This window comes from Lygodium microphyllum, chromosome 11, assembly GCF_053477565.2.
Source record: "Lygodium microphyllum isolate KBCC chromosome 11, Lygodium_microphyllum_v1.1.10, whole genome shotgun sequence".
NCBI classification, from domain to species: domain Eukaryota; kingdom Viridiplantae; phylum Streptophyta; class Polypodiopsida; order Schizaeales; family Lygodiaceae; genus Lygodium; species Lygodium microphyllum.
The window spans coordinates 152,964,184-153,036,272 of record NC_141145.1 but is presented as its reverse complement, the minus strand read 5'-3'; the positions used below and the strand labels follow the sequence as shown (position 1 = coordinate 153,036,272).

Genomic DNA, 72,089 nt, shown 5'->3' with positions numbered 1-72,089 from the left:
TAATCTTAAAAAATTCCAATGATACGTTAGTCAAAATTGCATATCAGAAGCTCTAATCATGACTCACAACCCACCAATTTTCCATACTACTTCTACTAGAAACCAATAAACCCTAAGTTCTCTCGAGATGAGGACATGTTGATTTCCCTAAGAGGGAGAAGATGATATACCCGAAAATGACTGCACATGAAAGGGGCACACAAGAAGGAATTTAACTAAGGAATTATAACCCTAGTGGAGAAGGAAAAGAAAGGATAATCTGTCAATTAGTCGACAAACCATCATCATCACGAGTGCCACCACGCTCTCAAAGTTATTGTCGACCTCTATCTTGTGATCATTGACCCACCCTCATGGCCATCACAAAGTATATTGTAGTTCAACTACCCCATATCATCTCAAAATCACGAGTTGAGAATACTTCCTCGATAAGGCCTTAGGCTATAAAGCCTTGGCTTAAGCCTAAGGTTTAAGCTAATACCTTTTTTCGGCCAATTAGAGAGAGAGAGAGAGAGAGAGAGAGAGAGAGAGAGAGAGAGAGAGAGAGAGAGAGAGAGAGAGAGAGAGAGAGAGAGAGAGAGAGGTGGAGAAGAAGAGGAGAAGAGAAGAGGTAGAGAAACATGCAAGAGAAGGAAGAAAAGAAGAGAAGAGGAGAAGAGGAAGAAAAGAAAATAAGAGGATAGGGGGAGAGGAAGAGAAAAAGGAAGAAAGGAATAGATGAAGAGAAGAGGAGGATAGAGAGGAAGAGAGTGAAGAAGGAGAGGGTGTGTGAGATGAAGAAGAGCAAGAGGAGGTCTTCATCAACTGTGAAAGAGGGTACCACTCCACGTGCTTCTAGTACCTACAAAACAAGCCCTTATCCTCTCTACAAAGTCTTTGTCTTGCAAGAAGTCCACCTAACCATTTGGCATTCTTGATCAAGGCCGCGGAGCTAGCACACACAAACTCCCTTCTTGCAATGGCCCCAAAGAGATGGTATTCTAGAGTGGGGAGCATGGGAGCTATGAATACGATCACAAACGTGGTCAATACACCATCACATGCAACATAGAATCAGGTTTCTTTGTAAATTAACATTCATTTGATACACTATTAGGAACATAAATAAAATAGTTTTAGTATTCAACGAAGAAGTTATAGTTTAACAAAAATGAGAAGTTAGAAGAGGGCCAAGTTGAAAAGATTTGCCCCTAAGTTAAGATCTTGCTCAAATTGCCTCTCTATTTGTGTAGGAATAGCATATAGGTTGATTATAATTGTAATGTGCTCCTTTGAGACATCCTTAATAGCATGATTTAGTGGTCCATCGAGATGATTTTTTAATATTGCATCACTTAGTACTCTTGCAAATAACACGAGGTTTTTTGTTAAGACTCTCTCAAGCCCATAGTTCTTGACATTAGAGCTCAATTTCACCCAAATTTCTTTAAAAAAATTTGGGCTTCTTTGAATTTCATCAATTTCTTCAAAATCAAGGCCCAATCCATGTTCTTGAACATGATGTTCGACACCAATCGGGTGATAATTTTATCCAAAATTTGGGCTTTTGCTTCAAATCACTTCCCTTAGCTTCCTGATGCTCAAATATCATATTACTTGGATGCTCATCATGTTTTTTTTCCAATATTGAAAAAACTTGTGTTATTTTGGTACATTCATTAGAAGAATTCTCCTAAATTTTATTGCTACCCATATTATCAAAGCATTTCAGCCATACTAATCTCTAATTTTAGCATATTGATGATTGTCTCCTCGTTCAAGTAGAAAACAACAATAGAAAAGTATTATTCTTCACACTGTCGTCAATAAGGCAACCAAGTTACCTATGGTTTCAAACAACTTGTGTCCCTTTTGTTGTTGTAGGAAGAACAAAGTTGTCTCAATCGTGATGCCACTATAGCAACCCAACATGCCTTTTCCATACATCATTGTGGAAAAGCCAAATCAACAATTACAAACAAGCTTTCTAGTAAAAAAGTATCAAACTTTCATGCTAGTCATCCTTTGACTTCCACTCCTTTTCATCGAAGACGTCCTTCCATGCTATTCCACATCCTCTTCCAACACCTCAAAGGGTAAAACCAACAAATCCAAGAGGTGCAATTATTGTCAAAAGATGGGGCATGACATCATTGAATGTCATAAGTGCATTGCATCGAAGAAGAAGAACAAAGAGTCTAGTCTTGCTCTCACACAAGATTGGAACTATTATCAATTTAAGGATTCCACATTTTTCATCCAGTGTTATGTAATCATTCTATTCATGACACTTGTCTTTCTAGCACTAATCTGGCTTCTACTTGGTATTTTGACAGTGGTGCATCTAAGAACATCACTTCTTACCAAGAATTCTCTCTCTCTCTCTCTCTCTCTCTCTCTCTCTCTCTCTCTCTCTCTCTCTCTCTCTCTCTCTCTCTCTCTCTCTCTCTCTCTCTCTCTCTCTCTCTCTCTCTCTCTCTCTCTCTCTCTCTCTAACAGGGGCACAATCATGTGTGCTAACAATGCCTCTTATGTAGTTAAAGACATTGGTCAAGTGCAATTTGTCTTTGTTTCGGGCACCTCCTTAACATTGCACAATGTTCTTTATGTGCCCATCATTAAGAAGAATCTTATTTCCATTTTAGCCATTGCAACTTCAAGGTCTCGTGTCATTTTTTATGGCCCTTGATGTGTGGTATATGATGATCAAGTTTCTTCTTCCATTGACTTGACATGCACCATCAATATAGGTCTATATCATCTTGATGCACATATGATCAATAATTTGCTGAAAATCCTATTGATCGTGCCTTATTAACAAGTGAATCTTTCCATGATACACATTTATGGCATCAAAGGCTTGACCTCATTAACTACAAGCATTGATGAAGCTTGAGCCAAAGGACATGGTCAGAGATCTTCCAAAAATTCACTTGCCATCAAACCACATTTGTGAAGGTTGTTTACTCAGTAAGATGCATTGAGTTTCCTTTCCTAAGAATTCTCATGTTCAATCTCCATCTATTTTGCATCTCCTTCATAGTGATATTTGTGATCATATATGGATCAAGTCCATCTTTGGATTCCAATATTTTGTCACATTTATTGATGACAAATCCCAATTCACTTTTGGGTATATGGGCTAAGGTCTAAGGTCTAAGTCTAAATTCTTCTCTTGCTTCAAGACTTTCATTGCCATGGTGGAGAACCAAAGAAACTTACACATTCAGACCGTTTGGATTGACAAGGAGGGTGAATATCTTTCCAAACAATTTTTAGAGTGTCTTGTATCTCAAGGTATTCATCAACAATGAATTGTCCCTTAATCCCCTCAAAAAAATGGAGTAGTGGAATGAAAGAATAAATCACTCATGGAGATGGCAAGATGTTCTTTTTGGGTCAGTTCTATTCTATGTGTCACTTATGTTTTGAAGAGGTGTCCCACAAGAGCTTTATGCACTCTCACTCCTTATGAGGCATTGACTAGCTCCTAGTCTTCTCTTCCTCATATGAGGACTTTTGGTTCATTGGTGTATTGTCATGAAGTGAACTAGGAGAGAGAGGGACAAGAGAGAGAAGACTGCTGAATGAGAGAGAAATAGTGCAAGAAGACAAAGAAAGTAGAGTGAAGTGTGAGAAACACTAGAAGAAGAGAGAGAAGCATAGAAAAGGAAAGAAGATGTCCGCCATGAAAGTTGTGAGGAGATAGATGAAGCTAGAAAAGGCATGTACTTATGTCAAAACTGGTTACAAAATGATTAGTATCTTCACCTTTTATACCTACCCCTATGTACCCTATTTCCCATCTCTTACATTCTATCCCCACTCAAAAGAAGTTTTTATCCTAAAAAACATTGGTGCATTGTTTACAATAGGTGAATGTAAAGGGAATTAGAGTACTACTCTATTACAAGTGGCTACAAAAATAAGAAAATCACTAGTATGTACTAAGTAATGGATGGAATCAAAAGTGGAAAATCAAATAGACCATATGGACATCCATTCAAAATAATAAAACTAAGAATTAGACCACCATAACTCCAAGAAAAGACACATTTAAACAATAGGCAGATTGTTATCTAGTACAAACCATGTTGTTGTAGTAAAACTGAGATATCTTTTGATAAGCATATCCAAATCAAGCATGCTATGAGTCAAAATCCCGTCAAAAGAAATCTCATTGGACATAATTTCAGCCCATATAGATGTTTCTCCTTTGTAATCACATCAAAATTTAAACTGAGCTAAAACAATAAGCTATCCATAAATTGTCTATCGTGGAACAAGAGATAAAATGACTATTTTTTAGCCAAATAAACCTCTAAAAGCTAAAGATTTGGACCCCAATATGGATGTTGGCCTAATGAAGGTACAAAAGCTATCCCATAACCTCTTGGATCAAAAGGTATACCATCATAATAATGATCAAAACTAAGAAAATTGACATCAAACTCATAATCTTAACCACCTAGGTCAAATGGGTAGGAAGAAAGATCCTCATAATCACAATCATAATCATATCCATCATCCATCAAATTATAGCCATCATGAATCTTGTGTACATCCTCATTTTTAGCATACCAATCATCAAAATCGTTACCCAAGCGTGAGTTGATGCATATTCTCAACTAATCCATCATACACATGATCAAGAACTTCAAATTCTTCATTTTCAGCATGCTCGTATCCTTCCACAAATGGTCCATGAGGTTGTTCACTTATTGAGTGATCTTCTTATTCATTGCCTTTTTAAAAATTAATGATCCTCTTGTTGATCATCTTGATCTTCTTCATATGGTTGGTCTTCATCTTTTTCCTCTTGCTCATTAGCCTCTTCTTATTCTTCCTCTTGCTCATCATAAAACCCATTGTCCACTTCAACATCATCATTACCTTGAAGAAACAAAGAATTCGGCACTACATTTGGTTGATTCCCATTGATGTTGTCCAAGTTTAATAGAATAAACATCTTCATCATGGCTTTGTTCAAAGTTTACTTATCTTCCATGATCAAATTTTGTATATTTAGACATATGACCAACATTATAATGCTCCAAAGAAGTGACCACATCTTGTAGTGTAGGCTCAAGCATTTTATTTTTCCATTCAATATGGTTTAGCAAAATATTTATAGCCATCTTCACACAATTGTGAATATCCTCATGGTCGATACAAAGATGAATCAAAAGGAAGGTAACATATTCCTCTATCTTGGTAGAACATTTCCCTAGAAGTTCGACCAATGAATGCATCCTAACATCTAAAATTTCCCATGCTAGCTATCCATTTAATGAAGCCCATGATCGCCTCCTAACCAATGGAGGTGTACAAACTATCATAACCCACTGATTAGTATCAATCTCAACAAAGAGAGTGGAAAGTAATACCAATACATATTCTAACTACTACTGAGATGATTGATTAAGTAATGATACAAACCAATGTAATGCATCCTACCTTGAAGAGATTGTAGAAGAGTAGTACCACTACCGCAAAAATAATTCATTGATACCCACAAATCAGCTTGAACATCTAGTACATCCATGGTTAGTAATCCCAAAAATATTATTTTAGCTTCCACATTACATATACATCATTGTAAGGCACTGTTATCATAGAGATTCATAATAGTCTACATTACACCTTGCTAAACCAACTGAGAAGTATGAGATTTTAACTGATGGATAAGTACTCGCTCAATCAAACTCACATCTATCACTTCCAATGCCATTTTAGAGTCATCATAAATCATGAAAGCATGTGCAAAAGTACCCATAATTTTTACTAAAGGAATATCCATCCTATTAGAACCAATATCTATTATAAGACTCATAATACTCTATTTCCCTGCCTGTAGAGAGTGTAGTCATGCAGTACTTGCAATTACTAAATCAGCCCCATAACTTTTAGTTGAAAGCTATGATTGACAAACTTCTCGATTCAAATCGAAACTAACACTTTCTCTTCGAATAGAACACTTAACATCAAATTTTGGATTAGGAAAGAAAAAGATATGATAGCCCAAATTTGGCTAACTTAAACTCTCCACAACCTACTCTATTTGAATGAGCTGGTAGGAGGTCTATAAATCCAACTTTGACCATATTGAACCCTATAGGCTCACTGTAGAATTGAGGGTACTTTGTAGGATACCAAGATATCAATTTATGATCAATGAAAAGCAGTCAAAGTCCTATACCGCCCATTTTAATGATTGTAATGAAGGAGTAATGTCTAGAAATCACTGTATGTATTGAATCACTTCCAAGATGAGTCAACCATTGCCAACATGGACATTTGTATTGCCAACATGAGCATCACCTTACCACCACTTCCAACATAAGAAAGACATTGCTATAGACATATCATCATAATCAATTAAGTGTTTGACTAAAGGATCCCATGCCATCACAAGCATGTCATCAACATAACCAATGTACCAAGCTCCCAAAGAGCCTTTTAAAGGATTGATAGCAACATAATCCAAATATTTCTCCAAAAAATCAAATATCTCATGAGATTTACTCTATCATCCAAGAGCAAAGAAAATAAAAGTGGCTTCCAGCTTGTTGCCATCATCAAAACCCCCAAAATGTTGCTTCTAAATTGAATCCCATAGCTCCATAGTCTTCACATCCTATCAACATTGAAGAGCCTATTATAGGTAAAATGCTATATCAGAGAAGCAAAAACCCTCTACTTTGAAGCAATTATTGGTGAAAGATCAGTGGTCCCTAATGTTTATACACTTGATCATAGAAGGTTGAAGCTCAAGAGGTGAAGTATATAGCCAAATCTTGAGTTGAATGAAGAGGATGAAGGATGTAAATGATTCTTAGAGACATTTGAAATGAAGAAGAAATTTGAATCACTAAAATTGAAGAGACATCTCACTGCTATCTAAAATCTACCATAGCTATTATACAAGATTCAAAATGGAGAGATTGCTTACCTTAGAGTAGAGCAATGGAGTGTTGAAACTATAGACATGGTTTGAGCTTACATTTAACACTAGAAATGACCTCTTAATGCTCTAAATGTTGTAGGAGAGAAGAATATTTGTTGCTATCATGTTTTATTCACCAAGAGAGACTCAATGTTGCTTCAATGAAGGAAAAAGAGTCTTCAATCTTCAATGTTTAAGTTCCAATATACTACAACTCTTGATAGAATGAATGTAGAGCTCAAGTTCATGATAAAGGCTAAATTCCTTGATAAAATCTGAAGTAAAATGTGGCTGCCCTAGTTGTTTTAGAAAATGGGAGCAATCTCTTGTTCAAAGGAATCAAATACGCCTCTAATGTTGAGTATAGAGCTTAACTTGAGCTTGGAATGAGTAATGAGACCAACTAAGATTAGATCATGTTGAATAATAGATGTTTTATATTGTTGTCCAAGCCTAATTTAGCTCTTGATAAGGTAGAGCTTAAGCTTTGCTTAATGGAAAGCATAGGAGTGGAGTAGCATAAAAGAGGAGTAGTATAGCCACTCTTAAGAGTGTGCTTGACTTGAGAACCAAACGTGCAACTAACTTAGGTGTGGATTCTAGGCCTTGAAAGTCATGCAAATAGCGCATATGTATCCAACAATCCTTCATCCTACATCAGTTGCAATGTTGGCCATAATGGTAGTCTTTGCAATCCACAAGCACTAAGCTTTCATATTATAAGGGTAAAGTTGAAGAAAGTGGTCATATCAAAGAGATCAAAGGCTCTTGCAATCATGGGAGCTTAGATAAAGCTTCAGGAAGAAGAAGAAAAGCCCTCTTACAAAAAGTAGTGAAGACTTTAGTCTCCTCCAAGACCAATAACAGCTCTTTGCCCAAGCTCCCTACTATCAAAATGACTTAAAAGTTATCCATGATGTGCTATATGTAGGTGATCTACCTCTAACTTGTCCAAGTCTCTATTAATGTGGCATGTCTTCTTGTCTTGAAACCCGACTAGTTAATGCATTGCTCCCTATAAAGATTGTACCACTTGTACTTGGCTATCACAAATGATCTGACTCAATAAATATTACATTTAGTTGAAATGTAGCCAAAGTGGGATCAAAGGCCATGCTCCAATAACACTTGTCGTGAAGTGAAATGGGAGAGATAAGGATAAGAGAGAGAAGACTACTAAATGAGAGAGAAAGACTAAAAGAAGAGAGAGAAATAGAGTGAAGTGTGAGAAACACTAAAAGAAGAGAAAAAAACACAAAAAAGAAAAGAAGATGTCAGTCATGAAATCTGTGAGGAGAGAGATGAAACAAGAAAAGACATACTTATGTATCAAATGGGTTTATAAAATTAAAGGAAAGTCAAATGGCTCTTTGATAGATATAATGCCTACTTTTTTATACAAAGCAGGGAATCAACTTTGAGGAGATGTTTGCCCCTACCTCTCATGTTACTACCATCAAGAGTATTATTAACCTTGCTGCCCATTTTCATTAGGAGGTGCATCAACTGGACATCAAGATGGCATTTCTCCATGGATATCTCACTTAAGATGTATATGTTCTTAGTCTCCAAGATTTGCAGTCAAAGGTTTTTAGAAAATATACAATGCAACTTGACAAAATTTGAGCAAGGAGTAGAGAGCACATAGTGAATATGAGAATAACAAAAATTGATTTAATTTCAAATGAACCAATACAAAGATGGCTCTATCCACCCATGTGCTTCCAGTGTGAATCTTAGATGGTGACTAGGTAAAAGATATCTTTCCTAAACCCTAAACACCCTAAATTGGTTGTGAGGAGGTCTCAAGGGGGCTATTGGCCCCCTTGAGATCCCCCCAGCCTCCAGGGGCCACTTCCATAGCACCCCCACCCCAAAATAGGGGTCGCTAATAACTTCCACACTCCGCAACTCGATGCATTTTTCCTCAAGTTACTTCCAGTATAACTACTCTATCTAATCCAAAGGCTAAATCTACAAAGGTCCCCTTTTGCCATCCGGTCAATGTACATGTCATCTAACATATAAGTTAGGAACCAACCAATGTTCGTGCTCACATGTGGCTCCTCCTCATGATAGGGGCCTTACAACTTAGAGCACCATGGATCATTAGTGGCATCTTATGAGGGTGGAGCATTGTGTATATCTAACACCCCCCTCAATGTCCACACCTACGGGTAAAAACTACATCCTTGACCCAACACCTAGTCTCTAAAGATGAACTCAAAGAAAATCCTTTGTAAGAGATTTGGTGAAGATATTTGCTCCATTCTCCTCTGTTGGATAGTAGACAAGCTCTACTATCTCATCCTCAATCAAGTCATGCACATGGTGATATTGGATCTCAATGTGTTTGGTGAATGAAAGAAAAACTAGATTTTTGGCAATAGCAATGTAACTCTGATTGTCACATCTTAGCACTATTGGATCTTCATCCTATACTCCCATATGCCATAGGATCCTCCTTAACCATACTACTCACATGTAGCAAGAAGACAAGGCCATAAATGATTACTTCTTAATGATCTAAGAGAATATGCATGAACCTAAAGAGAAACTATATCCAATAACTGATTTCTTGGAATCACTGTCACTTGCACAATCTAAGTCATAGTTTCCCATGAGAGCACTTTTGAAACTATATGTGATGCCATAGTCAAGAGTTCCCTTCATGTATCTGAGCATCTGCATCCTAGCTTTCTAGTGATTTTATCTAGTCTAGTGTTACACAAGTAGATGAGCCTACCAACCAACCTCCAATACCTCCCAATGTCTGCTAGAGCTAACATATTCTCAATTGTTAACTTCACATAACCTCCATAGGTGTAGCTATCTCCTTACACTACTATTTCATGCCAAATGCTTTTAAGATCTCCCATGCATACTTCTTTTGAGAGATGAAAATTTTGTTAGGCTCATGCTAGCAAACTTCAATCCTCAAACAATAGTGAACCAGGCCCAAGTCAATCATTTAAAACTCAGAGCTCAAAGCCTTTGGAGTCTAATGGATCACCTATAATAAGAAAGTCATCCACATACAAGACAATCACTATAGACTATTCATCATCTCTGTAAATATACAAGTTAGCATCTAAGGCACATCTTTTGAAATTCAAGCCTAAAAAGAATTTATCTATCCAATGATACCATGCTCTAAGGGCTTGTTTTAGCCCATACAATGCCTTCTTTAGCTTATAACCTTTGTTCTTAGAATGAGGGGACTCAAACCTATGTGACTGAGTCATGTATACCTTCTCCTTGAGGTAACCATTCAAGAACATTGATTTAGTATCCATTTGGTAAATTGGTCACTTCTTATGAGCAGCTACCAATTTGCATTCTACTAGTTGGAGTAAATGATTCTTGAAAATCAAATCCTTCAACTTGTGACCCACTTGTTCCCTATAATCTTCCTCTTTTCTGGTCAATCCACTAGCTCCCAAGTATCACTCTTCATTATGATATCATACTCATCTTGCATAGCTGCTCTCCATGCTAGATTTGTAAGTGCTTCTTCCAAGTATGTTGGCTCCTTTACTTCTATCATAATCTCAACCAATAAGGCCATATTGACTATGCGAGCAAAAGCCTTTCTCTTCTCCTTTGGAAAAAGTGCATAACATTCACATCCAAAAGTTCTAAAGTGTGAGACAAATGGTTGCTAACCAAAATAGGCCTCATGAGGAGTTTTTTCCTTAAAAGCCTCTTGTAAAAGTCTTCAAACTCTGAGTAGAACTCATCACCACCATTTATTCTAAACTTCTTCACACTTTGCCATATTTCATTCTCAACAAGCTTTAGCTATTATGTAAACTTGCTAAGAGCTTGAGCCTTATCATGAAGAAGTACACCCAGATCTTCCTATTGTAGTAATCAATGATTAACATAAAATAAGAAGATCCTCCAAAAACTTGTATAGGAATTTTACTACACAAGTCAACATGCACCAACTCCAGAGGAGCCTTCGATTTGTTCTTGCCTTCTTGTGGAAATACCTCTCTTTGTTGCTTACCCATCATACAAGCTTCACATGGTTTCTTCATTTTAGTTAATGTAGGTAGGTGAGAAACCATACCTTGCTTATGCATCTCTTTTAACACTTCAAAACCAATACAACCAAATCTTTCGTGCCAAAGTTTACTTGTGCTTACACCAGCAATGGATATAAGAGCACTTAGCTCATGCAGGTTGTTTCTTTTTCCTCCTTTGCTAACAAATTTACCAATACTTTCGATAATTTTTGCACATGTCTTAGTAATCATCACCTCATGACCAAGATCTGTTATAAAAGAAAAGTTTATAAAGTCATGTCATACTCTTTGATACTTAACTTACTCAATATCATGCTCATTCTTGCATATTCTTCATCTACCGATTAAGGCTTTTGCGATTTTTCTTTTGGTTATGAAATCAATGCGATCTTTGATGCATTAAATGGAATCGAAAATACCAAATCAAATATAATGCGGAAAAAATTATATGATCAAGCTGTCATAATATTATTTGTGAGGCATCTTTGTTTTTTGTTGGTTGGAAACATTGTGGCCTCTTCTTGTGTCGAATGGCGGAATTGATTTAATGAAAGACTCGATATTAACAAAATTATGTACGATCACTTATGTAATAGCTAGACAAGTACTTTTTCAAAACGCCTCAAGTCTGAATTTGTTTCTTGATATGAAGTGCTGTGGTGGGAATATTACTCGAATATTACAAGATGGATAAGGAAAATCAATAGAGACTAACATAAGCACATGAGAACCCCTCTAAGTCATCCTATGCTATCTCATTGTAACAATGACACTAACATTGATAGGTAATCCCTACAAATCAAGGTCTCAACAATCTCCACAACACCATTCTAGCCCTAGTAGATTGGGAAACCATGAGCAGATGATAGTTTCCCATGCATGAAGCTTGGATCCGACAATCCATGCAAACCTTGCAACCCATCATACCTTGGTTTTGGTCTTGAGAGAGAGCTTAGTTCTTGCTTGAGCCTTGAGATGAACGACTATTGTAAGAGTATGATTCGATCAGTTCCTTGCACATAAAAGGCTTGGTCTATTGATATCAACCCATGAAAATGGCAACCAACAACAATGGTGACCTGTTTCTTTCAATTCCTCCTATCCTTATATGCTTTAAACTAAGGTTATTAAGCCTTAGCAATTTAAACCCCATTCACATCTCTTCTTCTTGAACTAGTTCCAAATAACATGTATTCACATTATATCCTTTCGAGTTGGTTATTTTTAAATCCTTGTTCACATAATTGGAAATAAAGTGGTTGTTTTTGTAGTTGGATTTCACATTGACTATGCTTCAATTGGTCAGCCAAAAAATCATTTGTTAAAAAAGTTGACTTCACACTGTCATAAAATCAAATAAGTTATTGTAAAATACACAAAGGGTTGCTCACACTCCTCCAAAGCCAAATCCTTTTGTCCTTCTATGAAAAACTTCATCTTTTTGTAAAAGAAGCTAGACACCACCATGTGAATCATTGGTAACACCACTCTACTTCAAAAATGTCAAAAATAAAAGCAGTGGGAAAATTCAACGACAGTGGTTTTCACACTTGGAAAATGAAAGTCATGTATCATTTGATGAGGAAATATCTTTGGGAGATTCTCAAAAATCTTAAGGACCCTAATGATCCTAACGTGAAATAGGAAAAATAACAAAGTCCTCGGGATAATAGCTTGGGGTCTATCTAATGATATCCTACATCACATTTTAGGAAGTAAAAATGCAAAAGAGATATGTGATGAGCTAGATAATATATTCAACTCTCAAGGAAAACACTCTAAAATAAATTTGTTATTGGAATTTTTCAAGCTTGATCGAAACCAGTATGATTCCCTAACATCATTGATAAATCACTTTAAAAGCATGAAAGTACAACTATCCTCAATAGGCAAAGATATTGAAGAAGGCGACGCCATTGCCGTGCTACTCAATAGTGTGGATAAACCTAACAAAGATTACAAGCAAGTGGTAGCAACACTAGGAAATGTGCCCAATGAAAAAATCAATGCAATTGGAGTCACCTTATATGAGCAAGAATGTAAACTTAAGGAGAAATCCCATGACTCTAAACCGAGCTCTATAGTAACTGCACTTTACAATGAAGGCTCCTCTTCAAGCATTGTGCCAAGAAGTGGACTAGAGAGAGAGGAAAACGAGAGAGAAGAGTGCAAAAGAGAGAAGAAAAAGTGCAGAAGAGAGAGAAATAGAGTGACAAGGAGAGAGAAAGTCTAGCTTCTTACAATCCATCCCATCCCAAAGGTTTTGCCCTAAAAAACAAACGTATAAAGAGTGGAAAAGGATGGATAGAACAAAGTACTACTCTATTTTTTACAACTTTACAAATGGAAAAATGAATGAAAGATGACTGACATACATACTAGAATGAAAGAACAAAGGTAAGGCTCAGCTATATACATGATCAAGAATGCTTCAAAGGTATATGGAGCCATAAAGTCTTCAAGTGATGAACCTTTAATGAAATAGATAGCTTGTTGTGTAAACAGACCTTGCTAGACCAAAACTGCCATAACTTCTAGTAGAAGTGTCCAAATGAGGCGTGCCACATGTCAGAACATAGCTCTTGAAGAGTACTTTGACCCTATGTAAGTGGCTTAATTCTTAAATTAGGCACAATAAAAATGGTTCTAAAACAGTGTGCTATCATGTCCCTGTCTGCATCAAAACTAGCTCCATAGGCAATAGGCGTTAGCCACCAATGTGTCCCTTAGGAAAAGAAACTCATCTAATATAGAATCAGGCCTCCAAGAAGCTTTCTCAGGTGGTAAACCTCTCCATTTGATCAAATATTCAGTGATGGAACGAGATCAAAGCTTCTTCTCATGTTGACCTATGACAACCTCTAAGATGTACTGAATAAGATCTTCTTCATCAATAGGTGGCAACTCATCAATTGTATCAATAGGATTGCCATAGAAAGGCTTGAGCTGACTAACATGGAAGACATTATGAATCTTTGTGGAAGAGGGTAGCTCTAATCTGTATGCCAAGTCTCCAATGCGCTTCAGGATCCAATAGGAGTCATAAAATTTGTGAGCAAGCTTGTTACTAGATTCATCTTTCAAAGTAGAGTACCTAGACTTGGGCACCTTAAATAAAACCAATTCTCCTTCTTGGAACTCCAAAGGCCTCCTCTTCTCATCAGCATACATTTTCATTTGGTCTTGATCTTTCCTAAGATTCATCTTACACTGCTAAAGAAGGGTTTTCATTCTTTCCAACTCCTTTGAGGGTTGATTCTTTCATTAAAGATGACTGTGGATAAGGGCACCTTATAACCATACATAGTCTCAAAGGGTGAAACTCCAATATTAGCATGAGTAGAGTTATTGTAGGCAAACTCAACCAAGTGTAACCAAGAATCCCATGAATTTTGGACATCATAGTAGAAATGGTGAAGATAAGTCTCCAACCATTTATTTACCCTTTCTGTTTGTCCATCAGTCTATGGATGATAGGCCGTAGAATGAGCCAATTTAGTGCCCATGGATATGAATACTACCTGCAAAAATTTACTCATGAACTTTGAGTCTCTATCATGAACAATCACCTGCGGTAATCCATGTAGTCTAAAAATCTACTCCATGAATTGACTCGCCACTTGAGAAGCAATAAACTGGGTCTTGGTTGGAATGAAATGGGCTGCCTTGGTGAGTCTATCCACCACTATATATATACTATTCCATCCCTTTTTTGGTAGTAGGCAAACCAGTAATGAAATCCATGGTAATGTGAGTCCATTTACCTGTAGGAATGGGTAATGGCTGCAACAAACCACCTAGCTTATGGGCGATGTCCTTATTCTGTTGACAAGGCATACACTTCATGACAAAGTCCTTGGCATCTGTCCACAGCCCTTTCCAATAGAAACTTTTACCGATCCTATCATAGGTCTTGAAAAACTCCAAGGTATCCATCTAAAGGCAAAGAATGTAGTTCCTCCATAATTTTCTATGTAAAAGAATAGGTAGAATAAATGACAATCTCGCCATTTAACCAGATAAGGTCATTTTTAAGCTGATGATGCGAGTTATCTTCCATGAGACCTTGCTGTAATTTTTGAAAAATATAGCAGATCTCTTCATCCAAAGATAAGCCTCATGCAGTTCTTCAATCCAATCACTATGCAGCTTAGTCATTGCTGAAACTTTGCGAGCCCACATATGAGAAAGAGAATCAGCCACTATATTGTCTTTACCCCTCGTATGAGTGATGTCAAAATCATAATTCTGCAGGGTAGCTACCCACCTACACTGCTTAGGAGTAAGATTGGACTAAGTAAGGAAATACTTAAGAACCATGTGATCACTTTGGACTCTGAATCGGCTGCCATACAAATAATAGTGTCATTTCTTTATTGCATGCAAGATAGCCAACATCTCTTGGTCATAAACATTCATGGCCATTTCTTTATTTGTAAGCTTATGACTATCAAAGGCAATCACTCCATGTTCCTGTAACAAAATAGCCTCAATGCCACGGCCACTAGCATCACACTGTATAGTAAAATCTTTCGAGAAATCTAGGCATACTAGAATAGGAGTAGAAGTAAGGAGTTCCTTTAACTGATTGAAGCTACTATCTACAAGATCATCCCAAAAGAAAGCTTCATTCTTCAACCTATCAATCAAAGGAGCTACAATAGCCGCATAATGCTTGATGAATCGGCGGTAGAATGAAGATAGACCAAGAAATCCTTTAAGAGAAGTAGCAGTAGTAGGTGTTGGCCAATCTTTTATACATTGCAACTTCTTAGGGTCAGCCTGTATCCCTTTTTCACTGACAATATGTCCCAAGTATTCCACTTCAGTCTACATGAAAGAACATTTCTTCTCCTTAGCAAAAAGCTTGTGATGTCTCAATACATCAAAAACCTTCCTCATGTGTGATAAGTGATTCTGTAGGGTCTTACTGTAAATCAAAATGTCATCAAAGAAGACTAAGACAAACTGAAAGAGGAAAGGCTGCAAAATCTTATTCATGAGGCTCTGGAAGGTAGCTGGAGCATTTTGGAAGCCCAAATGGCATCACTAAGAAATGATAGAGCCCTCGATCAAGCAATTTTGATTTCATCACCCTCTCGCATGCAGATATGATGATACCCTAACCTCAAATCAATCTTCGTAAAGAATTGGGACCCCTTGAGCTTATCAAGAAAATCATCAATCTTGGGTATTGGATACCTATTCTTCACTGTGATCTTATTATTACCATCTAGGCTATCAGATAACCACCTAGATGCTCAAGTCATATGTGTGAGAAATGTTCCCTCCTTTTATAACTTAGGGCCAAATGGGGGCTAAGATCATGTTAATGTAAATCTTAGCCAATCCTATGATGTGAGAAGAAAGCCTCAATGGGCATAGTGTATGGGAATGGGCATTGAAGAGACTAAAAAAAAAAGTGACGGGTAAGAGTGAGATCAACTCGAGCTACCGTCAAGATATCCAAAGATGGAATACTAAAAGATGGAGGAATTTTAAATAGGTTGAAATATCCCTTCAATATTAGATTTGAGGCTTGTTAAATTAAATAGATAAATATTATCTCAACACTATTTGGAAAATTCTTTTTTCAATTGCTTTTGTGTTGCATTTAAAGGCATTCAACAAACCTCATGTAACAGGTTAATTATTGAAGTTGTTTTGATATATTCTCATAGCATGGTAGAGACTAATTAAATAATTAATAATTCCAAGCTTGAGATGTCATGTGCATTGGATGGAAAGCAACTGGACAATTGTCATGATGATGTTGTCTGATTGATGGGTAGACCCGATTACTCAAGTGCCTTTCTAACAAACATTTCTAGGAACATGTCCAAATGTTGACTACCTAGGGTTTATGTCATAGATCCTAACTAGCACTGTTTTAGGGGGACATAGTGAGGTTATGTATTATGGATAGATGGATTGAGCTCAACTTCCCTTTTTCTCTCAATCTCTTTGAACCAAGTGCAATGATAGTCTACTCTTAGCCTTAATTGATTGCAAAAGCAATCCTTTTTAGGTGAAAACTATAATGCAGATAGAGATTGACCAATCATAGGTAGACATAGCCGATGCATTATGGGCTACTCGATTTGTACGAGGCGGGGCGAGTCTGGATGGCCGGGTGATTGGGGCTCTGCTGGTGTGGGACTCCCGTGGGGGTGAGCAGGGAACATGTCGGCCGGGATATGAATGGTGTAATCCCGGCTCACTACCGTCTCCAGAATTTCTTTAAATAATTCATTAAATTCTTGTTTTTCTCGAGCTGCCCTTTCCGCCTTTGAGCGTCTGGGGCCTGAGCAGGAGCTGGGAGTGCGCACCACTAGTGTTGTGGCCTGTTGCGGGTTTCGAGTCTCAACTTTCTTGACTCGAGGGTTCTTCGCCCTTCGCCCTGGGCAATGTCGCTTAGGGCCCCGCTTCTTGGCATACCTCTTGATGGTGGGCACATAGCGCTCTAGTGGAGGGGCGCGTGCCACATGCTCTCGCCTTCTGCGAAGAGCGTCTTTGCATGCTAGATCCCCATGATTTTCCATGCGTTCTGCTGCAAAAGGAGACCTTATCTACACCATTTGTTGGTCAAGGCCTCCTATGGCGGCAATATGGGTTGCATGTCCTTCACCTGGAGGTGGGGCTGATCACCCGACTTTTAAAAGTGTGATGTGAGGAGGACCTGAGGAGCTTAGTCTGTCAAACCCGACTCTTCTCCCTGTGCTTGACTATCATTGCTTGTGTGTGTTGATATTGTTTATACATGGTGACACAAGAATCAGTGTTTATTTATATACATATCTATGAATCCATGTCACATCACGAGGATAAGAACCAAGTGTAGAACTCGGGGTTGTACCGGAGCATGGCACATGCATCTAGTATTCGTGGCAGCTGACTTAATACTGATAGATATTTTGCCACGTCGAGTAGCATGGAACCTTGACCGAGTCTACTGGCAATATGTAACTCCTCTTCGGTGAGAACCTTATCAATCAAAGGATCATGTAGCCTAGTCCTAGCTAAGTCCGTACCCCGAATGTCAGTGAGTACTCGAAGGGAAGTTGGTGCCACATAGGTTGGGTCCCTTTGGGATCGCCATTTGGCCAATCTCTCTTCTGAGACCGTCATGATCTGAGCCCCTAGTTCGGCCATTACAATGCGGCTTTCGCACCAACGCTGCTCAAATTGACTCTGGCCTGCTGATAGTCGCTTTAGTAGCCCTAGGTCCACGAGATTTGGTCGGCAGAGCACTTCATTGAACGTGACAGTTAAGCGTAGTTCATCAGCCTCCTCGTCAGGATGAGTCACATCTGTTCATGCAGGAGCCTGTCGTAGTGTCCTTTAAGATGTTCTTGTTCTTCCCATGATAGAGGAAAGGTCAAGTACTCTCCAAGCTGCTCCTTGGGGATCGTGCCCACGTCCGCAAGGGCGTAGACACGTGCGACCACTTTGAGCTTAGCCTCCAACTCAGTTAAGCATTCTGCGACATTTCTATGTTCAGCGAGGGCTTGCTCGGTTGCTATCTCATGCAAAGTTCTAAGAGTTTCCTTAGGCTTTAGCATGGCTGGGGGCTCAGGCCTAGATGAGCAAGATTGGTCAATGCTAGGATTCCTTGTGCTCTTGGGGTTCTCACGTTTCTCCTGAGGTTTTGTTGTTATTTCGTCATGGTTCTTCTCGGATGTGACTGATATAGATTTGTCACCCTGTTGTGACAGCATTGTATCCACTCTTGATTGATCAATGTGAGTTCTATTGTCAGTGGATAGAGTGTTGCAAGCAACTGTTGATGGCAATGGTTGCTTTGGTTTCTCAGAACACACGGATGTGTCTGGGGGTTCACCGCTATTAGGAGAGGCATCAGTGGGTTCATTGGTGGGTGGACTCGATGCTTTATTCATCAGCTCTCCAGTGCCCTTCGTCTCAATGTTCTTGGGGTCCACACCCACCTGCATCTGTTGTTGTTTTCTCTGCTTTCTCCTCTTTTTCTTGGTCAATGAAGGTACCTCTCTCAGCTCAGGACCCTGGGCTATATTGACCGTTGATGTGCTTGGTCGGGCTCCAGCATTTCCCTTCTCTAGTGTGTCCTTATGGGACATAGCCGTGGTTTACTGAATAGCCTTGCCCGGTTGTGAGGGCACAACTGCCGCCCTTTTCGGAGAGTCTAGCTTTTCAACCAACTCCCTTGCGTTTGACTCCTCCGTCCTAGGCTTTAGGCACTTTGAAAGTACTGGAGTTAACGAGGGATTTGGTTGTGACACCTCCTCCACAGGTGAACTTCTAAGGACACGTCCCATAAGGGGCATTGTCATGGCCAAGGGCTGTGACTGCTGTGATCCCTGATTGGAAGTAGTAGCAGCTAGTTTAGTGGGCTGGCTACCCTTGGTGGATTGCAGTGTCAAGTCCCTAGGGTGATCAGAAGTGGTTGTGCCTTTTGTTGGCCTTTGAGCACTCATTTGTGTAGATCGAACGTGAGCAGATCTAGTCGCTTTAGGTGGCTCAGGCATATCCTTGGGTCGAGAGCTACAGATGGCATCATGTCCCACTTCTTTGACGGTTGGAAGCTTAGATGGAGATAGAGATTAGAACTGAGCAGTCGCCTTTGACAACTGCTGTGGTGCTTCTTGTGTCTGGTTGGGAGAAGAGGGCGTAGGAGATCTAGGACTCCTAGGTGGACGTGGCACTAGCTGAATGATTTTCTCAAGGCTATTAGACGATTGTGCCATTTGCTTTGTTGAGCGATCAGCCTTGCCTTGAGCAATGTTGTGCCTATGATGCTTGTTCTCCCCTTGGGAAATCAAAGGCACCTTGGGCACAAACAATTTTTGTGCCTGCTCAATGGCTACGGATGACATTTGTCTATTTAGCATGCTAGGCTGGGGCTCTTTCCTTCGAACAATCATATTTGGTATCTTGCCTTGAGACCTAGAGTTTCTCTTAGATTTCCTCCTGTGCCATGCTTTTGATGCACTCTGGCCTTCAGCTGGTAGAGGCGGTTTAGCAGGGGGTTTTGGTACCCAAATCCATTGGTTGCCTGCATAATACCCTTGAGCACGAAGCAATGCCTTGGATATCCATCGTGGTGTTGTGCTGGCTCTCCATCGACGCCTCCATCTATAAGGCTTGGGCTTCTTTTGGGTTCTTCTACGATATTTGTAAGTCCAAAGCCCGTCCTTGGCATTGTCTCTTGACCTTCTTGTTTCAGGCCTGGCCTCACTCACCGGTTCTCGTTGTTCGACCTGTAATTGTATTAGTTTTTCCAACAAGTCCTTGCTCTTGTCAACAGGCTTGACTATTACGTCAGCACCTTCCTTGCCTTTCCCCTGAGGTTCGATGAGGTCACCCTTGCTAAAGGTGGTGACTATCCTCACACCCGGTAGTGTCAGGTGTATCCTCTGTGCTACATAGTCAGCCTCACACTTGGTCGCCCTTTTGAAGGGTCTTCCAAGGAGGGTTTCTTTCCCGCAGCTAGCACTATTTGGAGGAACATGAAATAGGATAGGCAAGCTTTCCGTTTCAATTGTCGCAAGGATTTTGCACTTCCCTATGAGTGCTTGAGGGTGTCCCCCATAAGGGCTAAGAGTTGCACTAGTCGGTGTCAGCTCTGGTTGGCCTAGTAGGGTCCATGATTCATAGGTCAAGATGTTAAAATCTGCTCCTTCATCAATCAGAGCATCGATAGTATGCTCTCTTTTCGCGGTGAGTTTGACCCTAAGATAAGCAGGTGGTACTATGTCTTCATCTTCCGGGTCTTGGCTTGTAAATTTAAGCCTTCTGATAGATGCCCTTGAGTTCTCGACTACACGACCAGATGTGGATTCTCCACTGCTGTCTTGGATTGTCAATGCAGTGCTATTCAAGGTACATCTCTCGTCAAGAGTGTCATGTCTAGTCATCTTGGCATTTGTCGCTTGCTGATGTTGCATTTCTCTCTGACTAGACATGGTATGAACACAATGTCTTTGTGTTCTAGTGATGTGGCCTTTTTGCGCTTGATGGCTAGATTGGCCCGTTGAGGTTCTAGGGTCTCTGTTTGTCTCTGTTCGGGTATGGGCTTTTGGCTGCTCTTTTGCACATGAGAATCCATGCTCGTGTAGAGCCATTACTTTACTAGGGTCCAATTTGGGAGGCATGTCCCGGCGCGCGTTTTCTCTCCAACCTACTCGGGGGAGGTGCGGAGGGGGCAGAGCCGTTACGGTAGACGCCATATGCAATTTGGAGGACCGTTTATAGCCAAATTTTGAACTACGTGCTCTAAATTTTAGCCCGATTATGGATCTGTGATGTGCCTTTAGCTCTACGTAGCCTTTGGGGTCAATTTCAGGGTTTAGATGTGTCAAAATTTGTGTTCTAGATACCTGTCCGATTTGATAGTTTTTTTGGTCCGATTCTAAGATGTCCGATTTTCAGGAGTCCGATTATCAGAACTGGACGTCCGATTTGGGTGGGTCCGATCGGACCAGTGGTCCGATTTTGGTCACGTCCGATTCTAGGAGTCGGATCAAAAAGTGGTCTGATTTTCAAAGTGGTCCGATTCTGGGAATCAGATCAGACAGGGTGGTCCGATTCTGAACTGTGGGCTGGGTCCGATTCTGGCTAGTCCGAGTCTGGGACTCGGACGGCCTGGTCCAATTGTGAGTGGTCCGATTATGGACTCGTCTGAGTGTCCGAGTCGGACGAATTGGTCTGAGCGGTCCGAGCCTCAAAATCGGACGGGTTGGTCCGAGTGCCACGTGGCACGTCCAATCGGCTGGTCCGATTCTGGGAATCGGACGGTCCGACTCCCGAACTTGAGTGGCCCGATTCTGGGAATCGAACCACTACGAGTTGGTCCGAGTGCGTCGGCGACGAGCGCGATTCCTGCGCGTTTGACCCCTCCTCACTGTCTGGTATACACAATCACCACAAACTTTTTAAATCTGATCAGGGCACTTGTTGGAAAACATCAGACTCACCTGGAGCAGCACGAATCACCGATGCCTAGGAATCGGGGCAGCGCTTCCTCGTCCTGTGAACCAGAAGTTCTCTCTCTCTCTCTCTCTCTCTCTCTCTCTCTCTCTCTCTCTCTCTCTCTCTCTCTCTCTCTCTCTCTCTCTCAAGGCAAACCAAGGAAATGAGGTCTGTCCTGGCCTCCCAGGCCTCTTAAGGTCCTTTTCGAGCACTACAGAACCTCACAGCTAGTTCCTTGTCCCTATCTTACCCAGAAACTTGAATCTGGTCCCCTATTTCCCTGTTTTAGCCTATTATACATCAACAGAAAACCCCACTGTTTGTCTGTTTTTTTCTTCTTTTTCCTTGTTTTTTCCTACCCTAAATGCATCCAAATCACAAAATAAATACCTACACTACTCCATTCCACAACATAAACCACAGAAAGTAAAAAACCTACTTGCCAAGGAGATCGAATACCATCTTCAACCCCCTCGCTTCCTACCTATCTACCTCAAGCACTGGTTCAGGGGAAACCCCTTACTTTGATGCTCGATTTGAAGCGCGCAAGCGCTCAAGGCTTGAATCCGTTGGTCCCGGCAACGGAACCAAAATGTGGGAGCTTTCACTCAACCGCCAAGACCCACGGACCGCTTATTGTTTCAAGCGTTCCAAGTCGAGCACTAATGGCTACCTCTCACATAGCCGACGCACCATCCATATCTACGGGTGTAGTGAGCTTACCTCCGTGCCGTTCAAGTTACCTCCTCTCCCGCGCACTCCGGTAGCTCCACGATCCAAGTGCAAGCTTCAAGCAAGCTCAATCCTCCCGCTCCAAGCTCCAAGCTCCATTGCCGCGAGCAAGACAAGAGAAGAGAAGAAAAGAAAAGAAGAGAGGAGAAGATGGAGAGCTTCTCCTCCTCGGTCCCTCACCCTCACACACTCACTCCCTCACACTCTCATACTCCCTCTCTCAAGCACAAGCTCAAGCAAGCAAGAACAAGAAGAAGAAGAAGAAGAGGAGAGCTACTTTTGGCCACACACAAGAATGAGCTTCTCATTCACTTTTCAACTTTATATACAAAACCCTAAATCCCATTTTGGGCGGTCATCCCCTTTTCCCCTTTTTACATGGCCGATCATAGCCTAGGTCCTTTTTCCCATTGTCCTTCTATCTTCCTAGCTTCCTGTCCACCGCTTGTCTACATTTACAAATTGCACGGGTGAGAGCCCGGTGCTCTTTTACAAGATTTCAGGGTGCGCCTTTTTATTTAAAAATGCGCCTTTCCCCTTTTGCATTTGCCTTGGACTTTTAAGGTTGCCCTTGTGCTTTTGGCCTTTTCTCCTTTTCTTTCTTCAGTCGGGCTACCTTTTTTCTGCCTTTGCCCTGCGTCTTTTCCACTTCCTTTTGCTTTCTTCATGTTGGGGTTAACAGTAGCCATTTAGACTTTCCTACAATCTTGAAGCCTGAGATGGAGGCAATGATCGATGCATTGATGCCCATGGATGTCAAGACATCTGATCCGCTCAGAGATGAAGCATCCATAACATTATATGATGGGTGTCGAGTATCTCACCTGAAGACATTGCTTGCACTCCTAAGTGTGCAAGCAAAATATAGGTGGAGCGATGCAAGTGTGACCGAGTTGTTTAGGTACCTTCTACATACGCTTTGTTGATTTCTATTACACACCATTATAAAAAAATTTTGTGCTTTTTCAAGGTGTTTTATGATTTCTTTTCAAGTTTCTAAAGTATCATATATTACCACTTGGAAATACCATGCTTGAGTCTCATGATGATGCACGATATGTTTTACGAAAGCTTAGCATGGACTACAACAACATCCATGCATGTGTCAATGATTGTGTGCTATTTTGGGGAGAGTACGAGACTATGGAGACATGTCCAAAGTGTGGTGCTCACAACTATCGATAAGACTTGTAAGGGCTAACCATCCCTCATAAAGTTCTTAAACACTTTTCACTTATCCCCCATATATGTCACATGTTTCGTACATCAGGCGTGGCAATCTTGACAATGTGGCATGAGTAGAATAGATCCGCAAATGGAGTTCAACAAATATCAACGGATTCACGCATACGGAGCCACATTGACTCTATCTTTCCAAGCTTTGTACGAGAGCTAAGGAATCTTCGACTTGATCTTGCTATGGATGGCATGAACCTATTAGGTCTCTCCTCAACTTCTTATATGGTGTGCCATGTAGTCCTTAGTAATTACAACATCCCACCATGGCTTTCTACGAAGAAATGATACCTAATTCTTAGCTTGCATGTTCCTAGCTACTACAAAGTCAAGAATATGGACATCTATCTCCATCCATTAGTCGATGAGCTTAAGATTTTGTGGGAGGAGGGGGTCATTGTGGAAGATATGAGAAAGTGCGATGATCAATGGTCCACCAATATACGAGCCATTCTCATATGGACCGTGCATGAATTTTCAGGATTCGGGGAGTGCTCATGTAAGTAGGCTTCCATTCTCATTGGTCATATCTATCATTGCTCATTCAAGTTTGTATTCACAGGATAAAGGTGTTGGACAAGTCTGTTACCTCAGATTTATACATATTCATTTTATGGGCCACACTTAGACTCTCTAAGGTCACGAACCATGAAGAAGATGGTATATCAAGGACACACTACTTTCTTGCTAGAGGGTCATGAACTGAGTCAAGGTTTTCTTGGATGATCTCCAATACAAATGAATGCCCAAAGCTAGTACAAGTTGAAAATGGTCCACATGGAGTCGCATCCAAATGGAATGCAATGGTTCTTAGTTTTCTACAAGTTGCCGCATTGGGCCCACTTACTGATCAACCGCTTATTAAATCCCTTGCATATTTTCAAGAATGTGGGTAGCTTACTATGGGACCACATCACAGGAAAGAGAGACATTGCAAGGGCATGAATGGATTTAAAGGAGGTAAACAAGATGGAGGCACTTTGGCCACAGTCAAGTGTGCTGATGGTCACTTGCAACTTCCTCATGCTCCTTGGGTTTTGTACACACTAAAGAAGAGCGTATTGTGAAGCAAATTATTAGGTCTATCCACACTTCGACAAGTGTATGATGCGTTCTCTTGGATCTGTGTTTTCTAAAGAAAACATGGCTAAAATCCCATGATTGGCATAAGATATGTCAGGTTTGTACTATGAATGGATTGTAAGTGGCTTGCGTATTTTACTATTTGGAGTCTAGTTGTTGTTCGTAATGCTTCTTCATTTGTGGCAGTTTGTACTATCGATCACGATCGCATGATGCCTTACTCTAGAAATACATGGGGCAATTTAGAGGTTGTCAAATTTAGTGCGATGGATCTCACAGAAGGAGATCAAGACATCATCTATTGAATCCGCAAGGCAAGGAGCAGTGGAGGTTGCTAGACTTGTCCATAAATGATGGATGTTCTTCTGGAGCATGTCATGAAAACCCTTAAAGGTTTTGTGTGATAACAAGCTCGACCAGAAGGTAGCATGGCTGAAGGTAGCATGGCTGAAGGTAGCATCGCCTCTTGTGAAGGGGTGGAGGTCTCTACTGAGGAGTGGGAATTCTCGAGGGGATGTAGTCCAAAGGTGACCACATGTTTTATAAGCTATCATATCTAGATTCTATATGTGACAACTTGACTGATTGTTTCAATGTACAGTACAAAATATACAGTTCGGCGTGGTCACATGGGAGATATTTTCGCGTGGAGCATATCGAAAAAATGTGCTCCACGATGGATTGTGGTGTCATGGCAAAGCTCAAGCAAGAGAGCCGACGGTGAGCCACGGATCCAAACACCGTTATAAATAAGATGGAGTATTTTGGGAACTTGCAAAGTATTATCACTGTGGATTACTGTAGCTTCTCAATGATCAAATTTGATGTGCAATGGTTCAAAGTGGTACTAGAAGGAGCTGGGGCAACTGTTTGACAAGGTCCATCTAGATTTCTCGAAATAGATTCCGAAAAAAGATGAATCGATTTGCGCGACATGTTTGTCTTGCCAACCCATTGTGAACAGGTGCATGAACTTTTATTTTATTTTATTATGGCATGATATATGTCACAAATGTTGAATCTCTCTCGTGTGTGGTTTTGAACATGTAATTTTCTATCCAAACCCCCGACAACCTCGATGGTGGTATGTTGTACCTTCAGCTCTCCGAAGTGCGAGAGTATATGATGAAAGCAATGTTCCTGGCATAGATAAGGACAGTATGCAGATGGAGGGTCGATATTGCAAGGGGTGGAGGTCGAAGATGGCTTGGAGCTTGTAGAGAAGGCAAAATTAGGTAACAATGATGGAAAGATAGAAGGCCAAGAATTCTTTGAGAATGAGGTGGAGTCATCCTTTTGTGGTGACCTGTCTATCGACCTTCAAGTATATGTGGAGTTATGCCACGAGATTGACATGGAACCATATGGGCTATGTCATACTTGCAACAATCGCCTACTCAATTTGTTCATAAATCGCTTATAAGGGTACTCTAGAATATGTATTTTAAGTTATATCATTTTTTTAGAGTTATATTATCGTGCTTTTCTTGAATCTTTATATTAATTATGGTAACATCAATTTTTGTCTATGCAGGTGACCTTTGGTGATATTTGGAGAGCACGATGAGTCAAGGGATGAGCAACGAGGAGCTGCAGGAGATATTCACACATATATCTCCAGATGAGATGGCTCAATTCGGAGGTATGGCGGACCAGAAACTATCTCGAACACCATTAGGCTGTTCCCTTAGATCTACTTCAGCATGCTCTGATGCTTTGGTTTCCAATAGATGAGATCGACGCTCCAGACTTGGGCCCAACGAAGGGAGTGATTCTTGGGAATGCTGTGAAGACGTGGATGCAGTGAGCCCGCGGTCAACTCGAGATACAGGTGCTACTCCTCGCTCTCGTGCAAGTTCGAGAGAGAGTGGCTCAAGTGGTTATTGTGGAGGTACCAACACAGTGTCTCCGTCTTGCCATTCTGGTGGAGTTGTGTCACCTGTAGGATTTGTCACACTTGTGGGGACGTCTACTCCATTGACTCTAACTTTTGCTCAATCAACCATTCATAGATGGCACCCCTATGGGTGCTACTCCAAGAGATACTACCCTCTTGGGTACACCAGATGTATAGGGGCCTCCTAGATATGCCGAGGAGTGTGGTTGCAGGTGGGAGAGGACACATCTTAGATATATATGGATACCTTGTAGATAATAGGACAGGAGTTGTGATCATGAATGATGAGGGAAGGAGGGTGATGGCTCATATGAGAGAGTTGTGCCAACAAGTTTTTCAGCACAACGTCTTGGACCATTAGAAGAACATACCCAAGTGGAGCAATGACTACATAGTAACATCCTTGCATGAGGAGTTTCCGGTACCCACCGCGGCAGATAGGTTTTCCACATGCTGGACAATAGAGTGCATGTGTGCGTACATGTCACACAGACGATCAGATGCATGCAAGGTACTAAAGAGTGGTGCTTCAAAGCCCGAGTAGCTAGATGCAGATGACTAGCGCAGACTCAAGAGGAGGCTACAAATTCTCCAAGACGTTGGAGATAGCAGCGCGAGGCAACAAGGGCACAACTGGAGGCAGGGGTGGTCCCCCATCATCCTAGGAGTGGTGGCCACAAGATTTATCTGGAGAACTTTGTAAGTTTTTCTTTTGTTATTCTCACTTTTTTTTTGCAATATGGCTTGTACTCACGATCGTGTTTCTAACCATTGTATTTTGTTTTCTTTACAATACTCCATTACAAACCATGATCCCACCGGCCTAAAGACTCGATATGCAGAGAGACACGGTCTCACTGCATTGATTGATAGACTGTATGCACATGACGACCTAGTAAGTCACTCATCTTTCTTGTCTGTAATTATTATTTTTATTAAAACGCATTATGTATGGTGGACTAATGTGTACTTTTTTTTTCAGAGTTCTTTCAATGCTCATTTGCATCAAGACGAGCTTTCGGATGGCGAGAATCTATATCTCACGCCTGGATTCGTCGAGCACACATCCTCTTCTTTTTTGGTCTTGTGATTTATGTAGGCATTTTCTATGCACCATGTTATTCTCATCCTTTATATCTTGCCATGATTCCATGAGCTTTCATTCAATGATCTTGTATTTATTTTATGTATCAATCTTGTGGGTTTAAGTACATTTTGTACTCATTTTGATGACCATTGTACACTTTACATGTAATCCATTTGTAAAATGTAAATACAGCACATAGTGCTACACTACTTTGCCACAAATTGTTTTTTTCTTTGTAACCATCGCTATTATGTCGCAAATTTACTACACGCGCCACTACTAGCATTGCAAATTGCCGCTATTAACGTCGCTATTTACGTCGTTATTTGCATGCGTTTAATGACACAAATAACGATGCAAATAGTGACACTAATAGTGACGCCAATAGCAATGGTTCTATGGAGATGCTAATACCGACGTGTTTAGCGACGATGGGGGCAATTTTTTTTGTGAACATTTTCGTCGCTTTGAACGTCAATATGAGGCATGTATCTTTTAGTGAAACTTTCCAATGAAATGTGTATATTAAGGACCAATGTAGCCCAATAGTAGGACCAATTATCTAATCAAATAGATCATTTGTATCACTTGTGGGTCACTTCTTAGGAATAATATTTAGGTGTTAAAAATTGTATGCTACATAAAATAATCCCCCAAATAAGCTACAACTGACTTTTATGAGCTTGCTAATTTATAAAATGATATCGATTGAGATTTTTATTTCCTAATGGGCTTTGCTAATAACAAGTCACAAGTTTATTTATAACCTATTGTGTTAATTTTAATTAATCCTAACATTACCACATAAATGCTTTCCATAATGTCTTAACATTGTTGATACATTGTCATTAATGTAAACATGCTAACATAATCCTCATTTATATGGTCATGGGGTTCTAGATTTAGAGAGAAAGGTATTTAAGTCTAGCAATATATTAATTGGAACTAGATATACATCCAATCTTAGATACATAGAGTTTATTTAGCAAAGGTGTAAGGACTTCATTTATAATATTCATGGGGTTTCATGTTTAGAGTCCAATACTCCCCACTTCTGAAATGGTTTCATTTGAAAGAGGTTTGTCTAGAATGTTATGAGTACACCCTAGCATTTGCCTACTTTGATAGGTCATAGCACACATATATATTCATTTAAAGAGAAATTAGTCGATTTGGAATATAGTGCACTTAGGATCACCACTCTGCAATATAAACCTAGAAGATTTCAAAAATCACAAGAATACATCCCCCTCCAGCACTCCCCCTTTAGCTCTTATAAGGAGTAATTAGTTTAGTACAAAGCTAAATGTATGTAATGTGATTTGCCATACTCTAATGATGTCCTCCAACATTACAAGCTAGCAATATTTTTCATTCCCTACATAGAACAACATTACTATATGTTAAAGTACAATAGAGTACTAATCTATGGAGAAATATGAGTAATGCATAGATATGTATCACAACTAAGCAATGAATGATACTAGAGTTTACTATATTCTATTATGTATTAAAAATATTTAGGGTAGAGATGACCCAAATATTATTTCCATCCTTACATAAACGCTAACTTCTAACTAACACTTTCATGATTGTGAATATTATCATCTCCTAGGTTTCCATCATTAAACATCGATATAACAAGCATATTCACTCTTGATGAGTTACAATATACATTATAATTGCTAATATACATTGTACAAATGAGGAGAGTCAATACATTACAAATAACCAATTAAGTAGTTATATCAAAAGACATATATGGGAAACAACTTTGTCACTACATAACATATAACCATATAGCAAAATGATCAATTTGTTGTGTAGCAAAAAAAACTCTGCTCACTACATATGATATAAGCACTTGGTAAAACAATTGATTTACTAGGAGTGTATAGTAATTTGTTGGTCTTTATCTAGGAAAGGGTTACATTTACTTTTGAAATTACATTAATATAGAAAATTATCTATTTATTAGAAAGATTATAAACAATTATATGGAAGAGAAACACTATATCGGAAGGTGGGTCAATTTTCTAGTCATGTGTTGGGTTTTTCTAGTTCTTATGTAAATAATTGGAGAAAACAATTTCAAATTCTTACTATTGAAAGTGATAGAAATTTGGTAGTTTCTGTCATTTTTCTAATTAGTAAATGGTTTATAGCCCCTTGTGCTTTCAAGAGTTTCAACAGTGTGAACATTTATTGATGAGTGGGGCATGAGGACATGATGATCTTATTCTTCATTATTATTTGACATAAAATCTATTGATAGGCGTGAGAAAATGCTTGTATGGCATCAAGTAAGCGAATGGTTAGAACCAAAAAGCAATGCCATTGACTTCACTTTTAGCACTATTTTTAATAAGTTTCTAGAATAGTAGAAAGAATTGTAAACATATAAAGAGTACTTCCTAAGACTCTTCACAATCGGAAAGGACCATATTGAACCCTATACATAGTTTTTCATTTTCTACCTAAAAAGTAGAATAGTGATACTAGCTAACCATCTTTCACTCATCATTCGAGAATAGAAGTTCTTATGCAAACAAATGTTGCCTCTATCAATCAATGTATAAGGATATAAAATTGAAAAGGATATTTAAAGTTTGGATAAAGACTATGGATGAAGACTTTAAACCGTCTTGTGTAACCAATCCATGTTGTGTTGATATAGGCTAAACATTCTCTCAACTAATGTGCAAATCTAGTTTCAATGGTTGTTATTTTTATTGTATGATTGTGCTTGTGTCTTGAACATAGATATAAGGATCATGGCATGGAATGTATAGAAGCTTAGTAATAAGAAAGGGTAAGAAAATGTCTAAGCCAAACATCAGTGGAGTTAATGGATCAATATTTGTGTTAGTTTATAAACTATTTGTAATTTGTTTTCCCCTTTATAACACCACCCCCATGATATGCTAGAAAGCACGATAGATTGATCGGGAAAAATGTGTTGTGCCTTGGGATATCAAATTATTGGTGTATTATGACAACTCTCCATCATATCATGCACGTTTTTTAATTTTAAGAATCATTAGATCTCATGATGCTTAATTTAATGGATTGCATTATGTAGTACTCACATTTTGCTTCACATAGGAAAACTAACAATCGCCTATTCAATATGGCACATGCTTCTCGTGCAAAGTCAATTGTTATTGTTACTTACTTATTCTTATGTCTGGTACTTGAACATGTATATCAAGGATGTCAAAGATTTACTTTCGTTGTTGCTTATTTTTTAATGGCATTTTGTTGGTTGGATGTGTCACTTTATTGTATAAGAGTTTCCCATAGGCATGTACATCAACTCAAGTGATGGAGGGTCGATAAACTTCAAGGTCATATGTTCGCACTCAAGCATTTACTTGTAGTGGACCACTATAAAGATCCTTGCCAAGGAGAAAAGGGAAAGTGGGTTCAAGGTGAGAGGAACAATCAATTTCCAATGCTGGATTAGCACATTGGCATGCCACATCATAAGATCACATTCACTTTGCCAAATGGTGTGAGTTAAATTTACCTGCACATATCATCGCTTTAACTATTATGTACTCATGGCCAAGATTGAATTGTTAGAATCAAATGGCAAATACCTTCAACCTTGACAATTTGCATGTTTGTCCTTAGATTTTGTAAGTTCTTTTGGGTCACATTGTATAATTGAAGTCTATCTAGATTTTGAAATTACAAAACCTTGTATTCAAAGATACCAAGGTTTTTTTTCCCCAAATTTAATAATTAGAATGACACAAAACCTCTAATTTGTGTGAATATTGATAGCAAAGCTCATGAGTCATGTAGCAAGTGATGGGAAGGCTTTAAAATGAACGTGTGGCATCCTCAATGGTGCACATGCAAGGATCCCATGTCACTTGTAGGGTAAGGAATCCATGTCACCTTGCAACCCTACGAAGGACCACAACTTAGGGCGATGTGCTTGGGGGGCGGCACCACCCTAGGATCCTTATTACCCCTACGACATTCACGTGGCGACAACCAAATAGTGACTCGACCAACTGGTGAGGTCAGACGCGTGAAGCTTAGAAAGTCCAAAGGCATTCACGTGCTGGCTTTTGCAATGCTCATCAGCCTCTCCAGACGTTGTCTTCCCTGCAGGCAGCTCGAACTTTGTTTGAGATGATCTACATGTCACGAGCTACATGTGATTGATTTACTCTATAGAATCGTCTCATGACCAGCGTTAACCCTCTCTCTCTCTCTCTCTCTCTCTCTCTCTCTCTCTCTCTGTATGTACTACGCGCGCGCGTAATGTCGCACTTGCATGGCCCCTGCACCAATTAACGAGATATATATATATATATATATATATATATACACACATATATGTATGTATCGTCGACGTGAATGCGTTCGATATAAACATGGCTACCGACGCTGCTCCTTATCTGATGATGATCATCATCATCACCACCACGACGATGATGATGAGTAGTAGTAATTGGGAGGATAGTCTCGTTGCGAGGTGCGACGCTCAGCAGACGCAACAGTTCCACCTGACACCTAACTTTTACGAGGCGTCATGCCCCTCCCTAGAGCTCCTCGTGAAGGCCTCCATCACGGAAAGCGTGCGGAGTTTCCCCATCTCTCAGCAGGCTGTGCTGAGGCTGTTTTTCCACGATTGCTTTGTAGAGGTAATGTAGGCGCTGTTCTTACATAGACAAATTCCTACATTGTAAATTACGACAACTGCTTAGAGACGGATGGCATACCTCGGTAGGGGTTTCTTTTCTATGTGTGTGTTTGTTTTGGTTGGGGCGGGGGTAGCAACCTCCTGCCCTTGACCGCACCTAGCTAGGTATTTGGTACTTCTGTTTTAGGGTTTATGGCCTCCCACCCCCTCTCACACCTAGTTAGATATGCAGTCCCTCCCAAGTAGAAGATCCTGATGGTAATCCCTATAATGAAAAACAAGGGAAAGCAACCCCTTTCCTCACATGGGAAAATCTATTGTTGTGAAATACATACATATAAATATCTACAGAGACTACATTGATGTCATCTTGCGGTCTGCAAGCTGCATGTAGTGAGAAGAATATCTGTGTAAGCACAAGGAAGCTAGCTAGTTCTTGATGTTGTTCAATGCTCATTTAGCATAGGTCGATTACAATATGTTCATGGGGCATACAATGCTGCAATTATTACCATGGCGATAACACTTCTGATCATATTAACTGCGTCTGCAGGGCTGCGACGCTTCCATCCTCATATCGACCCCCGCGTCGGAGAGGGATGCTCCTCCGAATCAGTCACTGGCGGGAGATGGTTTCAGAGCCATCCAGGAGGCCAAGCGCAGTGTCGAAATGGCATGCCCGGGCATCGTCTCCTGCGCTGACATCCTCGCCATCGCTGCCCGCGACGTGGTGGCTCTGGTAATTACACTACATACATACATATACATTATTCATCTTCTCATAAAAAGCCTACCTTAGTAAACGTTTAATTGATAGGTTAATGCACACAGTCATGAGTCAGATGGTTAATGGATCGTTATAAATAACTATTCAGGCCAACGGACCAACATGGACTGTGCTGAAGGGCCGCAGGGATGGCATGGTCTCATCAGCCTCGCGTGTTCCTGGCAACTTGCCTGAGGCAAACTACAACGTCGACGAGCTTAAAGCTAACTTCAAAGCCAAGGGGTTGAACGTGACAGACATGGTAGCTCTTTCAGGTATAAGTGCCTCATCTCGCTACATCCTTGTTTATAAATAATCACAAAAGATTAGCAAATCCTCCGTCGACTGGGTAATTACGAATAATTAATAGGATAATTAATAGACCCTCCACCGGTGCTATTTTCTCCAAGAATAAATCCATGCAATATGAGGACTTTTCCCCCTTTCTTCTTCTTCTTCTTTTCGTTTGAGAAAGGCTTTAAATTTGAAACATGCCTCGGAGGGTGTACCCAAGGTTTGAACTCGGGCACCCATGTACCTACTAAGGGTAAGCATTAAGGTCGGCTTGTGAAACGAAGTGTGGTGGACTCATCCCTCTTTCACAAGCCCACCTTAATGTTATCCCTCTTCCCCACTTTCACAACCAAGTGTGGTGGACTCATCCCCCTTTCACAAGCCCATCTTAATGTTTACTCTTGTGTGGTCCCTCTTCCCCACTTTCACAACCCCACTCTTGTAAGTAGTGAAGATATAAATATTTAAAATAGTAACATGTTATGTAAAAGTGTGAATATACATAATAAATATGTGTTGCTTTTTCAACATGATTTATGGGCTGCAAGCATAAATTTGGGGTCGAAATCCGTGTAGGTAGAGGAAGGAGAAAAGCTAATAAAAGAGGGAGCGTAAGCTACATACATGAAATGGAAAACATATATTATTGTTCTTGAAGACAAAATGGATGTTTTTAAATAAGAGCAGAGATAGATATATGCAAGCTTGAACAATCAAGAAGAAGGCATACATTAGTGTCCTAAATCAAGAAAAGCAATGAGCTGCTCTAGAATAAGAATAGTTTATTGTTGTCCTAAAACAAAAGAAGGATATATTGGGATGATCAAGAGTGTTATTTCTTTATCACTGTAGGGTAAAACAAGAGAATACATGTTGAACAAAAGCAAGGCTATTTATAGAAAAGAATAGTTGTTCATACCTAGGGACATGCTACATCAACCCTATAAACTAAATCATATGCTTTATCTATGTTAAATACATACTCTTCTATGGAATCCAATAATGTTTTAGACATGCTCCCAATGTATTTGTGTCTAAATCTTGATGTTAAATCCTCTTCTCTTCTCTTCTTCATATGATGATATATTCTATCTCTTTCTAAGTAAAACTCTCATAATCTAAGACCTGCTATCTTATTGGCCATACACAACAAGTCTCTTGACATATTTTTGGTGAGTCCAATGTGAAAAAGTTAGGGTGAGAGTTCAGAATCATGGGAGACACTTATTCAAATGCATACTTTGTACAATGGGAAGATATGAGGCAAATTATGCAAACATATGGAATATTGAATAAGAAGAAGTAGTCACAAATGCATTTTAGTTAGTTATAAACGAGATAAAGCAATTTGAAGGTTTATGCAGAGAAATTGGAAGTTATTAGAATTATTGTAGATAAAATGAGTCAATATTTTTTACGGAATGTAACCAAAGAGATCAAGTTGCATGTAAAGAGACATTGTTGTAGATCATGGATCAACATGGGATTATTTTCAAAAAGTACTCAAGGACGACTACTTCATGGAGGGTGTGGGATGGGTGACGAAAAGAACTTTCGAGTTAGCTTCATCGACAAAATTATTATAGGAATTTGTGAGTATTTGTGTGTTGTTGTAAACAGAGCAACTCACTCTCAATATGGAAATGTGTGATGGTAGATGTGGTTATGCTCGATGAGATGGTGGATTGATGAGTATGATAGTGTGGCTACCTATGTGGCAACAAGATGATGAGAGGAAACTCACATGATTCTCATGGTTCTTTCGATCAAGATTGCAATCATAGAGGGGAATCTTAATGGCATGCATAGCATAATGTAAAAAAAGCAAGAGATTTTTAGCAAGTGATAGAAAATCATGGGGTTTTTGCAGAAGGAGGTTATAAAGGTGCTCAAGGCATTGAATTGCAAAAAGGAGAGACAAACAAGAATTTTTTATTGTGTAAGCAGATGACATTGTTGAAGATGGCACCATTAGGAAGCCAATTTGAGTCTAAGTGTATGGGAAATTTGCATCTCATGTGGCTTTGTATTGACCAACAAGAGTGGATTTGAGTCCATGTTAAAGTTGAGATGGTGTGATATAGAAGAGCCAAAGTAGTGGTTTTTGCAAATAAGAGGGTAACGAGTTTGTGGAAGTGGAGATAGGGACATAGAGGACAAGAAGTTGTTGAAAGTAAAATACGGCACATATGATTATGTCAAATGCCCAATAATATTGACCATGTTTGTGAGCATGTGGAGACAAATCATGGATTGGAATATATACTTGTGGATTTATTAAGTTCTTTTCCAAGTGACCTATACTATGAACACCCTTTGTACACCATGCTCCATTGATTGTGGCTAAAAGGCTATGATGTTTTGAGGTTATACTTTCATTATATGAGAAAAATCCCTTTTTCAATCACCTATTATGAGTTGAGTAGATTATATGTGGATTTGGAGTTGCTTACATGATGTGCTAGTGTTATTGGTCTAGGAAGATCAGTGGTTTGATGCCAAGGCTACTATATCAAAGTTTGATAAATAAACTCTACCAAGAGTATTTGGGTATGTCATGACCTTGTAAGTTACTAATTATTCAAATTATTTGATATATGTGTGAATGTTGTAGCACGGATATGCATAGAAGTTGTGAAAGCTAATTGCCAAATGCTCATATTAGTTGAGCAACGGTCTTGTCCTTAAAGGAGAATGGAAGGATTTGCTACTAATGCATAGTGAGTGAATGTTTTAAGCTTGTGGAATAAGCTTTAAAAGAGGCTTTGTACTAGACAATGCATAGCAAAGAAACCAAAAAAAGTCATGGTCTAATATTCACAATGTCTTTGAATAGCATTAAGGCTACTATTAAAGATAAATTTGTCAAAGGGTTTGCACAATCTTTGGAGCTGAAACTACCACACTTTGAAGAGCTATTGTGATGTGGAAGATAGTGCTTCTAACAATCATTAGGAGGACAAAAAATTGAGCCTTGTGGTGCCATTAGTTGGCATTGATAGTAGCAAGAGCAACCTTATGGTGCATTTAGAGTTTTGATAATGCTAGCTATATGAATGCAAAGAAAAATCTCAAAGCAATGATTTAGTGTTATAGTATCTAAAGGAAGGAAGGAGATTGCATTCACAGCAACAAACATCATTGCCTCATTGTATGCAATATGGGGAGTTGTAGAAGATTGTGTGGTTTAATAGTGGTAGCTCATTAAAAGAAGAGAGAGAACAGTTGCAAAAGATAGTGCGGTCTGATAGTGGTAGCTTATTAAAAGAAGAGAGAGAACTTGAACTATAGCTAGCTATGGTGAGTATTTTTTAAGCAGATAATAAGTGCTCCTCCAACAACAAGGCAATGGCATTTCTTAGTAAGCTAGAGTGAAGTACAAAATTTTAAGAAGATAAAAGAGTCACAATATCCATGAGCAATATCAATGTCAAACTAAAGACCTAAACCAGGTCAAAAGCAAGTCTCTGTCAATAGTTGTTTGGGCACGAGCTATGACATATGCTTAGAAGGCAACCATGAGATGTAAGGAAATAGATAAACACATATGATAATCCAGGCTTTGCTCCACAGTAGACAACATATTAAAAGGAGTATTAGGGAGAAGGCACAATAGGAGAATATATTAGAAAAAGAAGTGCACATCCAATCATCCAAGCTTTGACTCCACATGACAAAAGGACATATTTGAAAGAATTTTTAGGAAGAAGAAAGATAGAGGCTAAGAAAGCAATAGTAAGAAAAGAATCAAGAGGAATAATAGTTATAAGGGGAAGAATCAAGAAAAAGAAGAAGCACAGATTTCCCTTATTGATGAGTAGCTACCGATGCCCTAGCATCCTTTCCTAATTAACTTGATCGCATCTAGTAGCTTGCCATTGTTAACTCTCAACTACAAGCAACAAGATAGCAACATCTAAATGGTAAACACAATTTAAGTAGAAAAGAAGGATAAGGACATGATTTTGAAATGTATTTATGCTAATTTCTTGCAATTAAAAATTTTCTCTTTCCTAATAAAGCTGTGAGCTAATAAAGTATGGGCTATGGATGATGTGCACATGCCCACAAGAGAAGGCATGTCTAGCACGAAGAATGAAATTTGGCCTCATGCAATAAAAACTACTAAGAAAGGGAAGATCTCCATGAATGAGTTGAATCAAGTAAGAAATTGCATTCCTAGCCAAGATGATTATGTGGATTCTTTTTCCATGTATGCTTAATATTGCTAAAAGTCAAAACAAAGAAGTTTTTTGAAGAGAAGCATAAATGGGATGATGGGAATAAAGGAACTTCAAAAGGGTAGCCAAATGAAGTGGGAAGCATGAATCTAAACAACATGTATATCATGAAATCCCTCCACCTAAGGTGTCCGTGGAAAAGGCCTCAAAGGGGAAGAAAAAGGACCAAATGAAAGCTAAAACCAAAAATAGAGTGTATAAATTGCAATGTAACATTAAATTAGCCATGAATTTCAGGAAAGTTTTGGAAGAAAGAATCTATTTTAATAGTAAGGTGGAATTTACTTTGGGAGAAATTCTTGGATTAAATGTGAGTTCATGAAGAAAACATACACATCATCAAGAGGAAGCATCAAACTTTGGGAAAACCAGTCAATGCCACTTTGTAGGGAGAAAAGGAAATCGTTGTACAACAAACACAAGGTTTATAGGAAATACAAATGCAGGGATTATGCTACTATAAAGACTCTAATCAAAGTGGGTGATCTTGAAGAGCCATGCATTGCATTAATAGATCATGGTTTGCAAATAAATATTATGACAATGAGATACTTATGGATGATCTGCACATCATCCATAGCCCATACTTTATTAGCCTTTGGAATCTCGTGCAAATATTATCCATAGCCTTTATTAGGGTAACCATCACACCTCCATATCCATAGCCCATACTTTATTAGCCCATACTTTAATCTAGTAAAGGGTAACCATTGGAAAGAATGTTGTTTAGTAGGGAAAGGACAACTTTTCTAATCTCGAGAAGGTAATCTCGTGAAAGAAACCATCACACAATTTGTGATTACCCTTTACTAGATTACCAAAGAATTCAAAGAATCTCGTGACATGATGGATCTTCAACAAGTTCTAATATAAAGCGGTACTACAATGGGAGTATTATCAACCAAATGGTTTAGTTTGTTTTCGAAATCTTGAAAATATGCCTAGAAATGAAAGGCAGTATGTTCACAAGGCTCAAGAAGATTTGACAAACTAGATTCATGTTATATAAACAATTTTGGATTTATACTTACACCCACTGCAAATGAACATGTGGAGAATAGAGGTCAATAATGCCACACGTCCATTTTAAAAAAAAATCAAATCTCATCTGATCAAGATGATACAACTATCCTCATTAATATCACAGCTTACACCATACGTCCCCATGTAGATTGTGTAACTTGTTAAGAGACAATTGCAAATAGATGAGTGATTAAAGTGAAATATACTCAAAATCTAGAAGAATACGTCTGGGATGTCTAAGGCTATTGCTCTTGGAGGACTCTCCATAGCAACTCGTACTACCAAAGTCTGAGGAGTATCATTCCTCTACCTATGCACTGGATGCCCATAGAAGTGTGAGAGACAATTCTAAAACACATGCATAATACACAAAAGCTAGAAAAATGTACATGGGGATAGAGGCTCCTACTATTGGTGCAACGTCTGCATCAACTCATGCTACCAAAGTCTAAGAAGAATAACTTCTCTACATGTCTACTAGAATGCTCACACCATTGCAAACAAATAAGAGAAGAGTCTATGTAAAGAGTATGTATAAGTCTGAGTCCTAATTCAATTTGCATATAAATTCCTATAGGCATTGATTTATCTATGCCTCAATCCCTCACCTTGAGTGACATGGCCCAAATCTCACACATGGCCTAAGTTGATGGAAGCAGAATCCTACCACAAGCAAGAATTTAAAAAAGTGATTGTGACATACTTTGAAGCCCATTTTCAATGTAACTTTTTAAAAAAACGCTTATCTCATAGCCGTGCAAGAGAAGGGGGAAGGGGAATGAGTCTCTTAAGGTGTCTTGTCCTAGACAGTGTGGTAGTATCAATTAACCATCCTCCCAATGGTAGCCTTTAGTGTGTCATCTGAAAGCATCATGTACTTATATATATCCTCATCAATCCTATCACCTGTCAAGCCCTACCTACACAATAATCTTCATGTAACACTATCAATAACCCATCTCAAATTATGGATGGCATGCTACTAGTCTATAAAATGCTTGACAAATAAAACTTCCACACCAGGATTGGCATGAATGTCCTCTTTACATGAGTCTTTACATTATTCTTTTCATACCACTACTCATTGGGTTAATGATAAAGTCTGCAAATTAGTCTTTCTTAGAGTGGCCTACAAAATGCTCACCAAAGCCCTTGCTTGGAGTTATAGGTCTATTATTACCTTGCTCTAAGACTAATCCTAGTGTACAAGAGTAGAGAGCCTACAACTCAAGATTGGGGGCTACAAGAATTTTGAGAGGAATTAAGCATAATGCATCAAAGAGGGAAAATTAGCTTGATGGTTTGATGCTTGATGTTTGTGGTAATGATGGTCAAAACCAGCATGATGTATCTCTTAATAACGATGGGGATGATACTTATAAACAATTAGCTTGTTATGATACGGATCTTAATGCTTCTAATGTAGAGTTGGATGCTTCTATGCATGTGGATTTTGGTGAATTGTTGGATATGGAATCTAAACATGAAAGTAATTAGCATTGATGGAATGTAAAAGAAGATTAAGTTTTCAAAGAAAAAATTGGATACTACTATGGTTGAGAAGGATAAGCCTATGCTTGGTATGACAAGTTTGCATGGGGGTAAAAATGTATCTATTTCTTCTATGCCTTGCAGTTTGGATGTTGCATATTCATGGCCGGCTAATGGAATTCATAAATTCCTTATGGATTTGCAAATTAGAGGGACTAACAAACTTGATTTACTATAGATTTTGCAACAAAAACTAATTGAGAAAAAATATAAGAATGATGTTGTAGTTATGGATAGACAAAAAATGAGGGAAATTCATGCTAGTGAGTTCATGATTTGAAGAGGCAAATTGATGATTATGGGTCTGTACATCAAAAATGCAAGGTTTCTTCTATTTTGTTCAAAGAATGGAAAAATACTATGTACAACAAGATTCAAAACAAGATTCAAGTTGTGCCTCAAGACGATGCTCAATTGTGAGTAGAAATAGTTCTTTTGGATGCTAGATTGTAGCCACTTTTGCAAGCAAAGTAGCAAATGCTTAATGATTTGAAAGTTGACTTAGATGGATGTGTTTTCATGTAGGAAGATATAGGTAATATAAAATCTACTTTGACTAAACTCATGCCGGATCAATGGAATATTGTTGCTACTAAAATGCATCAAGTGATTGGCCATCCTTATGGTCTTATAAATTCAACAAGGCTTCATTTCTAAAAATTTAAAGTCAATTGTTCATGAGAGGAATGATTTGCAAGAGAGGATGGATGAAAATCTACATTGAGTATGATAAAATGTTCAAGATGCTTTCCTTTTTGCAAAATGCTAAGGAAGTTGGACAAGGTGAGGAGATGCATACTCTCAATGATATTAAGTCTGATATAAATGAGGTTTTGATGGATATCAATTGGCAAGTGAAGATAAGGGGTTTAACTCCTAAGAAGGTACATGATATGGATTTGGTATCTTTGCCTACTAAGAAGGCACATGTGAATGAGTGGCCTCATATATATTCAGGTTTTGATTCTCACGCTATGCATGAGAATTCTAGTTCATGATTGGGCTATGACTGTCATTGTGTTTTGTATCCCATCATCATATATGTATGCCTTTATGTTTTGAGCTGCCTTTAGAGTGGGTTATGCAAATACACTAGTAGGTTATGAACAACCTAGAGGGGTGTTGTTCACAATTTCTTTTTGTGGCTCATTTTGAGGTGCAATGCTTCATATGGGGTATAACCAGTACTCCTTAGATGTGTATTTTTTTATAAGTCATTTGACTATCACTAAGGGTTTGGGTCTTGGCTATGGGTAGCCAACCATTGAGCTACACTATGTGTTAGCCTCAGCTCTGACATTATATTTATATATGGCATTAGTATTATATTTTACCTATAGAGATTACACAACATAGTGGACAAAATCTGAGTGAGTGGAGAGCACACGACAAATATGAGAAGAACAGAGACTACTTTAATTTCAAATGATTTCAAATGAACTGATACAAAGATGGCTTTGTCCACCCATGCACTTCCACTTTGAAGCTTAGATGGATATCCAAATAGATGATAGGAAAAGAGCTTAAGGGTAGCTAGAAGAACTTTGACTGGGTGAAAGATAGATTGATGATGGCTTTAGAGGGGTCTTCCTTTTATAGCCCAAAAATGTAGTCTAGTCAACATGTCCGAACATATAATGAATCTTTCCTAGTCAAAAAGAGAATATTTCAAGGAATATTTCATTTATCATCGAGCTAGAGGGGCTATCCTTGAACCCCTGTCAAGGGGGCTACTAACCCCCTTGAGACCCCTAGGCAAGGGCTCCTTCCATGGTCCCCGAACCCCAAAATAGGGATCACTAATAACTCACACATTGTAACTCGATGAATTGTGCCTCAAGTTGCAACCAACATAATACTCTATTTAATCCAAAGGCTAGATCCCCAAAGGTCGCCCTTTTGCCATCGAGTCACATAGACCTCATCTGGGGCATACAAGTCAAGACCCATCCAATGCCCATGCTCACACATGGCATCTCCTCATAATGGGGGCCTTACAACCTAGATCACCATGGATCATTGGTGGCACCTTATGAGGATGAGACATTAAGCATATCTAACACTCCCCCTCAATGCCAGAACTATGTTCTTAGCCCAATGCTAAGTCTTTGAAGATGAATTTGAAGGAGATCCTTTATAAGATCTTTAGTGAATATATCTACTCCATTCTCCTCCATGGGATAGTAGACAATAAGCTCTATTATCCCATCCTCGATTAAGTCATGCACATAGTGGTATTGGATCTCAATGTGTTTGGTGCATGCATGAAAAACTAGATTTTTGGCAATGGTGATGCAACTCTAAATTTCACATTTTATCTCTTTTGGATCTTTGTCATGTACTCCCATATGCCATAGAATCCTCCTTAATCATATTGCTTCACATGCAGCAAAGCAAACTACCTTATACTCTGCTTTGGTAGAAGACAATGACATAGTTGGTCGCTTCTTGTTGATCCAAGAAAAGATTCTTGAACCTAAATAGAAACAATATCTAGAAACTAATTTCCTTGAATCAATATCACCTACCCAATCTGAGTCATAGTTCTCCGTAAGAGCACTTACGAAATTGTATGTGATACCATAGTCAAGAGTTCCCTTCAAGTCTCTGAGCACCTACATCCTGACTTTCTCGTGGTTTGTTTGAGAGCCTGCTCAAAACACCAATAGCAAAATTGATATATGGCTTGGTGTTACACAAGTAGATGAGGTTGCCAACCAACCTCTTGTACCTCCCAATGTCTACTGATGTTGATGTATCGTCAATGGATAACCTCACATTAACCTCCATAGATATAGCTATCTCCTTACACTCGGTCATGCCAAATGCTTTTTGAGATCTCCCATGCATACTTTTTTTGAGATATGAAGACTTTGCCAAGCTCTTCAATCCCCAAACAATAGTGCAACAAGCCCAATTCTATCATTTCAAACTCGGATCTCAAGGCCTTTTGAGTCTCATGGATCATATCTTCCTAGTCACTTGTAATATGAAGGTTATCCACATACAGGATAATCACTACAAGCTTTTGACCATCCCTATAAACATATAAGTTTACATCTAATGCACATGTTTTGAAATTCAAGCCTAAAAATAATTTCAAACTTGTACCATGCTCTAGGGGCTTGAATGGGGGGCCTCAAACCTTAGTGGTTGAGCCATGTACACCTCATCATCCAATTTTTACAGTGGAAGTGCACAGGTGGACAAAGCCATCTTTGTATCAGTTTGTTTGAAATTAAAGCAATCTTTGTTCTTCTCATATTTGATGTGTGTTCTCTACTCCTTGCTCAGATTCTATTTGTTGTGTCATATAATTTCTACATGGTATCAGAGCTCAGGTTGTTGAGCTTGGGTGGCACTAGGACCTCAACCAAGGTGTGTCTTGAGGGGCTTGGTTGGAAATGCAATCCACACTTGTTAGAGAAAACTAGCTCACTATTGGTGTAGCGACAATGTGTAACTTGAGACTAGGTTTGAATTCTAGGCCAAATGGAGGAAGTTTTCCATGATTGGACATCCATCACCTTGAGGTTTTGGGGCCTAGATGGCTAGCCCAATTATGGGAAACTTCCTCCATTTGGCCTAGGATTCAAACTCAACACATCGCCGCTGCACCAATAGTGAGCTAGTTTTCTTTAGCAAGTGCGGATTGCATTTCCAATATTACATTAGTCTTTTACCATATTCATCTATAATTCATTTGATCTTATTATGTAAATAGACTTTAAAAGTCATATGATCATTGATTAATCTAGTTATAGCAAGTGTGGCTTGGAAAGGCTTGATTCTCCTTTGCTCTTGTTGATTATATTGTATGAAATTATCATTTTTCATGATGGAATCAAGCTTTGACAATTTACACCTCATTTCTTGCTCTTTTTTTATAGTATTCTCTATTCATTATTTTTCTAATGCTATCATAAATTATTAATTACTCTCTTTCTCATATTCTTCAATGTTATTCTTGCTTTCTTTGTTCATTTCCTCATTTAATAGTGCACTTTGCTATAATATCTACAGCAATAATGCAGTCTTGTTATGCATTTTTCATAGATTTTGAGTTATAACTATTGTCCTTTAGTCCCAGTTCCCATTTGTGTTCCCAATACTTCCCACAAAAGGGCTCAAGTATAGGATATACTTTCTCAAAAAGATTTTGATAATTATGTAATTTTCATGGGTGGATTTTTTCATGGGAGTTTTGTAGATCAAGAAGGAGAATAGGTTTTGTTTTTAGACTTTGCTACAAATTTTGATTTTTATCACCTTGCCTAGTTAAGGAAGGTTTAAGAAAAGTAAAAGAAGCCCTAATAGGCTACATTTTCAATGTCAAAGGGGTTTTCCTTGTGCATATTTTTTAGGTGTCTTTTGATATTGACATGTTGTTCCAAGCTATCATTGACCATAAGCTTCTGATGTTACCAACTCTTCCATAAGATCATAAAATCAATGGGGAGAACTACCGCACTTGGTAGGTGATGATGCTTGCCATCTTGGAGTCCCATGATATGGTAGAGATTGTGACTAAAGCTATAGACCATCCTCCAAACATTCATCCATTCTTTCCTATTTCTCTTATGCACACTAATTGTGATAGCCCACTTTGAGCATCTGATCAATGTTTGGGAGATATAGCTAGAACTGGATCAACTTTAAAATTGGATGAACATGATAAAGTGGGTGTTCTTGGAGCTACAGATATTAATTTTAAGCTTGAACAAGTCTACTTTCATGCGGGAGTATGTCAATGAATTCTAGCAATTGCAGATGCAAGTACAGAATGCTAGGAAAGTGATCACTTCTAAGGACATGGCAATAACTCTATTGTCATAGTTAGTATGTAGTTTGGAGTAGGTCATATATGTTTCATGCTATTGTCAACATTTTCTAGATAATTTTGGGCAGATGAAGCAGGTTGAGCAAGGCATCTAAGTTGCCACATGGCAACCTACATTTATTGCAATAGTGTTCCTATTATTTTATTAATTTTTTGAATGCAATTTACCACTTGTTGCAAAGGGATAGTACCCTAATGTATTTCATTATTTTATTCATGGCTATAGACAACCAACCTACCTAGGGTCATAGTTATTCAAACTTTGAGTATGCAAAGTCAGAGATCTGTAGCTGACATATTCTCATAGTCCTTTCTACATCTCTACCTTCATTATTTAGCATTCATCTTTTGTAGTCTTCACCTTTCTTCTATATGTTTCTCTATCTCTCTTCCCTCTATGTTCATTTCTTTCAGTCCAATCATAGCTTCTGCACTTATTGCATTGTAACACAAGTGTGGTACATACAAACTAGTATTTAAGAATGATCCCTTTGATTTGGTAGCAATTAGAACAACATCATTGAAGAGTTTCACTTGTAGGGACAAACTCTTAGAACTTTCATGGCTTGCTGCTAGATTGAACAGACTCTACGCTTCATGTGGGGCTTGGTGGATACATCCAACTTCTTCTTTTGAGGTCATTAAAGAGTCTTTTGTCTCTTATCATTTCCTTGATTTCTCCATAGTGCATATTCTTAAAGAAAGAAGCAATAGTGCATGCCCTCCCCTATTTAAACTTAATACGTTCTTTTTTGAAGCAAGAAAATTTTAGATGATAGATTTTAAATGTTTGGTTGGAGACTTCTTGTTCAAGCATCCCGATTGAATGTTGGGATAAGCAAATACAAAATTTTAATAGATGTGGCAAAAAAATTTGGTAGAAGAAATTATCATCATCTCAAGTATCTCGATTCATTTGCTTTGAATGCTATGAGCAATCTGCTCTCTATTGCTAATGAGTAGTTGCATGATGGGATAACTTGGGCTCTTATTTCTACAATTGCAGATTTCTTGAAAGTTTGAGAGGCTATGAGATTGGAAGGTTTTTGAGTTCAAACTTGTATTGAATGTCTCAAATCCATTGATTGTCTACCTTCCTGCTTCTTCCAATATTTTATTCAAAAGAAGCATCAAGACCAGATCATGGAGGCCACTGACACAAATGGTGTGCCAAGCACACTTCTAATGAACATATTGTTAATTCTTTCTGTAGATATCTATCCAATATAGTGGGTGATCATCATCAAGTTGATGATACTTATCCACCCACTACCACTTTGCAAAATTTTTATGGAGGATACATTCCACCTTTTTAGGGATTTTAGGGATACTCATGGAATGTGGAGAAAGCTCCAGCACTGGGCTGGGAAGAGCAAAATTGCATGACATAGTCTCTTGGAGGATGGTGATGCTTGGTCAAAAGGAGAGAATGTCATCCCTATTTTTGAACCATGGTGGGTCATTAGATGTGTAGCTATTTTAAGAATTTTAGAAGTAAGGAATACCCTTCTATTTTCCACAAGCCCTAGTTGTTTTCGGACCCTACTAATCATTTTCCCAAGGTTCGTAGTTGGGCGATATCTTTCTCAAAGTTAAGTCTAAGGATAATAACTAGAAATTTATCATTGCTAAGCTTCATGGAAGGCTATAGATATTACATTTAATCTAATGTAACTGATATGTATTCTAAAAAAATGTATAAATCAATTAAAAAGAATATACTCACTGATGAATCTTGAGGCACGACAATGCCTACTCTAGTCAGCCCCATCTCCTCTAGCAACAACGGCGACAGTCATGTTTGTGTCTCAATAAGTAAGCCACAACCAAAGAGAAAGAACACCACACCAAAAAAATATATAAAACGAGAAGCAAGATTTCATAGAAAATTTTGTATCCTAATGTGTTGCTTATGTGACGCATCAGACCAAATGTCACTATGCATCACTCTATAGTTTGTACCCATCGCAAAATTCATTGTAAGAAGTTTCACATAAGCTTAAAAACCATCATAGGATGCTAACTGAGGTTGCATATGTGATGCTTTTAAGATGTGTCACATCACGAACGCCCAATATTTTTAAGAGTCCCATTGGTAAGGCCCCCAATTTCTCATAGTGCTTGGACCTTTAGTTTTTGTGTTGAGGCTCACAACCACACACATGCACATGAAGAAAGATTTGATTTAACTAGTGCTTGCATATATACCTATATTGGCATAAGATGCAATTTGGAATTATCACTATGTCTTAATACACACCTACAAACATACAAAAAGGATCCTCCTTGTAAGTTTTTGATTGTTTAACTCTCCCTCTTGTGTGTGTGTGTGTGTGTGTGTGTGTGTGTGTGTGTGTGTGTGTGTGTGTGTGTGTGTGTGTGTGTGTGTGTGTGTGTGTGTGTGTGTGTGTGTGTGTGTGTGTGTGTGTGTGTGTGTGTGTGTGTGTGTGTGTGTGTGTGTGTGTGCGTGCGTGCGTGTGCGCGCGCATGCGTGCTCGCGCGCGTGCGTGTGGGTGTGTGTGGGTGTGGGTGTGTGTGTGCGTGCGTGCGTGCGTGCGCGCGCGCCTGCGCATGCACATGCATGTGTGTGCATGTTTGCATGCTTGTGAATGAACCAAGGTCGAGTTATTTCAAGACAAGAAATGGATATTTCCATATACAATATAATAGATCATCATTTCTATAAAGGAGAAAAATTGAAGAGCTTGTCAAAACTTTTGAATCAATTCCTCCACTAGATCTAAAGCTTAAACTAGCTAATTGGAGTCTACGGTGTGATTTTCCCACTGCTAGCCTTTTAGCTTGATTATTTAGGTTTGCAAAGTGTTGTATTGGGAAATGCTTCATTCATCATGGAAGAAGGATCATGCTAATACTCTCTAGCATTGAGCAAAGACTTTACAATGGTAGGCCAAAAATCTGTGAGATATATGGAAAAATTAGCTTCCCCTTAAGTCTAGACTTTGTGGAGATATATGGTGGCCGAACTAGCGTGAGACCTCGGCATATCACTCAATATCCTTATTGTATGAATATAGTTAGACCTTTAAATGTCATGGGGCTAAGAAGTTTGGAACTCCCAAAACTAGATATTGCAAAACTCGAGCAGAACAATTGGGCTATTGTTATGAATGAATAGATTATGAAATCTATTTATGTTTTCTAGCTCTTTAAATGTAATGGGGCTAAGAATTTTGCAACTCCCAAAACTAGATATTGTAGAACTTGGGTAGACCTCTTGAGCTATTGTTATAAATGAATAGATGATGAAATCTATTTATGATGAATATACAACCCAAATTGCAACTCCCAAAACAAATTTTGTAATTTTGTAAGGGATTTATGTGTTTTCAGATAGGCAATAATAAGATTGACCAAAGTGTAGCAAGGAGGACCAATCAAGCCATTGCCATTATTGTGGTGCCCAATGCTATTTTATAAGTCCAAGGTGTAAACTATGGGCAAGGTATGCCAATTGTTATGAACTCAAATTATGAAAGGCTCATGAAAGGGCTACACAAAAATAATCACCTACCTTGGTCTCAATAGTGATGATCAAGATGGCTAAAGATGACACAATATACAAGCAAGTTTCAAAGGGCGTCGTGTCAAGGAGAAATTAAGAGTTGAGGACCGCAAAGTCCTATTCTACTGAGATGTTGATTGTGCAAGTTGCTCAGTAAGTATAGGTATATAAATAGAGGATGACTTTTCCAATTGTATTTAATGTGACATTCTATGTCTTTCATCAATTCTAGGGTCGCTAGAAACTGCACTCATGCAAGCTAGGCACTATTGAAAAACTCTTGTAGGTTTCACCTTTGATCTATTGACAATTGTTAGTGGAAGATTATGATCTTTATTGTTGGATTTCCTCATGCTTTGAGAACTCAGTTATTGACCATATTGACTCTAGAGCTTGTTTCTATGGTTCCTTTTCTCATAGTATCACATAGAACTAGAATAAGATGCAATGCATGACATTCAATTCCTTCCCAAAAGATGTTGACACCTAAGGTTCCAAGGGTTCTACTAGGTGTTAGATTTGGTTTTAGCAAGGTAGGTTGGCCACCCCTTTCTACATTTCTAGCTTGGCCTTTTTCACCCTTTATCCAAGCTTTCAATATACCCTAAATAGGGTTTCTTATAAGTAACACTCCTAAAGGCACCATGATGCTAGTCAAGACTATGTCTACTATTATACTTGTGTTTGCTCCTCAAATTAGTTGTGTCTAGGTTGCCTATCTGTATAGGGTTGACCTTCATGTTGTGCTAATGGTTCTTTGTGCTTTAGAGGGATAGCCATTGGATCCTAAGAGACCTTGCTTTATCAAAACTTGAAGGGATTCTTGTGCTTAATATCACACTTGAAATGGCTACTAACTCCTCAAGAGACCTTGCTTTATCAAAACTTGAAGGGATTCTTGTGCTTAATATCACACTTGAAATGGCTACTAACTCCTCAAGAGACCTTGCTTTATCAAAACTTGAAGGAATTATCATGCTTAATAGCACACTTGAAATGCTTACTAACTCCTCAACTACTAGTTTGAGCTTGCATTATGGTTCTTTGAACCATCCTTTAACCCTCTCTATGGTTTCAAATTATGTTTAGTATTATGATATTCTTGTACTTTTTACGAATATGACTATGGTTTCTAAAGGAGGCTATCATCATGCTATCTACAATTATAGGTTAGGTTGTAATATGTTGGTGCTCTCACACTTCAAGAACACCTTGTTGGTCGCTCTTTTCCTTGACTTCTTCTTCAAGTTCCTTTTCCCTATTATTATTGAGTCATGACTTCTTGATAGGCTTATTCTTCACAAGCTTACTTACATCTTCTTACTTTGTGCTCCTATGATGGCATGTAATCTATAAGGCTAGGCACTTCCATTTTCATTTTCATTCTTGAAAATTTCAATAGCAATGAAGATACAATAATTCTATTTGGTTGAATCCTTTCAATTGGGGTGGAGTGATGCCACATTTAGCAAATCTTTGATCTATGATGGAGTAGAGTGTCAAGATGGTCTAGGTGAGTTCATGCTCGGTATATTTCATGGTGATATGTATCACTCCTAGACTTAATTCCTTATGATATCCCTTAAGGTCACTATGGTTGTATATAGATTTTTGAAGCTTGTTTAGATAATGTCTAGATTTCAAGGGCACTAGTTCCTTGCACTAGTACATTGTGGGTGTTGTATGCTTATGGTTTCAAGGTTTCGATACTTTAGACTAGAGGCCACAACTTTGAACAATACTAATGTAGTTTTGAAGGTTACAGGGGTTTTCTACTTAGGTTTGTGTTTTAACCTTTTATTTAATTTCTAGCAATGTTCGCATCAACTACCTCAAGGAAAAGGGTTTGGAAAGGACACCATTGATATATACGAGTGCTTCTACATTAGTAAACAAGGTCTAAATCATGGAAATAAACTTAGCACTTAAATCCAACTTTGACAAAGTTAAGATTGTGAGTTCCCACAACACATTGTTGTAGGCCTTCTCAAAATCCACGTTGACAAGCATGAATTCCTATCCACTAATGAAAGCCTAATAAAAGGTAGTTTCTAAATTCAAAATGGCATCCCAAATCCTTCTTTTAAATACAAAGCCATATTGGAAAGGATGGATTATCTAAACCAGCAATGTTTCAACTCTAAAATTTGCTAAGGCTTTTGCAACTCATACAAATGTTTAACATAGTTAGGGGTGTCCAGTGCAAAACCTTGAGCTTGGCTACTATCTTTGGTATCAACTTGATCAACCTATGTTCAGAAGCATCCCAATATTGAAACATTGATTGAAAAAGGCAACAAAGTGTGTGCCACATCTCTCCCACATGCTCTTCAAAAGTTCAATGGTGGGCATACTATCTATTCTTGGAGATTTTCCATCTCTCATCTTGATAAATACAAAATGGAGTTCATCTTCAGAGAAAGGCTTGCTAAACCTATCTTCCTTCTCTTTAATTACCATGGTGCCACAGCCTTCAAAGAAACCCATCACTCTCTGATCATAATCATAGGCCTTCATGAACTACTAACCAACAATTGCAACCACATGATTCTGAAAAAGAGTAAGGATCTCCTTATCTATATGGATGACACCCTAATCATCCTCTAATTAGCTAAGCATTTCCCTCATTATTTTCTTTTTGAGTGAGTTGAAGTAGAATGATAATGGGGCATCCCCTTTCTCTTCTCCCATGGAGTCCTCACTTGAACTTTTGTAGCTTTGTACCTATTCTTGTCTTTCCAAGTAACTCTCACAATCCTGCAACAATTGAACAAGCACAGCATCACTATTAGTACCACAAACAATAGAAAGAAAATCATTTCTAATTTGAAAAGCATTGGCCGCATGTCTTCTCCTTGCACACGAAAGAGACTTGCCATGATGTTTTGCTATTTTGGTAATTGCTTGCATGCAACTGGTCCACCTTGCCTCATAGGATCATGTTGCCCCTTTTCAGCATGATCCCACACATTTCGAAGTTCCATGAAAAACCAAGGGTCATCTAAAAGAATGTGTTGAGGCAAAAAATTGATAGCCCATCAAACGACCTCTCACATATGAGATTCCAAAAAATTAGCTACACCAAGTAATGATTTGAGGCCATGATGCCAATAATTACCTAGATCTTGCCATCAAAGGAGGAACACCAGTGTCCTTGATTGGTGTAGACCCTACCAATCCTCACTACCCTCCAATTACCCCCAAACTGATGGTTATACCATGTGTAAGGAGGCAAACTCTTTTCACATGGACAATTGCCATATCTTGAAGATGATAGCATGCTTACATTGTGCTCCACACATCTTTCTTAGCTCTAATAAAAGTATCACCTCCTTGAGATTAATCATTGACCTCTATGGTCATATTCTAATCTCCTAGCATTATATTGGACTCTACATCCAACCTAAAATCATGAAAGAGACATTGATTAGGTATGCTTGCTTGTTGATCTATCAACATAAACTAAAATCACCACCACTTAGTTATTAATTCCCTTCATAGCAACAACTTCATAGAGCCGTTTTCATTTTCCCATTCAAGGCAGGGCTCAATTTCACCTTATATCACCAACATCATTACACCCTACCCTCTTTGGCATCGTTTTATGAAGGTCAAACAGCCTTGAACCACAAAGACCTTTACTCCTCCTTACCAACTCTAATTTGTTGAAGAGCAAGAGCTTATGGCTTCATCCTTCTAATAATCAAGTATAGCACTTCCTTCCTCCTATTGGCACAATCCTTTGGCATTCCCTCTTAGACTTGTTACTCTTCTCAAAAATAATAGTCATCATACATCTCGTGATTTCCATCAATTCCTACATAATAAATTATGTCCACTAATGGCAAGTGTGAAAGTTGTTTGATTGATATATTTTGTTTATTGTTCTTCCCTTTCTATTCAGCATTCTCCTTGTTAAGACCAATTGCCTACATAGGGTCCTTTGAGTTGGGCTTGCTTCCACCTTTGCTAGATGATGTTGCCATATGATTCATGATCTCCTTCTTCTTCTCTTTTGTTTGATTGTGCATCTTCTTGCCCTTCTCTTCCTTCTTTGGTTGTGATCTTTAGATAGTAAGATGTTTGCATGGTGCAACTTCTTTCTCATCACCTTCTAATCACTTAAGAAAATCTTTAGCGAAATTCCCTTGTTGTCTACAACATAGCAAGAGTTGGGAAAGAAGCCAAAGAACACTTCCTTCTATGGTTGATCTTTGGATAGTAGGGTATTTTCCTGTACTTCCTTGTTGCTAGGGGTGCAACTTCTTTCTCATCACCTTCTAATTGCCTAGGGAAATCCTTAGCAAAATGCGGCTTATTGTCTACAAAAATAGCAAGAGTCGAGAAAGATCCAAAGCACACTAGCACAATGACTTCAAATCTACTTACATCAAAAAGTTTAGACGCCTTCATTTTGGATTTAAGTGCTCCATACAATGACGCCACAGTAATCTATCTTGACACTCCACCATAACCTTCTTTTCTTCAAGTCCTCTATACCCCCTTTCCATCTATTTCATCTTCTTATCAAATCCAGCCCCCACCATACTAATCAGATGTATGTAAGAGAATAGGGTGGCTCCATGCTTGATAGTTTGTGATCACCTTGTTCTAATATTGAATCTTCCAAATGCTTGAGCCTCTTCTTCCCTAGCCTCTTAATTTTTTATTTATCTCCAATTGATGACTAAGGCCAAGGTATTCTTCTACTATAGCACTCCCTTCTTCTTAATTTTTGGTTTCTATGTGTCTAATTTATCAAAAGAGACTGTCAGCCATGTAAAATCTGGAGGCCATTGAGTGATTGATTGAGAAACTTAGTTTTCATGCAAGGTTTGATGCTAGAGCAGTGTTATTTGAGTGGGCATGCTAGCTCAACAAAGCCTCACTCAAGATTTGTATTGTTGTTTGAGATGTAGTCATTAGATTTCCTTGGAAGTGCCAAAATTGTGTAAACTTTATTAGACTCTCACATTTTATTCCCATGAATATTTTTGCTTGTAAGGAAGAGATTTAGCAGCTTTTAAGGGCCTACAAAGGAGAGATGTTTTGTTCAAGATAGTTGCCAAGTTTTGAAAGAGGAATAGCTAAACTAGTTATGTTGCACCACCCATTCAAATGGGAAAATCTAAATATTTTACTCGAGTAATATATATAACATTATTTTTTAAAAAACCATCATATCCATGTTATGGTGAGCTTATGAGATATTACCTCACATTCATAGTTTTAATCTTTAGCCCATTGCTTCCTTACATATGATCCAACTTCTTTCTTTTTTACAAGCTCTTTGAACTTGTTTCTTGGGTTAGAAATGATACTTGTTGGTGTCTCTTGTGTTGATCCGTTTTATCTTCTTTAGGAGAACTCTATAATAGCCATTCTATGACTAGTTGCTTTAGACTCCTTAGCATTATTGAGGATTAGTATTCCATCTTTTTCAATGTTTTTGATATAGGCTCTATTCACACTAAACATGACCATCTTTTTGTACCTTGATCATTTCATGAGAGGTGTGTGTGTGTGTGTGTTTACAAGCTCTTTGAACTTGTTTCTTGGGTTAGAAATGATACTTGTTGGTGTCTCTTGTGTTGATCCGTTTTATCTTCTTTAGGAGAACTCTATAATAGCCATTCTATGACTAGTTGCTTTAGACTCCCTAGCATTATTGAGGATAAGTGTTCCATCTTTTTCAATGTTTTTGATATAGGCTCTATTCACACTAAACATGACCATGTTTTTGTACCTTGATCATTTCATGAGAGGTGCATGTGCGTGTGCGTGTGCATGTGCGTGCACGTGCGCGTGTGGGTGCGTGTGTGTGTGTGTGTGTGTGTGTGTGTGTGTGTGTGTGTGTGTGTGTGTGTGTGTGTGTGTGTGTCATCTACACATGTTTCAATGGCATTTTTGTATTATATATGCATAGATCTATTCACACTAATAGTGAATGCATCGCATATGCTCTTTACACATTTTCATTTAGTATTGATTGACTATTTCTTTGAAATCTCATTCATATTCTCACTCTATTGAGATTCTTGAACTAGAAAAATCATACAAAATTTCTCAAATCTTAAACATTTCTAATTGATGTCCACTTGATTATCCCACATTGTTATACCCTCACACCCCACTACAAATATAGATTGAAAATTCTTATTCGCATCATTGAATTTGTCTCAGGTGCCCACACAATTGGATTTTCTCACTGTGAATTCTTCACAACTCGGCTCTACCAATTCAATGCCACATACCAAGTGGACCCAAGCCTTGATGCCCACTATGCAAGAACCTTGGAAGATAAGTGTCCCTCTGTGGGTGGGGACATGAATATGGTGCTACCTTTAGATCCCACCTCTCCATTCTCTTTTGATAACACATACTATATCAACCTCCAAAATGGGAAAGGCTTGTTGTCCTCAGATGAGTCTCTTTGGACTAACCCAACCACAAGAGACCTAGTGCACATATTTGCAAGCAACCAAATGGCATTTTTCTCATCCTTTGCTTCTTCCATGGTGAAGCTTGGAAATGTTGGGATCAAAACAGGAACCAAAGGAGAAATTAGGCAAGATTGCTCATCTTTCAATGCTTGATAATAAAAACCATATGCTCTCATAAGCAGTTAGAATGAACTGCTATGTGCATTTTGTACTTTACAATTGTACAAAAAGAGCACATGAGATTCAATAAACTAAAATTTTTGAATGTGTCTTGCTTATTTGTAATTTAAAAATATGTTAAGAAGTTTTCAAGCATTGTATCTCAGGTTCGAGGAGTTGATCAACCTATTTTGGGTATTCTCTCATGCACATTAGAGATTACTTTCTCTATTTGTTTGAGAGATCTAAGTTTGCATTTAAAATATTCGTGCAATTAGATATGTGATTATACCATTGTTTTCTACAAATATTTGAAATGGAAAGGTGAAATGTAGTGGAGAATGATAACCTTTTGACAATATCCTCTATGTGGGTGTCATTTACTTTTTTGTTAATCTAACAAGTAATATGTGTGTGAGACAAAGAGAGAGAATGATATAGGATATTTTCATCACTTATGTATATTGTACCACAATATTTGTTAATGCATACACATGCACATGCACATGTGCACGCATGCACATACACATACACACAATGTTCGTTGTTCATTATCTCAAGTTCTTTTATAATGAAGAGGCCTAAGTCACTAAGGGCTTAAATAACAAGGCTAAGGACATAGGCATGTCCTCTCTCTTTCAATGTCCCTCCTTCTCTTTCTCTTATTTCTATTTTTCTATATCCAACTCACCTTTACAAGCAATGCCAACATAGGGTACACGCATTCACACATCCACGCCCACAAAAATTTCTTTTCATGCTTGCTCTCAACCCATGGAACCCATGAAAAACTCAAATGTTTAGAGCAATGTATTGTTAGCTTCTTACCTTTTGTGCCTTTGGCAACACTATGGGTAGGTGATAGTACCCTCTCTTCAAACATGGTTTAACTTAGATTTGTATACCTTTCACAACTCCACTCTAACGACTACAAAAATTCAATCTGAGACAAATTCACTAAAAGAGGAAAGACTACAAAATCTTGTAACTTCTTAGGTGAGATTTTGGTTTTGGTATTGGCATTTATTCTTGTACCTAAAACTAATGAAGACATTATTAGGTTGAATATGGTCATAAATTAAAGGCCTCATTCAAGTCTTCACGCATGTGCACACACACAGAGGCACGCACATAGTATCCCTTAAGACGGATTTAAGTGTACTCACACACACATGCACACACACACATGCACGCACATAGTATCCCTTAAGACGGATTTAAGTGTACTCACACACTCTTAAGGACTAAATACAAAATAAGAGCCTCTAGAAGGATATGCATTGCATGCATAATTGATTAAAAAAGTAGTTATGGAGTTGGCATCTTAGTGGAGGAACTACATAAGATATTTGATTATTATTTTTTTGAGTCTTTGTTCTTAAGCATAAGTGACACCTCTAAACATAGCCTTACATGGTACTTGTTTAGCTTTAAGCTCTAGGATTGAAAACTAAATGGATTGAGGACCCTAATTCTTTTACATAGTAAGAGGATTGAATTTAGTTTGTTCTCATATTCACTACAACCAATGGAGAGTTTATCAACAGCAACTCTCGATGCAAATTGCACCCAAAAAAAAAAAAAAACAGCATTGCTAAGTCCATCTCTACAGTTATCGATAATGCTGTCAATATATGCATCAATCTAAATGTCGATAGTTTAATGGCACACATAGGGGTGCACATGTTGATGGTTTTAGGGATGTATATCCCAACACCCATATCGATGAATTTTGCAATGTGCATTTTAGCATAAATATGAACGATGTAAAATTATTACTAGACATGAAACTTTCCTTTTTTCTACACATTCTCGGTGGAAAGTGTATTGAGAGAAAAGATGAACGTGATGCAAAGTCATCAAGGTAAGAACACCTTGCTTCCCTCCATATCTCATTACTTTTTACTTTGTTTGTTTCCTTGTCTACCACACACACTCTTTCCTCCATATTCTCTTGAAAAAAGCTATGGTTTCAAGGTAGGGTTTCTTCTTTTTTTATACTACCTTCCATGCCTTAAGAGATAAGTTTGATTGAAGATGTGTGTGTGTGTGTGCGTGTGCGTGTGCGTGTGCGTGTGCGTGTGCGTGTGCGTGCGTGTGCGTGTGCGTGTGCGTGCGTGCACACACATGTGCAGGCACACATAGAGAAATAAAAATAACATTGTAAGTTGTTTTGCACCATTCTTTAGAGAGTAAGTAGTTTACAAGGGAGAGAGAAGAGAAGAGGGAAAGAGAGAAAAGCTATTGTTTAATGCTTTCTCTGTTTCTTTAATGTTTGCTCTCTTTAATGTAAGTTGTTGATCACCATTTTTACATTGGCTTTAGTATAAACTCTGCGTGTGTGTGTGTGTGTGTGTGTGTGTGTGTGTGTGTGTGTGTGTGTGTGTGTGTGTGTGTGTGTGTGTGTGTGTGTGTGTGTGTGTGTGTGTGTGTGTGTGTGTGTGTGTGTGTGTGTGTGTGTGTGTGTGTGTGTGTGTGTGTGAAGTATAAGAGAGGGGCATCAAGAGAGGGGAAAATTTGAGTGTACATGTGTATGTGAGAGAAAGAGGGAGAGAGGGAGATGAGAGATCAAGAGAGAGGGGTGTGCGGTTAAAGTTGAGCCATAAACTTGCTCAAAGGGCACATACTAGTGTGATGCGTAAAAGAGCATTTTTTTATGGAAAATGGAATGGTTGCAGATCAAGGAGCTAGAGTTTTCCTAGGTGCACTTCAACACTAGGAACCCAACGCAAGTCTCCGTTCGTGAATTGGAGACGTCATTTGACCCCCCCATTTAATTCCTGCGAGGGTTAGCATTATGAGGCAGTTACTAGATCCGAGAGCCAAAAAGTGCATGACAGAGGCCAACATGATAGATATTGATGCCATGAAGCCAGTCATCATCCGTTCGTGATTCTGTTTGCCCTCTGTCTAGTCCAGGATCACTTTTGAGCAGTATGAATATGAAAAATTTGAAGCAATTAACTTCTAAGGTTAATGATTAAGCTTAAGGCTCAAACAAAAAACGTTTTTTCAGCATGGAGGTGGTTGTTTGGGGGTGGGATCCAATTTTTTTACGCTCCTTCGATTCATCAAGTATGGCTTTTCAATTCGGGCAAGATCATTAGAGATGGAAATCATATCCCCGATCTATGCATTGAAGGCTTCAATCTAACTATATGCACACACAATATGATGCAATGAATGAAAATCTCTAATTTCATTCTTTCTCGCTCCTCTTTGGACCTTGTTCCCATGGCTCAATCTTTATGAGAGGGGGATGGGCTGAAGTGATAGATTTTGAACGTGTGATGATGCTGAAGTGTTATGGAGCATAAATCAAAGGTTGGGGATGCATCAATAGCCATGGAAGAGTGTCAACGGCTTCTCGACTTTGAAATACGTCTGGATTCGTATTATATTAGATGCGTAAGTGCTTGATTTTACCGTTTGTATGATGAATCTTTTGCACATATTATGGGAAATGGTCTAAAATGTTTGAATATGATTTCTAGTGCTTGAAATATCAGAATTCTCAGTTGGTTCTTGCTATTTGGATAATTAAAATGAAAATCAATAAAATCTACAACGCGAGATTTGCAAAATTTTGGAAAATTTTGAGGGTTTTATGTGTTTTCAAGGTTCTTTTGGTGTTTACATGGGGTCATATGAAGTATAATACTGGTTCTTGGTTCATGCAAGCTATATGTATCTAAAAAAAGTAAAAAATCCAATAATAAAAATAAGATAAATCAAGAAAAAATAGAAAAAATGGATTTTATATGGGGGAAAAAATCGATTTTATATGTCAAAAAATTATACAAATTTATGAATGTGTCTGTGAATATATGGTGGGGCTAGGGCCTGAGGTTTAGCCTCAGCTTATCTCCATTTTTATGTATTGTTCTTTTATACAAAAAAATACATGAAAAATACTCTTTACACCTACCAACAAATACAAAACCATAAATGGTAGGGGGAAAGGGTTGTGGGGAGTTAAGAATCCATTGAAATCTAATTTTGTTCATATCTTAACATATAGGATTCATTCTTTTTAAGTTTTTAAAGAAGGGCAATAGTACAAATTACTTCGATGTTGCCTTAGCAATGACGTGTCATGTTAGGGTGAAATCATGAAAAGAATTGCTTGCACACAATCCATGTTGTCTGACCTATGAGTTTACATGTTTACGCCCTTAAAGGCATTCACCTTTGCATTGCATTACATATACATGGTATCAAACAAACAAATCTTAGATGCATAGCACTTGTTTTTGAGTGATTAACCTATGTTGAGTGTAAGAAGTCCTATGTTGCAGGATAGTACGTTTGTTTCCTTTGGGAACTAATGTGACAAGGATTATATTACCCCCTGGAATGCTCTTTTAAAAAAATCGAGAGGACTATGTTGCATATGTGATATATGTCTGGATAGCGCATCTTATGGCCAATCCCCGAGGTGTAGGAGACTCATAGCGGGGCCACAACAATCAACTAGGAGATGCGCCCTATGTATGTGATACACGATGCTAGACACTGTCATGTTTGGATACTCCAATTTCTTGGAGTCGGGAAGGACAACACATTGGAATACGCTTTAGAAATAGTATCTACAAACACATTCTTTAGTTAAATCAGTTTATAATATTCATACGCTCCTGGCCGTGAGGCTGTGGAGTTTTTTGGTTGAGCATAGAGGCCTACCAACTAGATCCCTAAAGCTAGTGTTGGGCCCATTTTTTTGTCTCAACATGTGGTGTGTTTCCAGAGAGCTGCTAATAAGTGGCGGTTTCTGAATCTTGGTTAATAGAGGGACCAATTGTTCAGTGTATGCCAAAGAACATTGAAATAGATCTGTTATTTCTTAATAGACACCATCAAGTCGAGATCCAAAAGCAAGAGAGAACTGAAAGGGCTAGATAGTGGGTTGAATCCTTATGAGGTATTCCCCTCAACGGAGTAGCCCAATATCCCTATGAGGGAGGGATCTTAGAGACCCTAGTGCTACAAGTAGTTCTTTATGAGGAGGAGGAAGCTCTAGTACTTGCCCTCTCCTAGTAAGTCAATCCACTTTAAGTGGGGTAGAAATTCCACTAGTTCAAATCCCCTTAGCAAATCTGATTGTCATCATGGCGTAACCTATTTCTCTACCAATTTTTAATGGGTTAGCAAAGGAAGATGCGGAGCTCCACATTGGTGAGTTCCAAAAGTTAATGTTCACTTGCTAAAGTAAATATTAGGGACATCTAATTATGTTCTTTAATATGACTCTAAAAGGAAGAGCTATAGTATGGTATCACAGCCTAAAAGCCAAAATCATAACCACATTCAATATATTTTTCGTGACCTTTTGAAGAGAGTTTGCCCCTGAGAGAGGCAATCAATATTGGTTACGTGTTCTGAATGTAATACGTCAAGAACCTCATACAAATTGCAACCCTATATTCCCATTCCATCTGTTACTCAACTGTAGTACTTTTTACATGGGTTGGACTTTAATATCCAAGTGTAGTTCAGTAGTGTTGCTCTTGTTGACATTGATACTTCTATGACACGAGCTGACGAGGTACAGTCACGATTACAAGTGGCTTACACATATAGGGAAAACTTGAATTCGAGTCTAGGGCTTGGAAATAATTTAGCACTGACCGATGGAAGTCAAGGGCACCCATGATCAATTTGAATCTAAGAGGAAACATAATACAAAGTGTGCCCATGCTACCATCTCCTTCGAATGTGACCATATCGATGGCTAGCCAAATGGCTCCACTAAATAATGAAAGCCAAATGACAAACCCTAATGTCATTCCAATTAATCAACAACAACAGCATCCGATCCCTAATCAGCTGGTTAGACTAATTGAACAGCAAGTAGATGAGCACAACTATGAGTCTAGTGCATCAAACATTCTTGGCAAAGTCAAGGACATGATGAAGCATTATATTGATATCATAGCAGAACACTAAAGACAAATAGTTGTAGATGTTACTTTCCTAAAGAAGCAACAAAACTTGATAGGAAGTCGATGCCCTAAAGAGGATGGTCCATTAAGATTCAGTTGTAAGTGGTGTGGCGATCAGCGCTTTCCGAGAAACTGCCCTAATGTCAAATTTGACATATGTGGGAAGTCCGACCATCTAGCTAGTACTTGTTGGAGAAAGATCGGCTCTCTTCCGCAAGTAGCCAGGTCTAATAAATCATCGACTATAATGGAATCACCTTCAACACGATGAGGTTCTAGGGACCAAAACAAATACTACAAAGAGGAAAAGCTATTATAGAGGAGTTGCCCAATGGTAATGGTGTCAACCTTATCAAAGTTGTGTGTGTCAATGCCACTGAGGCTTCCAATTTGCAAGCCATTATAAGTGGACAAAAGGCTAAAGAAGGTGACAGGGATAAGGTAAAATTTATTGGGATACCCTAAATAGGATGATAAGGGGACGCAAGTCCTTAACCCTGGTGTGGAAGCTAGTCCTCTAAAAGTTGTTGACAACAAAGCTGACAACAAAGCTAGGCTATCAAGTAATGTTAGAAAGGCCATAGATCTTGCAATCCGGCTATCAAGTTGATATACCCTCGTTGGTCATTTTATTTTGGCCCCACCACATGTGTGATAATGGATGTATATCCCGAATCTCCTCAAAGTGAGAGAGTACCTTTATCTTCATCAGAATTAGATACATTAGAGGGTCTATTTGGCAATGAAACTTCATCAAGTGACAAATCAAAAGAGGGGTCCACTACAGAGGATGTCTACCAGGAAACTCTAATGAGCTGATAGAAGATCAAGACAAAATAAGAGATGCGGATGTGATTGTGCTAAACCTCAGTACGTTGAATGATCCACAACCAATTAAACTAGGGTCTATGCTCAGTCTAGAGGAAAGGAAGGACTACATGTCCTTGATCCAAGAATTCTGTGACATTTTTGCCTAGAGTTATGATGAGCTGAGAGGTATTCCTCCCAATCTAGTTGTGTATACCATTCCCTTAAAGGAAGGTAGCCACCTTGTGTGATAAAAAGTGAGGCATATTCCTTTTGAGCTAAGGGACGGACTATTTGGGGAGTTGAAATTTTTACGTAAGGCTGGCCTGATATTTCTTGTACAACACATACAGTGTTCACTGTTAGTTTTCCAAAAAAAAAAAAATCCAATCTTATTGCACATAGATTCTAGGGAGCTCAATAGACAGATAGTCAAAGATTATTGTCAGCTTCTACTATTCATTGACTAGGTTTTGGATCAGTTAGTGGATAGATATATCTATTCATTTATGATCTGCTTTGTTGGATATAATCAAATGGCTATTAAAAAGAAAGATAAAATGAAAATGACATATCATTGTATTTGGTACCTTTGCATATCATGTTATGGCATTTGGGTTATGCAATGTCCCAGGTTCTTGACACTTGTTGACAAGACTTTTGATTATATTTTCCCAGAGGAGTTGAAAATCTTTATTGATGATCCAGGGGTAACCACCACAAGGGAGAGACAACTGATTATTTTAGGAAAATATTTTGAGTATTGTTACATGCAATTTTGCATTGCTCTTAATCCAAGAAAGTGTATCTTTGGAGTGCCCTGTGGATTGCTATTGGGCTATGTGGTTAGCTTGACTAGAATTTCAACCGATCCTCAAAAGATAAAGGTTATTTTTGCTATGAGTCCACCAAATACTCCTAAAGAACTGCATAGCTTTCTATCATTAGTGGGATACTATCAAAGATTTATTAATGCACTAGCGGAGAGGATGTTGCCATTGATGAATCTACTGTCCTTTTAACTCTTTGTTTGTTTGGAGTGACCCATGTCAAGTATCCTTCAAGGATGTAAAGCACGAACTAGAAAAAGTACCAGTCCTGAAAGCACAGAAAAGGGGTGAGGTCTTCTATATATTTTCAGTATGCCACAATGCATAGCATTAGTTGCTATTTAGCTTATATTTGGGAGGAAAAGTGGTATCATCCAATTGCATTTGCTATCCATAAATTGGAGATATCCGAGATTAATTATACCTACTTGGAGAAGTTATGCCTTGGGATGGTATTTGCAAAAAAGAAATTCATGCATTACATCCTCTATGAAAAGGTGGTGCTTTATACAAAGGCGAAGGGGTTGAGGCTATTGGTGAATAAGTTGTAGTCGCGTGATCGTCTAGCAAAATGGTTGATCACCCTACAAGAGTTTGACTATGAAATTAGGAGTAAGCTGCTGAAGTTACAAGGCATCATTGAATGTCTTGTAGATTTTGGGTTGATGATGTTTATCGCCGATGTGTCCTACCTCATGAGGTCCTGTTTATCTTGGAGGAGTTCTGTGACTCTACTTGTGGAGGGCACTTTGCTGGGCGATTGACTGCACAGAAAGCTTTAAGAGTTGGATATTGGTGGCCATTCATTTTCCAGGATGCTTTTGCGTGTATCGAGAGATGTAATATATGTCAAAGACATGATAATAGGGAGAAAAGGAAGTGCCTAATGACTCCTATCATGATTATACTACCATTCAACAAGTGGGGCATCGATTTCATTGGACCTATACATCCTTCATCGAATATGCGGAAGCGTAATGACATTGTGGTGACAAACTACTTTACAAAGTGGTCTGAAGCTCGAGCTACGATGAAGGACAATGCCAAGGAGATAGCTAGTTTTATCATGGAACAAATTGTCTGTTGTTTCAGTCCATCGAAAGAGTTAGTATCTGATCATGGAACACACTTTCTAGAAAAGGTCATTGAAGCCTTGATGGAAGCTCTAAAAATTAAACACAATAAAACTACTGGGATAAGAAACTTCATGTGGCTGTCTAGGATTATAACATGACATTCAAGAGAGCAACATGCCACACCCCATTCAAGTTGGTACATGAGGATAAGTGTGTCTTACCCTTGGAAATCAAGTTACCCATTGTGAGGTTTGCTTTAAATCATTCATTAGGTGAGGCAGAAGCATTGCAAGAAAGGTTCACTTCCCTTGCACATCTTGATGAAATACAATTGCAGGCCTTATTGCATTAAGAGGTAGGGAAAAAAATGATGAAAGCACTCCATGATCTTTGAGCTAAAAGATATAAATTCGTGAAGGGCCAGTTGGTGTTATATTATAATGCTCATCGTGAGTTATTCCTTGGCAAGCTAGAACCCAAATGGGATGGCCCATTATAAGATCTCGCACATATAGAAAAGAAATGCTCTATAGCCCTTTTTTAGTGGATTTACAAGGGGCAAAGTTTAAAAATAAAGTGAACTTTCATAAGTTGAAGCCTGACTATGTGTAAGGACTGACATCGAACCTGGTGCCTTTGTAGGTCCTTTAGGATCCATCTTAAACCTCTAGTGGGGTACCAAGGTATTCAGATGGGCAAAATCATTCCTCATCTTGAACATCTATATTTAGAGCAACATTACTACCAAGGTCAAGTGATCTGGTAGAGTAAAGGTAATCATACTACTGAGTGGCAAGATGGACCTTTTACTTGGGATATTAAGGTCTACTATCACCATTGTCATAGGGTTCTTATTAGCATCCCTATTGAGTTTGGTGAGGAAGGAGGGATTGTACCTGTTATACATCCTCTCTCTCTCGGCTCAATTTTGACTATCATAAGTACAAGTAGGCTATTCAGTATGGCGTGGCCTATCAATGAAGAATGGGTCTATACTTTATATTTTGACAAAGTTTATCAAGGACCCGCTAAGCATGCTAGTGCTAGGTGGTCATTAAAGATCCCCAACATAGAATTGTTATGAAAATGAGAGTAGATTTAGGAAACTATTTTACTAATAACATAGCGGAATAAAAGGCCTTAGTTATGGGGTTGAAAGTAGCCCGACCTAGTGGCATCCACCATTTATTAGTGAAAGACAACTTGCAAAACTAGTGATCAACCAATTGAATGGGATCTATAGTGTGAGGGATCTCATACTTTGGATGTACCATCGTGTAGTCTTGGATATGTTGCATATTTTTGAGGTAGTGACTTGCCAGGTAATTCCTTGATACTGGAATCACTTTGCAGATTCTCTAGTCAATTATGCCTTTATTGAGGATGTATTCCTAAATTGTGGTCCTGAGAAGTAGTTAGAATTTCCCGATCTTATTAGTCTCAGACTACTATGGGAATTACTTGGCTGACATGTCTTGTTATGGCTGTCCATGGGGTTAGTATAGGTGATGAGTCAAATTTCAATTGACCATCTTCCTATCATTTCATTGATACATAGGATCATTAAATGACATATTTTCCAGATGCCCCTTGTTATTTATGTAGGGGACATAACTAATAATATGATGCATTTAGTATAGGGTTAATATTTTCTTATCTTAGTACTATACCAAACAGATTTGATGGAGTATCTGGAGCTAGCCTCTTGCTATGCAGAAGCTTCTTTTGGCTAAGTCCAGGTGATGTCCTTCCTTTATGATTTTTTTCCCTTTCTGCTATATATATCCATGAGCATATGGGAAATTTTCTTCTTTTGGGGAACAACATTCAAGGCATGAAGTCCTAGGGTTAGGTAGGTGTGTCTAGGGAGGTCCAAGTAGTTGTCTGCCTCCTGTGAAGACATTGTTAGGCACTCTAAGAATTGTTTTAGATGGTAGTCCGAGTAACCCTATTCTGCTAACCTACTAGCCAGATGTTTCTAAGAGTCCCTATTAGTGTGAGGTAGTTAGAGAAGCGTGTTGAGATAAAAAGAAGAAGAATCATGAGTATATTTGAAATATTTTAAAAGTGGGAAAGATATATATAGATGTATGTAAAAAGGGGTTCTAACCCCTAAACTACAAAAGTGAAAAAAGAAAAAATTAAAGAGGAGATGCTCATTGCCTTCTTGCGAAGGCCTGGTAGGTTCCTAAGGATGAGTCACAAACCCAAGGCCCATTGCCTTATCTTCTTGAGGGTGACATCTAGCTAGAAAAGAAATAAGTATAGTTGGAGTGAACATAAAAGTAAGTGAAAGAAAAGGATTTAGTGTCGCCTTGCGAGCCCTTGTAGGTTCTTGGATACCAAGATAGAGTCTGAGGCCGATTCACTATTCTCATTGGGTTACGATACACTCAACTCCTGCCTTTTTACACACTCGAGTATCAAGTCTAGAAGCATCAAAAAGTGGTAAATTAAAAGGATCTAAAAATGCAAGACTAGGCTATAGGATTCCTCGCTTAGTAGGAGTTCCTAGTCCAGTTATCCTACAGTAGGTAAGTAGTTCGTACCACCACTTAGGATGACTCTTTTGATAGTTCCTTTTAATTAGTCTGTGTTGGAGCAATTGGTTAGTGACTAACTCTAGATCTCTGTCAGATTATGTTGGGCCTATCCCTCATGGGTTTCATACCTTGATTTGGTCAAGGGGTAGGGTGAGAGTTGTTCTTGTATTTTGTTGTGTATTCTTCTTTGAGGCAGCTTGATGCTCTTTATGGTTTATTGATGTGCAGATCAGTTTGTGGATTCTATGGGGATGAGTTGATCACCAATGAGAGCAGATTTTTAAAGCCGATTTAAAGCCAAAAAAGACCCCTGAGGCATAAAAGAGTAAATTTTCATGGAAAATGAAACGGTTGCAAATCAAGAGCTAGAGTTTTCCTTGATGTATATCGGTGCATGCCAAGGAACCCAATGCAAGTCTCCATTCATCAATTGGAGGTCATTTCACTGCCCATTTAATCCCTGCAAGGTTTGGCATTATGAAGTAGCTACTAGATCTAGGAGTCCGAAGGTGCATGACAAAGGCCAGATTGATAGATTTCGATGCCACAAAGCCAACCATCCAATCCCTTCACGATTCCAAGCTCTTTTGGCCCTTCGTCCAAGCCAGAACCACTTTCGGGCAATGTCTGAACATGAAAAAACTGAATCGACTAACTTCTAATGTTAATAATTAAGCTAAAGGATTTTTGAAAAAATGTTTTCTTAGTGGGGGAGAGGGGGAGTAATTTTTTAATGCCCTTTCAATTCATCAAGATGGGCTTTCTGATTCAAGCAAGGTCATCAAATATGGAAGGCATATCCCCGATCTACTCATTGAAGACTTCAATCTCATTGTATGCACACGATATGATGCAAGGAATGAAAATCTCTAATTTCATTATTTCTCTCTCCTCTTTGCACCTTGTTCCCATGGCTCAATCTATATGAGAGGGGGATGGGCTGAAGTGATAGATTTTGGACATGTGATGATGCTGAAGTGTTATGGAGCATAAATCAAAGGTTAGAGATACATCAATGACCATGGAAGAGTGTCAGCGGCTTCTTGACTTTGAAATATGTGCGGATTTATTTTAAACTAAATGTGTAAGTGCTTGATTTTACCGTTTTTATGATGAATCTTTTGCACATATTATGGAAAATGGTCTAGAATGTTTGAATATGATTTCTAGTACTTGAAAAAGTAGAATTCTTAGTTGGTCTTGTTGTTCCTATAATTAAAATAAAAATCAAGAAAATCCACAATATGAGAATTGTGGAATTTTGGAAAATTTGAGGATTCTATGCATTTTCATGGTTCTTTTGGCATTCACATGGGTCATATAAAGTACAATGCTAGTTCTTGGTTCAAGCAAACTCTATATGTTTGGAAAAAAAATTAACCAATAATAAATAATAAGATAAATTTAAAAATCAAAAAATGAATTTTATATGGAAAAAAAAATTATGCACCAAAAAATTAGAAATTTTTATGAATGTATCTATGAATGTATGGTGGGGCTAGGGTATGAGGTTTAGTCTTAGCCTTTCCATTTTTATATTAAAGTCTGTATTTATTATTTTTTATACAAGAAAACATATAAAAATACTATTTACACCTACCAACGAATGCAAAACCATAAATGGTAGGAAAAAAGGGTCGTGGGGAGTTAAGCATCCATTGAAATCTATTTTCATACATATCTTGACATGTAGGATTTGTTCATTTTAGGTTTTTAAAGAAGGGTAGTAGCGCGAATTACTTTAGTGCTTCCTTAGCAACAACACATCGCATTAGGGTGAAATCATCAAAAGAATTAGTTGCACACAACCCACGTTGTTTGATCTATGAGTTTACATATTTATGCACTTAAAGGCATTCACCTTTGCATTGCATTATATATACATTGTATTAAAAAACAAATCACGGATGCATAGCACTTATTTTTTAGCGATTGACCTATGTTGAGTGTAAGAAGTCCTATATTGTAGGATAATACGTTCATTTCCTTTAGGGACTAAGGTGGCAAGGATTATATTACCTCCTCGAGAACACCCTATAAAAGAAAGTGAGAGGACTATATTTATGTGCTATATATTTGGACAATGCATCTTGGGGCCAATCTCCAAGATGTAGGAGAGCCATAGTGGAGCCCACACCAAAATCAACTAGGGGTACTCCTTGTATACGTGATACAAGGTGCTAGATACCATTATGTTTTCATACTCCAATTTCTTGGAGTCGGGCAGAGAAACACGTTGGACTATGCTTTAGAAATAGTATCTACAAATGCATTCTTTGGTGAAAACAATTAATAGTGTTCGTACACTCTTGGCGTGAAGCCATGAGAGATGCTTTGGTTGAGCGTAGAGGACTGGTTAGATCCCTAAAGCCAATGTCGGGCCCATTTTTTCGTCCCGACAGGTGGTGCATTTTTTGATAGCTATTAATAAGTGGCGACTTTTGAATCTTGGTTAATAGTAATCAGTTGTTCAGTGCACACCAAAGGACATTGAAATATATCCATTATTGATAAACATCGTCAAGCCAAGATCCAAAAGCAAGAAAGAGTCGAAAGGGCTAGATGGTGAGCTGAAATCCCTAGGGGGTATTCTCCTCAACAGAGCAGCTGATATCCCTATGAGGAAGGGATCATAGCGACCCTAGTACTAGAAGAGGAGTTCTTTAGGAGGAGAAGCAAGCTTTAGTACTTCCCATGTCCTAGTAGGTCAACCCACTTTGAGTAGGGTAGTAGTTCCACCAATTCAAATCCCCTTAGCAAATCCAATTGTCATCATGGTGCAACCTATTGCAATTCTTGCAAGGACATCGGATCTGCCAACCTTAGGATTCCCTCTACGCATTTTTAATATGTTAGCGGATGAAGATACGGAGCTCTAGTATTTCCCCTCTAGTGCTACAAGTAGTTATTTAGGAGGAGGAGGAAGCTCTAGTACTTCCCCTCATTTGCCCTTGAGAGAGGCGGTTAGTATTGGCTACGTGTTCTCAATGTAACATGTCAAGAACCTCATGAGAATGTTCAAGTGTATGCTAAGAAACTGAAAGAAGTATTTTGCTAATTGCAAACCTATATTCCCATTTCAGCTCAAGTACATTACTTTTTACATAGGTTGGACTTTAATATCCAAGTGCACTGGAGTAGTGTTGCTCTTGCTGACATTGATACTGCTATTATATTAGCAAAGGAGGTAGAGTCGCGATTACAAGTGGCCTATGCATCTAGGCCAACTTGAATTTGAGTCTAGGTCTTGCAAATAATTCGAATGGGAGAGAAAGCATAATACAGAGTGTCCCCATGCTACCAACTCCTTCTAATGTAACCATGCCAATGGCTAGCCAGATGGCTCCACTAAATAATGGAGGCCAAACAAAAAAACCTAATGTCATTTCAATTAATCAACAACAGTAGTCAACTTTTTAGAAAAATTGAACGGCAAGTAGATGAACGTGGCTATCAGTCTAGTGCATCAAATGTTATTAGCGAAGTCAAGGACATGATGAAGCATTACACTAATATGATAGCAGAAAAGTATATAGACAAATAGCCGTAGATTTTAATTTCCTAAAGATGTAGTAAAACTTGATAGGAAGTCGATTCTTGAAAGAGGGTGGTCTATCAAGATTCAGTTATAAGTGGTGTGGCGGTCACCAGTTTCCAAGAAAAAACCCTAATCTCAAATGCAACATATGTGGAAAGTCCAATTATCTAGCTAGTACTTGCTAAAGTAAGATCAACTCTCTTCAGCAAGCAGCCAAGTCCAATAAATCATCAAGCACAAGGAAATAATATTCAGTAGGATGAGGGACCAAAATAAATACCACAAAGAGGAAAAGCTACAATAGAGGAGCTGCCTAGTGGTAGTGGTATGAGTCTTATCGAAGCTGTGTGTGTCAATGCTACAAAGGCTTCCCCATTACAAGAGAACAAAAGGTTAAAGAAGGTGACAGGGATAATGTAAAACGTGTTGAGATAAATCCTAAACAAGATGATAAGGGGACGCAAGTCCATAAACCTGATGTGGAAGCTGTGGTCCTCTAAAAGCCGTTGACAGCAAAGCTGATCCCAATAAGGTGTTGCCAAGGAAGAAAGTAAAAACTAAGAAAGAGGCACCAAAACCTATTCAAAGCGGCCAAGAGAAAATACATAGGCAGGTTCTGTCAACTCTAATTGCTACATATTTTCTCCCTAATATAATATGCTAACTAAGACCCTAGATCACATAGACAAGCTCTTTGAGCTCTTAAAGATTGAGCTTTGTACCAAAGACTTGGAGTATTAAGAGACAAGAGGGACACACCTTCAACATCAGCATCTTCATCGACCCTATGTCAAGTATACCACACAAAAATTTTGTTTTTAATAAATATACCTCGATATTAAGTAGTATAAAACTATTTGAAGGTTAACTAGAATTCAAAATTTAGGAGTAATATCATTTAATAGTAAATAGTATAATTATGATTTTATAAATTATGATATTTTTGAAAATTATTAATCGAGTTTAGAATTGAGATTATGAATAGTATAAGGATTAGGAATAGTGTAAGGACTATGACTTAATTATTTTTAAAAGTTAACAAATAGGATTAAGACTAGGAATAAGATTTAAAAATGTTTGGCTGTTCTTAATTAGGATTAGTATAGAACTTGAAAAGTTCTTAATCAAGATCAATATAGATCTTGAAAAAGTTCTTAATTAAGATTAGGATTAGGACAACAAGGCTAGATATTAGGCCATATACAAGCTAGAATCCAAGTTAGATTAGACTATCCACATTGAAGCAAAATCCTCACTTATGCTTAGAGTGGATTCCCACAAGACATAGGCTAAATAAACATGAGTCTTCTTCAAGCTACTTATAATATCTGAAATTTTTATTTCACATAAAATTAAAAGTCAAAGTAAAAATATGCTTAATGTGTCATAAACTCAAAGCCTTGGGTGCTTAGCATAGACCAAGCATTTTCTACTATGACACAAATATGTCAACCTCGTTCATTCAAATGATGCAAAAGGTAATGTTTCAAACAAGAGATATCTCAACAAGTGAATACCTTGCCCATGTACCCAACCCAAGACAACTATTACACAACAATGTCACATTATCTTAAAGCATGTACAACATTATGGAATTTTTTAGGTTTCCTCTCGGTTTCCTAGTTACATTAACTTGTATGAGAAGTTAACTTGTCTTCAATGTGACTCATGATTGTACCCATTGTATAAGCATTTATAGACACTTAATCAATGATTATAACTAAAACATTCATGAACCATAGGATGAGTAATTTTCACAAAAAGCTAGAGTCTTTCAACCACTAAGGTGCATTCAAAGGCAATAAGTAGGCACAACAAGTAGAGGTGATGAGCCATATGAGAAGACAACCATAGGAGAAGACAAAGCCATAGGAGAAGGCATCTAGTAGGGGAGATGACAATGAGACAATCA

At 38.4% G+C, this 72,089-nt stretch overlaps 1 protein-coding gene across 2 annotated transcripts; it reads left to right on the top strand.

The window, feature by feature from the left end:
- The first annotated feature begins 32,177 nt into the window (after positions 1-32,177).
- LOC148029544 (peroxidase 55-like) lies at positions 32,178-67,473 on the top strand. Of its 2 annotated transcripts, none has more exons than XM_087688401.1 (4): positions 32,178-32,599; positions 33,152-33,337; positions 33,474-33,639; positions 66,868-67,473. In XM_087688401.1, exons 1-4 carry the CDS (start codon positions 32,330-32,332, stop codon positions 66,897-66,899), a joined length of 654 nt encoding a protein of 217 aa, XP_087544527.1. In that variant the 5' UTR covers positions 32,178-32,329; the 3' UTR covers positions 66,900-67,473. The 2 variants fall into 2 exon arrangements, with proteins under 2 accessions (XP_087544527.1, XP_087544525.1); XM_087688399.1 differs by lacking the exon at positions 66,868-67,473 and adding an exon at positions 55,023-55,594 and having other exon boundaries at positions 32,182-32,599.
- The last annotated feature ends 4,616 nt before the right edge of the window (positions 67,474-72,089 follow it).

What these genes read in the sequence shown, in the direction of transcription:
- LOC148029544 (XM_087688399.1), top strand. Translation starts at nt 32,330, where the DNA reads ATGGCTACCGACGCTGCTCCTTATCTGATGATGATCATCATCATCACC. An exon ending in TCCACGATTGCTTTGTAGAG is followed by an intron (nt 32,600 to 33,151) that starts GTAATGTAGGCG and finishes CTGCGTCTGCAG; the next exon opens with GGCTGCGACGCTTCCATCCT. An exon ending in AGACATGGTAGCTCTTTCAG is followed by an intron (nt 33,640 to 55,022) that starts GTATAAGTGCCT and finishes AATTTGTCTCAG; the next exon opens with GTGCCCACACAATTGGATTT.